The sequence below is a fragment of the Solanum verrucosum genome, unplaced genomic scaffold (genome assembly GCF_900185275.1).
Source record: "Solanum verrucosum unplaced genomic scaffold, falcon-dt-bn FXZP01000050.1, whole genome shotgun sequence".
Taxonomy (NCBI): domain Eukaryota; kingdom Viridiplantae; phylum Streptophyta; class Magnoliopsida; order Solanales; family Solanaceae; genus Solanum; species Solanum verrucosum.
The window spans coordinates 2,179,857-2,251,945 of NW_026020020.1; the positions used below are offsets into that span (position 1 = coordinate 2,179,857).

Consider the following 72,089-nt stretch of genomic DNA (forward strand, 5'->3'; position numbering starts at 1 on the left):
GTAGGTTCTTACATAATAGTTTTACTTTTTGTATTGTGTTTGGTCTTTTTTATCAAACTGGTATTCTATGTCTTTCTTTAATTTTTGTTGTATTGGTTTTAAATTCTCTGCTAATTTTGGTATGTATTCTCTTACTTGATTTACTAGTCCTAAGAATGATTGTAATTTCTTTTTTGTGTCTAGTTGTTCATTTGAGTTAATTATTTTTTGTACTATATGTGTTTGCATGTTTATTCCATTTTTATCTATCTGTATTCCTAGGAATTCTATTTGGCTTTTCATTATGTCTGCTTTCTTTTTACGTAGGCTTATGCCTGAATATTCTATAATATGTATGAATTTTTTTAATAATTTTATGTGTTCATCTTGGGTTTTAGAATATAGTAATATATCATCAATATATACTACACAATTTTCTAGTTGTTTAAAGTAGTTATCCATAAAGTGTATATATACTTTTACTATTGTGTATATATACTTTTGATCATCAATAGTTTAATAGGATATACAAGCTATAACATCTATCACATATTAGAGGGATATTTATATCCTACAGATCATCATTACTATATATATACTTTTTTCTACCTGGGGCATTTTTATATTCAAATGATAATACGTTTCATTCATAAAATCCTTGTGGTACGGTAAATGCTGTAAGTTTTTTAGATTCTTCTTCTAACTTTAAGTGGTAAAATTCTGATTTGCAGTCAAATTTACTAAAATAATTATATCATTGTATTTGTCTTATCTTTAATATTTTATTTGGTATTGGGTAATTATAAGTTTTAGTTTTTGCATTTAAATTTCTATAATCAATAATCATTCTACTTTTTCCTCTTTTTTGTTCACTATGTTTATTTACTATAAATGTTGGGCTTGTATGTATCTTAAATTCTGTTAAATCATTAAAATTATACTTTAATGGTTTTTGGGTTATTATACTATTATTATCAATTAGCTCAATTTTTACTTTTGTTTTATGTTTTTCCCATCCTTGTAAAGGATCTTCACTATATAATAATTCTAACTTATCTTGGATCATTTTTACTTTATCTATAGAAAATATAATTAATTCTATTTTAGGGTCTTCTTCTTTTATATTTTCTAATTTTTGTGTAATTTTTTCATTTCCTTTTATCCATTCTGTTGTTTTTCGTCTTTTGATATTCACTCTTTTTGCTCCTATTTTTTATTTACATGATGTTGTAAACCACCAGTGTGTTTTTGTTATTATATGTGGGTATAATTTTTCTAAAAATGGCATTCCTAATAGCATATCTTTTGTGGTCAATTCAAAGTTATATATTTCTTCTATAGTTAATATTTTATACCTTATTTGTATTTTTATATTTTTTGTCTTATATGTGATCATGCTTCCTTCATTATTAAATCATGTTACTACTATCGGTGTTTTTAATTTTTCCTATTTATCTTCTGGTAAGCAATTGTATTTACATATGTTAGCTTCTGCTCCTGTGTCTATCATTGGTGTATAATATCTGTTGTAATATCCTTCTATTATTATTTTTGCAAGTATATATATTTTCATGTTTTTATCATAAGAAAGTTCTTTTTATTATTATCTTCTTATTATTATAATTTATTGTTAACTGTTTGTCTTCTAAATTATATGGTTTTACTTGTTCTAACAACATTTATTCCTAAAGTGATATTTTTATCTCCTTGATATACTTTAAACTTTATTACTATTGGTACTCCTCCAATGATTATTTTCTTTTCTGTAATTTCTTCGGTATATATTAATGTCTTTGGTAGTTCAGGGCATAATTGTTCAGTAGTAATTATTTCATCATCTGTTACTAATTCTCTTGTAATATAGTTTTCTTCTTGTCCTGTATTTATCAATATTAGATATTTTTGTTGTTCTATTACTCCCGTTATGTAGTAATGATATGGTTTTATTTCTTCTTCTATTGATTTTTGTGGAGTTTTATCCATTCTTCTTGAGGTACTCATTTTTTATGATATTTGGGGTATTTTATAGTTTATTCTTTTTTATGTGCTTAATCTTTCTTTTACTATTTCTAAATCTTCTTCTATATCAATCTCATTATAACTATAATTATTATTATCTATGAGTGTAACTATCCTTTCAAAAGGATTTTCTATTTTTATTTATTTTATTTTATTTTTTGCTGTTATTTTATGTTTTGTTGTTAAAACATATAAGTTTTTACATCTAGCTGTAAATATTTTACTTCCTGGGGCTAGTTCTTTCCCTGACATTTTCCAATATAATACTAGTGATTTATCTATGTTTCTGTTATTTATTGCTACTAAGTAGTTAGCACTTATTATAAATTTTAATTTTTGGTATATGATGTTACATTTTACTGCACTTATTATACTTTTTTCTATTGGTTGTATAATTCTATTATCCGCTAAGTATATTTCTATGGGTGTATCTATTCCTTCTCTAAAACATGCTTTTATTAGTATTTATGTTCTTCCTAAATGTACATATTTAATTGGATTTTTAGCCTTAATATCTTGTATTTCATTATTTATTATTCGTTTATTTATTACTGGTATTTTAGCCTTTCCTTTGGTGTATTTGCAATTTATGATATGTTCTCTTTGACTTACTACATAATATTCTTCTTCTTGTCGTTTAAACCAATTTCTTATTGTTGGTATTTCGAATATTTTTTCTACGCTTAGGTCTAATTCTTTTCCTTTTATTTGTTCAAATATTTTATTATCAAATATTATTTTTTGTTCTGCCGATTCTTCATCTTGATATTTTTCTTTAGTTATTATTTGTATATCTGTTTCAGTTATTTATATAGTATTCATTATTTGATTCTATTACTGAATTATTTTCCACTTCATCTATTTCGTTTTCTGATAATTCATATATACTATCTTCACTTTCTAATTCATAATCTACGTACTCTATTTGAGTATATTTTCCATTGTCTACCAGTATTTCTGATATTTGTTTTTTCTTTGGATATTTAGGTAATGTACAATTTTTAGCTATATGTCCTAATCTTCCATAATAGTAACAAGTACATTCTGTTAATTTTTTCTTTGGTCTATATGGTCTTTTAGTTTTATAATTTTTTACATAGTATCTTCTTCATGGTTTTTTATATTTATATTTTGATCTGTATTTTTTATTATATTTCTTTTTATAGTATATGTCTGTACAACCGAATTGGGGTGTTGTTTTATTTTTGCAACATGCTAAGTTTTTTACCAAAATATTTTTTCCATTTTTATTTCTTCTTTATGTTTTTCACATAGTTCTATAAACCATCGTTGTAAGAATTTCATTTTAGTTCCTAAGATATCTGTTAATCCTGCTTCATTCCAACTTTTTATTACCTTTGAATTAAAAGGTTTTGGTAATTTTGTAAAATATAATTTTCTTATTTCTTTACTTTCTTCTATGCTATATGTTCATTTATAATAGTATTCTCTAAATGCACATGTATATTCATCTATATAACACATGTTACATATTGCTAATTTTGTCATTAGATTCCGATTTATGATTTTTTCTTTATTTTGTTCTTCTACTTCTGTTATCATACTACTAAATTCGTTTCTTATAGCCACTTTGTATTTATATAATATTTTCATAGTTGTAGTAGCTATTTCACCATCAAATTTTTTATTACTTCTTAAAGTTTTTAAACTTTCATCTGATAAATTTTGTAGCCATAATTTTACTGTTCCTATAATGTTCTTTCTATATATCCTGGTGTTTCTGTCATTCCTATTTTGTTATCTATTAATTGTTTTGATATATATTTCATCCATAATTGGATTGTTTTATTTATATCTACTACACAGTCTAAATCAAAAAAATTATGTTGTTCAGTTATTGGTTTAGGTGTCCATTTTTTATTCAATCTTTTATCTCACATAGTTTTTTCTCTATCATATTGTCCATAGTTTGTATTATAGTATCTTGGATTTTTTGAATTTTTTACTCCTGATGTACTTGGCTTTTCATCCATGTCTACGTCCCCTGTATTTACTTCTAAATTCTTTGTATCTATGTTTGCTAAAAGTTCTGTATATGTTTTGCTTGTTTCTGAATGTTGTTCTTTTAGATCATAATTATTTATTTCATCAATTCCTATTTCAGGTAGATTATCTTGGTTTTCTTCTTTTTCTTCTAGTTCTTCTAATTGTAATTTTTTTTTAAAATTTATTTATTTCATTTGCTAATTTTGTTTTTTGTTCTTTTTCTTTTTGTTTAATTTCATACATTTCTTTCAATATTGTCAGCTCTTTTTCTAGTTCTATTATTTTAGTATTTTTTACTTCTTCTAATTGTTGTACTTCCTTTTTTGCTTGTTGTTTTATTTTTTCAATTTCTGGTTTTCTATATATTTCTTCATTTTCTTTTGTTATTCTTATCATATCAATTAAACTATCTTCTAATTTTACTGTTTCTTTTTCTAACATTAAACTTAGATTGTCAAATATTTTTTAATGTTAAATTTGCTTTTTTTGGATAATTTTAGTCACTTTAGTTTCTTTTTGAATAAATTTATTTGGAGAATGTGTTGTCATTATTTGTGATTAATCTTTTATGGAAAAATAAAATTGGAGTTTTGTTACTAAATTTACATGAACTTGTTCTGTAACAGATAAAGAATATGAAGATTTTGAAGAACGGGAAACTTTTCCATGACGAAAATGGGAAGCAACTATAAGCAACAAAACATGTTAAAGAATCAGTAGAACTTGAAGGAGACTTATTTTTCGCCAGGAGGTTTCTAAAGGTGTTTTCATTGTATATGCTACAATTTTATTTCTATCTTTTTAAAGAGTTGACAAATTATATGTCATAAAATTTAGTTTGATATTTCTTTTTGGTATTATGATGATTTAGTTCAGTTTAACTAGTTATTGAACTGTTTGTGGATAGATTATTTAATTTGTATGTTTTGGTTACTTTTAATATATTCTTTGAATTAATAATTATTTAAAGATTGTTTTTTTGTTGCGGAAATTTAACATACAATAAGCAAAAAAACAACTTGGCTGTGAAAAGTACTTATAATGACCAAATGTTTCTTCCTAATTAAAGGTTTTTAGTGACAATTAGCGAAGGGAAATTTGGTCGCTAAAAAGAACTGTAACGATCGGATTTCTTATTGTTGCTAAAGATGTTTTAACGACCGATATCACAGTCCGGTCGTTAACCTTTAACGACGGAGCTTTTAATGACTGGTGACGACGAGATTTTTATCAATCGTTATTCACTAATAACGACCGGATTATAGCTTTTAGCGACCAAACTTCCCCTCGTTAAAAGCATTATTTCTTGTAGTGATACTGATCCTCTCGATTGGGAAAAGTTTAAGGTTGCTTTCCTTGATAGGTTCTTTCACCTTGAGATGAGGGAGGGAAAGGTACTTGAATTCATCAACCTTCGTTAAGGAAACATGAGTGTGAAGGAATATACTTTGAAGTTCACACAATTGTCTCAATATGCTCCTACTATGGTTGTCGATCCTAGGGCAAGGATGAGTAAGTTTGTTTCGGGTGTGTCTGAGTTGTGGTCAAGGAATGTCGTACAGCCATGCTTATCAATGATATAGACATTTCTCGTCTTATGGTTTATGCTCAATAAATAAAACAGGAGAAACTTAAGGAAAGATCTAGGGTGACAAAGAAGGCAAAGATCGATAATGGTGACTTCTCACGTTCAAGGTTTGATGGACATGGTCGTTCTAAGTTCTGACAAACGTTTTTCGGTCAAGGTTCCTCCAATGCTCCTCCTAAGTTCAACAAAGATAGGGTGTCTAACCCTAGGCCTCAAGGAAGAAATGGTGGTGGATTTTCATCATTTACTTGTGCTAAATGTGGAAGAAAGCATGAGGGTAAATGCTTAGCCGATACGTATGGTTGCTTTGGTTGTGGTAAAAGTGGCCATAAAATAAGGGATTGTTCATCGCTTACAGCTAAGGGAAGAGAAGATAGGAAATCTCCGCCTAGTCGTTCGGGTTCAAGTGCTCCAAAGCAAAACTGATTCTATGCAGTTTAGACTCGTCATGAGCAAGAGGGTTCTCTATGTGCTTACTGGTATGTTGAAATTCTTTCATCTAGATATTTATACCTTACTTGATCCCAGTGCTACCTTGTCTTTTATGACGCCATATGTGCCTATGAGGTTTGATATTCTTTTGGATGTGTTCTTAGACCCTTTTTGTATCTCTACTCCTATCGATGAATCTATTGTGGCTAACAGAGTCTATAGAAATTGCCCTATCTCCTTATCCCATAGAGTCACACATATTAATCTTGTAGAGCTTGATATGCTAGATTTTGATGTTATTCTTGGTATGAATTGGTTGCATTCTTGTTATGCTTCTATTAGTTGTAGAACCCGAGTGGTCAAGTTTCAGTTTCCAAATGAGTCTATCCTCGAGTGGTAAGAAGGAAATTTTATGCCAAAAGGTTGGTTTGTTTCTTGTTTGAAAGATAGAAAGATGATTTCTAAGGGTTGCTTATGCCATCTAATTGGGGTAAGGGATATGGATTCTGAAACCCCTACTCTTGAGTCGGTCCATGTTGTTAATAAGTTTTCGAAAGTGTTTCATGATGATCTACCCGATGTTACTCTCGAAAGGGAAATAGACTTCGGTATTGACCTTCTCCCAGATACACAACCTATATGTATTCCTCCTTATCGAATGGCTCTAGCAGAACTTAAGGAGTTAAAGGAGAAATTGAAAGATTTGTTGAATAAGGGTTCATCCAACCATGTATCTCTCCATGGGGTGCTCCAGTTCTGTTTGTTTGGAAGAAAGATGGTTCACTCCATATGTGTATTGACTATCGGCAATTGAACAAGGTTACCATTAAGAATAAGTATCCTCTTCCAAGGATAAATGATTTGTTTGATCAACTTCAAGGAGCAAGTTACTTCTCTAAGAGACCTCCGGTCGGGTTATCGCCAATTGAGGGTGAAAAAGGATGACATTTCGAAGACGGTTTTTTGAACTTGGTATGGTCATTATGAGTTTTTGGTGATGTCCTTTCGTTTGAACAATGCTCCGGCCGTATTTATGGATTTGATGAATAGGGTGTTTAAAAATACCTCGATATGTTTGTGATTGTGTTTATTGATGATATATTGATTTATTCAAGGAGTGAAGACGATCATACCAATCATTTGAGGATTGTGTTGCAAGTCCTCAAGGACCAACAACTCTTTGCAAAGTTTAGCAAATGCGAGTTTTGGTTGATATATGTGGCCTTTCTTGGTCACATTGCTTCCGGTAAGGGTATTGAGGTAGATCCTAAGAAGACGGATGCGGTTAAGAGTTGGCCTAGACCTCTATGCCTTTCAGATATTAGAAGTTTCTTGGGTTTGGATGGTTACTGCAGAAGATTTTTTGAAGGGTTTTCTTTGATTGCCTCTCCATAAATGACATTGACCCAAAAGAAGTTTAAGTTCATATGGTCAAAAGCGTGTGATAAGAGTTTCCAAGAACTGAAAGATAGACTTACTTCTGCTTCGGTGTTGACTTTACCGGAAGGAATCGATGAGTTTGTTGTTTATTGTGATGCTTCAAGAATTAGGTTAGTGTGTGTCCTTATATAAAGTGGAAAGTCATTGCCTATGCCTCAAGGAAACTTAAGGTGCACGAAAAGAACTATCCTACCCATGATTTAGAATTAGCAATAGTTGTGTTTGCCTTAAAGATTTGGAGGCATTACTTATATGGTTTTCATGTTGATGTCTTTACCGACCACAAAAGTTTGCAACATGTGTTTAAACAGAAATATTTGAATCTTCGCCAAAGGAGATGGCTTGAGTTACTAAAGGATTATGACATAAGTGTTCTATATCACCTCGAAAAAGTGAATGTAGTGGCGGATGCTCGTAATCAGTTATCAATGGGTAGTGTTACTCATGTTGAGGAAAATAAAGAGTTGGTTTGAAATGTTCATAGATTGGCTCGATTGGGTGTTCGATTGGTTGACTCTACCAAATGTGGTATTCTGGTTGACAATGGCTCATAATCTTCTTTTGTGGCGGTTGTGAAAGCCAAGCAAGGTCTTGACCCAATCTTGATTGAATTAAAGGAAGCGGTGCTTAAGAAGTCGGTTGAGGCTTTCTCCCAAAGGGGGGATGGAGTGCTTAGGTATTAAGGTCATTTGTGTGTTCCCGATGTAGAAGACTTGAGAGATTAGATCTTATCAGAAGCACATAATTCTCGATACTCCATTCACCCAGGAGCCACCAAGATGTACCGTGACTTGCGTGAGGTCTATTGGTGGAATGGGATGAAAAAGGATATTATGGAATTTGTGGCTAAGTGTCCTAATTGTCAACAAGTGAAGCTTGAGAATCAAAAACCGGGAGGTTTATCCCAAGATATCAGTATTCCTACTTGGAAGTAGGAAGATTTGAATATGGACTTCATTGTTGGGTTACCTCGCACCCGGCAACAACATGATTCGATTTCGGTTATTATGAATCGAATGACAAAATTGGCTCATTTCATTCCTCTAAAGGTTTCTTATTCGGTGGAGGACTATGCTAAGTTGTACTTGAGGAAAATAGCTAGGTTGCATGGAGTGCCCTTGTCCATTATCTCTGATTATGGTACCCAATTCACTTCTCAGTTTTGGAAATCTTTCCAAAAATGGCTTGGTACTCATGTTAAGCTTAGTACGGCCTTTCATCCTTAAACCGATGGGCAAGCAGAGTGTACTATCCAAACTTTGGAGGATATGTTAAGAGCTTGTGTAATTGACTTCAAGGGTAATTGGGATGATCACTTGAGCTATCACTCAAGTATTGGTATGCTCCATTTGAGGCTCTATATGGTAGGAGGTGTAGATCTCCTATAGGTTGGTTTGAAGTGGGTGAAGTTGCTTTGATAGGTCTTAAGTTGGTACATAGGGCTATGGAGAAAGTTTGGCTTATTAGAGAGTGGTTGAAAATGGCTCAAAGTCAACAAAAGTCCTATGCCGATGTTAGAAGAAAAGATCTTGAGTTCGATGTGAATGATTGGGTCTACTTGAAAATTGCACCCATGAATGGTGTAATGAGATTTGGAAAGAAATGGAAGCTTAGTCCCCGTTATGTGGGCCCATATCAAATTTTGGGGCGTATTGGTAAAGTTGCTTATGAACTTGAATTGCCTAATGAATTGGCATCGGTGCATCCAATTTTCCATGTCTCCTTGTTAAAGAAATGTGTTGGTGATCTGACATTTATAGTACCATTGGAGAGTCTTGGCATAAAGGATAGCCTTTCTTACGAAGAAGTTTTGATTGAGATCTTGGACTGGCAAAATTGGAAGTTGAGAAATAAAGAAATTGCTTCGGTGACCTTTCTTTGGAGGAATCATATAGTTGAGGGTGCTACTTGGGAGGCTGGGGATGATATGATATCCCGTTATCCTCGTCTCTTTCCCTCTGTCTCTACTTTAGTTTGAGGTATCCAGTTCCTCATGGTTTACTCTTTTGGTTTCATGTGTCTTAGATATTTCCCATGATTCCACATTTATGCATGTTCATGAAAAAAAAACACTTGATTTTTGAGAAAATGAGTTGACTTGATAGATTTACTTATGTTTATGTGCATTTGAGTATGATTTGCATATAGACCTTATGAAATGATGTTTTGAACATGCTTTAGCTTGGAGTTGAAGTTTCTTCCTCGGATATGTGCATTTATGTGATTGCATTCATGTTGGGTTGTTAGGTCTAGTTCCTACCCTCTTTTGATGTCTTGAATCTCATTCGTGGACGAATATTCCCAAAGGGGAGATATTGTAACACCTCGGATTTGAAAAGGGGATAAAAAGGGTCAAATCGGCTAGTCACGAACCCAAAATAGGCCATAGACCCTTCACGGCGCCCTAGACGGGCCGTGTAGGGGTTTGTGGCCCGTTAAAGTCCACGTGAAAACTATCCAAGACCTTCCCTAGGCAGGGGTTACCTGGACGGTGCCCCAAACGGCTCGTGGTGATTTGGTTGGCCCGTCTAGGGGTCTGTACAAGTCACCCAGTCAGTAAGGTCTCATCCCAGGTCACTGTTAAGGACCATAGATGCCTAAACGGTTCGTGAAGCTTCAAACGGACTGTGAAGTCGTCAGTGAATGAGATTTATCAGACTTCAAATTTTGGGTCAACTTCAAACGATCATATCTTTCAGCACAAAATGAATTAGGTGGACCATGACCAATCAAATTAAAGATCTTTGAGTATCCTTTCCAACGTCACCAAGTTTGCCTAATTCCAAGTCTGTAATAAAAATTTGTGCATGTGTTTGTGAAGCCCTGTCGGGCAGGGCATCTTCACGACCCACTAGACAGGCCATCATACTCTAGACAGCCCGTGAAGCCCCTCTTGAGAGGCACTTCGGCAGTTTTAAGTCATGGTCATCTTGGTTTTTTCCCAATTGTTTTAACTCAATGCTACGTCGTTTTACCATCTACCCAAATCAATATATAATGATTTTTAACCTCCAAATTACCCAATTCAATTTATTCTCCTAAATTCTCAAAAGTTGATCAAGTTCATCCTCTCAAATATTTCTCTCTCTAAGGAAGAAGAAGATGAAGTCTAGGGTTTCAAGATCAAGTCTCCAAATTCACAATTAATTGCAAGCTTTTGGCATCAAGGTATGATAGTATTCACCCATGGAGTCCTTTCCTCCATAGAGTTACTAAATTCTCCAATTTCGCAGGTTAGAATCTCCTATAAAAGTTAGGTTTTTTAGTCAATCTAATGGGTTCTTTTCAATTACGATCTAGTTGGTTGTTTTATGTCTTTTTATGCATAAATTGAGATAATTGCATGTTTTTAAGTTAAATTTGCATGAACCCATGCATGATCCATGATTTCTAGAATTAATCTTATGATGAAGCCTTTGAAAGATGAAAGATGAATTTATGAACATATGCATGTTCTTAATGAAATTTATCAAAATGTTTTAAGGATGCTTTGAGAGTGAAGTATCAATGTTGTTGTGTTGTGAAATAATTTCTCACTTACTACTCGGACATTAATGTGAAAGGGTTTTCTCACGTAAATAATTCACAAGGTTAAAAGGTTTTCTCACCTAAGATGAATCAAGATTAAGGAGCTATTCTAATAATAAGACAAGTGGCGATTACCCATGCATGTCTCATAATGATAAAATGAGTTAAGATTAATCACTATTCCGTGGGATTTATGCTTAGTACCAAGATGATATTGAGATGGAAGCTCTTCTGTAACTTGAGGTCAGGTTCCTAGTAGCAATCTCCTTATCCCATACCTATGTGCCACCATAGGATGTTGTCTTAGATAGACAATAGCTAGTGGATCCACGTAAGCTAAAAGTTCATGTTTCTTACCTTGGCAAGTGAGGACACCCCTTTTCGGTATGTGGTAGACACTAGATTCCATGTTGTAGCTCACATAGTCTTTATGTTGGTTAAAGGTAAATCTCCCACAATAATGAACTAAGGTTACTTAGAGAAGTATCAAAACAAGTGTTTTAAAGATGTTTAGCTTGCATTGACCATGTTTATGATTTATGTTTTCTAACCCTTTTAGCTCGTGATTTTAGCATGGTCATTGCATACTATGTAAAGTCCCTTTTTAGCATGATTTTGTATATTATATGCATTACTATCATGGTACATTCTTTGTACTAACACATACTCTTGCCTACATTATTTCACTAATGTAGGGTCCGACGCTCCTGTTCCGCATCCCCATGGCTAGTGATCACATTAGTAGCTTTTGAAGATTAGTGAGTCCTCATGTTTCGAGGACCGAACCCTTGATTGGTTATTGTGTTTACTTTTTCAAATTGTATATGATGTATGGGTTACGTCTCAATCACCCTTGATGTACTCGATGACTTTGAGACTATGTTAGACTTCTGCTACATTTTTGACAAACTCTTTATGATATAAACTGTCTTTTAAACTCTTAAACTCTATTATCTTGTATGATGTATGTTGAGTGGCTTGTGTATGACCTTTTGAGGTTCTATGCACCATGTCACGTCTAGGGGGTACTTTGGGTCGTAACAGGGCCATCATGACTCAAAATCGGGTCATGACATTAAGTCATAATAATAAGCAACTTAAAAATTTAAAAGTGTTATAAATAATTGATGGATGTGGATGTCCTATGGCCCACACTCATTTAAGACCTATCTCCACTTGCCAATTAGCCTACTTCTTGGTGGCCAAGAAAGCCATGCACTGTAGCAATTTCCTTTCCTCAAGTATGTTCATTTTCCTTGGCTATAAATAGTTATTCAAGTATACAATGCAATACATAGAAAAGAGAAGCAAAGTAAAGAAGACTAAATATTCTTCCTCTCAATTTCTTATATCAAAGAATATAGAAATATCTTCTCTCTTCTTCTTTTGTTATTTTAGTTTAATAGTTTCCTCTTATTTTATAATACGTTATCAGCATGAGTCTCTAACCAATTGAGATAACTTCTAATCTTTTACTAAAAGGAGTTGAACTAATTTTCTTTTTCATTGAACATATAAAGAAAGCAAAAGGTATATGTTACTAGTTATCTAGTCTTTGTCCATACATCTCATTTTTGGAAAGGTATAAATTTTATTTTCTCAACTGTAAACAATTCTTCACTAATGATTGTTTATTGCCCTTGTCAACTGTCAAGATTCAAGATTATCATGTATGAGATGATTACCTTTTATACTTCACATTAGAAGATGTTATGAAAATAAATTATTTAACTGTGCTAAGTCCAAAAAAAAAAAAAAAAAAATATATATATATATATATATATGTTTGATTTTTTGCATCAACAATTAAGAATTAAGGTATTCTAAAACTCAAGTTCACCTTACAATATTAATATTACCACGATATGGAAACATCTTTCGATAATTTTGTTACTCATTAGTTGCTTATAGCTTCTTCATCTTAATTATTTTTTTGCCTTAATTTATTGAACTAACCATGGATGTAAGAAGGAAAATATAAATTTAAATTTGCCTTCCTAATTTTGTGCTTGTTAAAATTTGATAGACTATCATATGGAATATGAAATTTTATTACTTATTTTGTCGGAAATTTGGGATTTCTAGAACAAGTTATTTAGATGTAAATGTTTGTTTCTCATTTGAATGGATCATGAACTACTAATTATATTAGTGATGAATCTATTAATTTATCGTGAAGTCATCTTATGATCTTTTGTCTTGTTCATTTAATTGATGATTTTGATGTAAATTAATTTCTAGAACATATAGTATCTATAAGAAGTTGGGTTTATCTACAAAATGTAATTTTGTATATTTCTAGATAGTAAGATAGTATTTTTAAGGAGAAGCACATGTTAGTAGTGATGGAATTTGGAGCAATTTTTACCTACTATAATGTTTAAGTTGAAATATATATTTCTACATCTTGACCTTTTTATTTGTCATCATGATGTGGGTTTAATACCCTATTTCTCATGGATAACAAAAATCATAAATAATTTGGAAGTTTCAATTGCTCATTTTTCTTGAAATTTTTTGATAATGATAACTACATATTTTCTAAGATAAACAACGTTTTTTGTTGTAGATAAATTCAATATTTATGTGTATAATTATAAAGTAGTAATAATGTTAAAGAGTCTAGGGTGATTCCAATTGCATTTTGGCTTATTATGTCAATGGTTAAAGGTAAGACGATGAATTCAATTTCATGGCACCAAAAGGGTAAGACATCAATTAAAGTTTTGATGCACTATGATGATAAGATATTGGATTCAAGTCCCACTAAATATGGCCTACAAGCCTTCTTATATATATAAAAAAAAAACCTTCATTTCAAATTCTAATGCAATATACTGATGAGATAATGACGACTGAGCAAATAGATGCGCTCTTGATGAAAAATTATGAAATACTTAATTTTGCTCCATTCTCTAAAATGAATGTGGTAGCAGTACATGATAAGTCTGAAAGATGAAAAAATCAATATTGTGATAATTATAAAAGAAAGAACATTATGAGTTCTCAAAATGGCATTTTTGAAGAATGAAGGTAATTTTTGTCATGAAAAATGGTATGAAAGGTCATTAGAAACATTTTTGTTGTGAAACCTAATAATTTGATAAAGTTTATAAATCCTCCATCAAAGAAAAGGATGAAAAAGTGGTGATACACTTGACTTTCAAAAGTGATGTCGAGGTATGTGTATGTCATATGAATATGACAAATTTCAAAGCATGACAATGAACTTCTAATGAAAAAAATAATAATATATAATTATAAAGCATGTATGTATGATTATAGTCAATTCCTTGAAGAGATGTGATTTGTGATAAGTATCATGAGAAGTGGACTATTCTTGAAAGTGAATGTGTCAAGAGATGATGAATATTATAAATAAAGAGATACCCGTATATGATTTAATAAATACCACAACTCACCCCTATGGGAGGTAAGAGAGAAACAAAGAAATTTTATGTTGGTATAAATGGTCATTGGTCAAGTACTTTTAGTACATCACAAATATTGTGGTATGTTTTATTATGAACTACTGAAAGAGCAAAAGAATTGGTTATATATCTCCTTGTGTCGAAAGTATTTTGCTAGATATTAAACAAAAGGGAGGAGATACAAATGACAAAAGTAAATCAAGAAACAAATTTTGCTTGTAATGATTTTGACCATGACAATAATGATATAAATTTCTCCTTGAAAAAGATGTTCACCACACAAACAATGTTATGAAATATGTGGTAGTATCCAATGTTAATTGTGAGCTTTGATGATCTAATGTGCTACTACCCAAAGAAATAAAATTGCTCATGATATTGGAATTTTAGTAAGTCTCGTGAGAAACTTTTCAAGTTTCAAAGAAATAGTCAAAGAAAAAAACTATATTGAGACTATAAAATATGAAAAGATTTAAGATCTTCATATTATTATAATCAAAGTGGGTTATAAATATTTACTTGAAAGATTACCTATGTTTCATATTGTTTGTGGTAACTAAATATGGACATGATGATGGAATCACATGCAAAATAAACTGGAAGTTTATTAAAATAGATATCAGTTGGCATGACCGGTTAATGACCATCCCGGTTCAAATATGATACAAAAATAAATGAGAATTCATGTGGTTATATATATTGAAGAAATAATAAGTTCTTCAAAAATTCTCTTATGTTGTTTGTTCTCATGATAAAATTATCGTTGTACCAGCTAAGGTTGAGATTGTATCTCCTGAAATTTTGAAATGTATAAAAAGGTGAATATGGGCCCGTTCACTTGCCATGTGGACCATTTAATATTATGATTTTAATAGATGCATCTATGTTATGGTCACATGTGCTTTATTATCAAACTGCAATTTGATTTTTGCAAAGGTTCTTTGCTCGAATTGCTAAATCAACAACACATTTCAAATTATAAAATTATAATGATGATGTTGGTTTATATCCAAGTGGTTTAAGGAAAAATTATATGCCTCCAATTATAGCTATACCATTGGTTATGAGAACAAAACTCCCAAAAGAAATTTGATATAAGATGTGTTTTTTAAAGTGTAACAACACTTGTACGTATCAAGCCAACAAGGTTCCCCAATCACAATTGGTTCAGGGTCAGGAACCAAATAATTCTCAACTAAAAATTTAAATGTGCGGTATATTATTCTATTTCTCCACCATTACTCAATGCACAAAGATGAGTCCCCAAATAAGGTTGAGTGAATGTTAGAATCTCTAACAGTAGGGGGAGGAATGATAAGCAACTAGAAAATAAGTTATACATAATGAATTATATGATCCTCGTTGAAGAGATAATTTAAGTCAATTGTCAGATGCATTCGCTGACCCTATGTTATAATCCAGTTATAAATGCTCTAATGTCCTTAAAGGACATAATTTATGACATGCCTGAAGAGTGATAAATTATTCTATTCGAAAGATAAAACTTCTTGAAGAAGAAAAGAATCAAATGATCAAGATTGTCATAATAATGAGGCAAGTGCTTTAGAAAGAGCACCATGACATAACACTTTATAAGACGTTGGTAAAGGTTCAGGTACCTGAAAATGATGAAAAATAAAGTGAGCTTGATAAGTTATATCGCATTAGAATCGATATCAAATAATCGTCGACGATAGCTTGAATATAATATAGTGCTCAAATTATAAATGGTGATGAGGATCTTGATATTAAATCTATCAACTCTTGACAGATAAATGATTGAGCAAAGAAAATACAATTTAAGTATATTTTTATTCACTTAAAAAAGTGATGTTTTGGAATTATTTTGTCCATATACCAAGATATAATGTCAGTGGGGTACAAATGAATTATTGTGCGATAAGTGAAATCGTAAAATATGAAGTAATACTTGTGCATTGGAAAATAAAGATTTTTCACAAAAGTCCTGACATTATTGTATGGAGATGTATACTCCCAAGGTGGATGCAATGAGGTTTCTTTCAGTCTGACAACATATGAAAAACTTGAATACGCATGGTGAATGATTATCATGTCTAGCTAGACAGTAAATAATATATGAAAATTTATAAAGGATTTAAAATATTTTAAAGCGCTTCCATTGAATAGTACCCCAATGGTTGTGAGATCGCTTAACATAAAGATCAATTTTGATCTCATTAAAATGGTTAGAAAGTACCATGTCATAGTGTAATTGGTGAACGTATGTATCCTACTACTATTATTCATGGTATAATAATTTTAGTGTGCATGAAAAATATAACATCACTCTTATCGATGGAAATATTAGAGTGAATGAAATATCGATACAAATTATTTATTCTGATCAATCATGTCAAGGTTTATTAATTATGAAATTGCAGGAAATTATGAAGTTTGATCTCAAGAAAATCTGGGAATACTAGCATATCAAATCATTCCACAAGACAGTCAATTTTATTGTTATACAAGTGGAAGTGTCCGTTAGTACTTGGTTGTTGCTACTAACAAGTCAAACAAACAGTTTGTCTACGCTGACGAGGTCACAAACTAAGTGATTATCAAAAATGTAATTGGATGAACTCAACATATACAACTGACAAGAAAACGATATATCAAAATAAGCTCAAGGATGCAACATCTTCATGAATATAATTTGGTCACAAAGATACAATCAATATCAACATTTGGGAGGTTAAGTATAAGGTTGAGAGATATCCTTTACAAGAATTAAGTGATGTTTTAATCAGGGGAGTAAATACATGTTGCACTCTTTTTCCCTTAACCAAGGTTTTTCCCCACTGGGTTTTCTTGGTAAGGTCTTTAATGAGGCAGCCTTCAATGCGCATTACTAGATATGTGTACTCTTTTTTCTTCACTAGGTTTTTTCCCACAAGGTTTTTCCTAGTAAGGTTTTAACGAGGCACATTATTTATTAATAAACTCCAATGAATAGTAAATACATAATATTGTGGATGTCCATTACACAGTTTTCTAAATAAGCTTGAAATCAAGAAGGCAACTTACAAGCAGATCCTTACAAGTAGCTTACAAGCAGTTCCGCAAGCAGGTTCCTATAAGCAACTTACAAGCAGCTCTATGAGTAGGTTCTTTTAAGCAGTTTACAAGTAATCCTATAATTTTAACGATATATATTGTCTATCAAGACATGGACATCCAAGGGGGAGTGTTATAAATAATTGGTGGATGTGGATGTCATATGGCCCATACTCATTTAAGGCCTATCTCCACTTGCCAATTAGCCTACTTCTTGGTGGCCAAGAAAGCCATGCACTGTAGCAATTTCCTTTCCTCAAGTATGTTCATTTTCCTTGGCTATAAATAGCTATTCAAGTATACAATGTAATACATAGAAAAGAGAAGCAAACTACTAAATATTCTTCCTCTCAATTTCTTATATCAAAGAATATACAAATATCTTCTCTCTTCTTCTTTTGTTATTTTAGTTTAATATTTTCCTCTTATTTTATAATAAAAGTTATATAAACAATGTATATGATTCTTAAAATTCTATCTACACCACATAAATTGATTAGAGAGAGTAACTTATACGTATTATTCAAAAATTACATAAAAAGTATTATAAAATTATAATAATTGACAATAAAAGATATATAAAAATTGGTTGACTTTTGAAATTCAATTAGTGCCACATAAATTAAGACAAAAGAAGTAACATAAACTATTTGAAAATGCAATAAGAAATATTATAAATCACAATAACTTACAACTTAAAAATTTGAAAGATATATATTAGTTGAAAATTACAATAATTAACAACTTAAAATATAAAAAAAAATCTATATTACCTTTTTTTTTTGTTTCCCACCCGGTGTTCGGAGCCCACATTGGAGCTCCGACTAAATTCGAATCGCGCACTACAGGGCCCATTAAGGGGTGGCGCTCCCAACAGGATTTTCTCCATACCCAGGGCTCGAACCCGAGACCTCTGGTTAAGGGTGAAGCTCTCCCACCAGTGCACCACAACCCATGTTGGTAAAAATCTATCTATATTACCTTAAAAGCATGAACTCCTAACTTGGATGTCAAATTACTATAATATCCCTAATTTAGGTTGTGACTTTTTCGATAAGTTGTGACTTTTCTGATAAGTTGTGACATTTTTCAAAGGGTTGTGATTTTTCGATGAGTTGTGACTTTTCCAAAGGGTTGTGACTTTTTGGAAAGGTCATGACTTTTCAAATAAGATACAAAAAACAGTTGTTCATACTACCCTTTTAAATTACTATAATAGCCCCAACTTAGGTTGTGACTTTTTCGATGAATTGTGACTTTTCTGATAAGTTGTGACTTTTTTCAAAGGGCTGTGATTTTTCGATGAGTTGTGACTTTTCCAAAATAATTGTGACTTTTTTCATAAGTAGTGACTTTTTCAAAGGGTTGTGACTTCTTGGAAAGGTCATGACTTTTCAAATAAGATACAAAAAACAGTTGCTCATACTACCCTTTGTTGACTATAAATAGATGGGTTTCCTCTCATTTTTCAACCACATTTTTTTTAATCTTCTACTCTTCTTCTTCTTCTTGCATTTTAAAAAATTTCGTGTGATTTATTGTCATTGAGTTAGTTCGAAGTTTAGCGGATATGAGGTACCACTATTCTGATGAAGTAAATTGTCCTATCGTAAGAGGGTATAATCCTTAACCTCAGGTACTTGAGGAAAATAATTCTGATGATATAATATATTTTTTTCTTAGTATACACAACAATATGTAATGTTCCAATATATGAAGTTAACATGATGTAGTCTAAATTCATTTGTTTTTGTTAACTATTTCTCTTGTGATGTAGATATATGCTTCTGAATATCTTTTTTTAAAATTATTAAACTTCTCAAGATTTAGAGAATTGCCACTATTTGTTTTTTGATGCTCAAGACAAAAGAATGACTTTATTTATCAATGCTACTTATGTGATTTAGATTGTCAGGTTGTTTGCTTCAAAATAATTATTACTATATAAATATTGCCCTTTTTTTTTATTGATTTACTATTTCTTAATATTTAAGTATTTACGACGAATAAAAGTTTATATGACTTGTCATAACGCCAGTTGAAGTTTGTATTAGTTTAATTTTTATTGTAGTCTAAATTCATTTTCTTTTGTTAACAATTTCGCTTGTGATGTAGATATATGCTTCTGAATATCTTTTTCTAAAATTATTCAACTTCTCAAGAGTTAGAAAATTGTTACGATTTGTTTTTCTGATGCCCAAGACAAGAGAATGACTTTATTTATCAATGCTACTTATGTGATTTAAATTATCAGGAAGTTTCCTTCAAAATAAGTATTACTCTATAAACATTGCTTTTTTATTTTACTGATTTACTATTTCTTAATATTTCAGTATTTTCAACGAATAAAATTTCATATGACTTATAATAACGTCAGTTGAAGTTTTTATTAGTTTATTTTTTATTGTAGTATAAATTCATATATCCCTAACTTAGGTTGTGACTTTTCGATGAGTTGTGACTTTTCTGCTAAGTTGTGACTTTTTTCAAAGGGTTGTGATTTTTCGATAAGTTGTGACTTTTTCAAAGAGTTGTGACTTTTCCAAATAGTTGTGACTTCTTTAATAAGTTGTGACTTTTCCAAAGGATTGTGACTTCTTGGAAATGTCATGACTTTTTAGATAAGACACAAAAAAAATGCTTGCTCATACTACCCTTTGTTGACTATAAAAAGAGGGACTTCCTCTCATTTTTCAACAACAATTCTTTTTAATCTTCTACTCTTCTTCTTAGTCTTGCATTTTAAATATTTCGTGTGATTATTGTCGTTGAGTAGGTTCAAAGTTTAGCGGAATATGAGGTACCACTATTCTGATGAAGTAAATTGTCCTATCGCAAGAGGGTATATTCCTTAACCTCGAGTACTTGAGGAAAATAATTCTAATGATATAATAATTATTTTTTTGCTTAGTATATACAGTAGTATGTAATGTTCTAATATATGAAGTTCACATGATGTAGTCTAAATTCATTTTTTTTTTTTGTGAACAATTTCTCTTGTGATATAGATATATGCTTATGAATATCTTTTTTAAAAATTATAAAACTTCTCAAGAGTTAGAGAATTGTCACGATTTGCTTTTTGATGCTCAAGACAAAAGAATGACTTTATTTATTAATGTTACTTATGTGATTTAGATTGTCAGGTTGTTTGCTTCAAAATAATTATTATTATATAAACATTGACCTTTTGTTTTATTGATTTACTACTTCTTAATATTTAAATATTTTCGACGAAGAAAATTTTATATGACTTTAATAACGCCTGTTGAAGTTTGTATTAGTTTAATTTTTATTGTAGTCTAAATTTATTTGCTTTTATTAACAATTTCTCTTGTGATGTCGATATATGCTTCTGAATATCTTTTTCCAAAATTATTCAACTTTTCAAGAGTTAGAGAATTGTCACGATTTGTTTTTCTGATGCCTAAGACAAGAGAATGACTTTATTTATCAATGTTACTTATGTGATTTAGGAAGTTTGGTTCAAAATAGTTATTACTATATAAACATTGCTCTTTTGTTTTACTGAATTACTATTTCTTAACATTTCACTATTTTCAACGAGTAAAAGTTCATATGACTTGTAATAACGCTAGTTGAAGTTTGTATTAGTTTAATTTTTATTGTAGTATAAAGCTATTTGTTTTTATTAACAATTTCTCTTGTGATGTAGATATATGTTTCTGAATATCTTTTTTCAAAATTATTAAACTTCTCAAGAATTAGAGAATTGTCACGATTTGTTTTTTTGATGCTCCAGACAAAAATATGACTTTATTTATCAATGCTACTTATGTGATTTAGATTCGTCAGGAAGTTTGCTTCAAAATAGTTCTTACTATTTAAACATTTCCCTTTTGTTTTACTAATTTACTATTTGTTAATATTTTAGTATTTTCAACGAAGAAAAGTTCACATGACTTCTAATAACGTCAGTTGAAGTCTATATTAGTTTAATTTTTATTATTTATTTAATAGATAATTTTTATGAGATATATATTTTCATTAATACAAACATATATGTGTGTGTGTCACAAATGTATTATCAAGTTAACAAGATTGTGTCACAAATGTATTATCAAGTTAACAAGATCTTCTAGCTTCAAAATATATTATTTTCAAATTTTCTGAGTTCTTTTACAAAAAAAAATAATAAGTCACAACAAATGTTAAAATATGTAAATATATATAAATCATTAACAAAATAAATTTTATATTCAGTAATATAGAATAAACATTTTCATTTTGTCCCTACACTAAATTAAAATCTAATAACTATAAAAAAAATAGTAACATATGTTAAAATTCTTATTTATTTATGTAAGTATAAAAGTTATTAAAAATTCATCTATTGCACATTAATTCTTTAGTTGTAACATTATAAAATTTTCTTAGATATTACTAACTAGTAAATGGACCCACGCTTCACGCGGTTAGATTATTTTTCTTTAAATATATTAGAATAGAACTTTTCTTGTATTTTGATGTCATAGCATTTTTATATAAATCTATTTTCAAGAGTATAGAGGTTATTCAATTGTAGTTTACCATTTGTTTTATTAAAAGAAAAGGCAAAATTACGAATCATACCACTATTTTCTCCTAGTTTACATAATTTCATTTTACAGATTCATTAATTTGCTTTTGAAATTTTACAATGGTTAGTTTAGTTTTATCATCTATATGCATGGTTACATAGTGTCTTTAATTAGAGAGTCACATAAATATTTTTCTCAATTTTCTTCTTTGCAAATTTCGTTAGTGTATATATATATATAACTACTAATGCGTTTATCAACAGCAAAGGTTCCATAATCATATGATATACCAATAAATAATATGTAGTCATTATGTGTTTTAAAATTAAAATGCAATCTTCCAAAATCCAAATTTCATATGTAATATAGTTATGATGGTGTTTGGGAATTGAAGTTGTTCACGAACAAAACATTAAGGATCCTTGAAAAGGGTGAAAGAGAAGTAAGAGACAATGAGAAAAAAATTCAAAAGAGTACTTTGTTGCGGGAGAATAGTCATTATTGTGTATCATACAATTGTAATTAATTGCTAGTTTTAGTTCTATCATTTGACTTTTTTTTTTTTACTCCTGTTCATATTACCATTATTATGACATCAACAAAAAATAATATAAATTTATAGGCTTGATCTCTTGGAGAAGAAAAGATTTCTTTGAAGAATGTTGTAAAGAAATGTATGTATGTACTCAAAAACAACAATTAATATCATAAGCATAAATTAATGACTGTAAAAAAAACATACTAGAATCTGTAACAATAGAATGAAACAGATAGGAAAAATCGAGCTCATTGAATGCACAGTATTTCCTTAAGGAAATCATTCCCCTCTAATACCCGAAGTTTAAAGAAATAGATCCTCTCAGGATGAAACAATTTTATTCACCAGTGTAATGATACAAAAACAATAGTGTCAGTGAGCCACTCAACATGAGCAAAGTACACAAATATTTAATTGTGCAGAAGAAGAAGAAGAAGAAGAAGAAGAAGAAGTTCATAATCAAATATTTAATTGTGCAGAAGAAGAAAAAGTTCAGAATTTTCGTTGTTTTAAAATGAGAGGGAGCCCCTCTATTTATAGACAACAAAGGGTAGTGTGGACGAATGCTTATTGTGCCTTACCGGAAAGATCACAACTCTTTGGAGAAGTCACAACTCTTCGGAAAGGTCACAACCTTTCATAAATGTTACAACCTTTCATAAAAGTTGCAACTCTTCATAAAAGTCACAACTTTTCATAAAAGTCATAACTTTTAATAAGAGTCGCAACTCTTCATAAAAGTCACAACTTTTCATAAAGGTCACAACTTTTAATAAAAGTCAACATTTCATAAAAGTCGCAACTCTTAATAAAAGTTACAATTTTTCATAAAAGTCACAACTTTTAATAACATACACATTTTTTCATGAAAGGGAAAACTAATTTTGGAAATAAATAAATTAAAAAGGAATACTTGTTTGTGGTGGCGCCACATAGGAGGGCCTAGAGTTCTCTTTTATATATATATATATAGGGGTGTACAAAACCAAACCAAAAATCGAACCAAACCGCAAACCGAGTCAAACCAAAAAAAAAGCCCGCCTAGTGGTTTGGTTTGACTTGGTTTGGAATTGGAAAAAAAAACCTGACTATATTTGGGTTGGTTTTGTTTTAACTAAAAAATATCAACCCGAGACCAAACCAACCCGACATTATATATGTAATTTCAAAATTTTATTTTATACATAAAAATATTTACTTTGATATAATTTTAAAATATTTCTCATACTATTTCATAGTTTTTATCTTTTAATATATTATTTCAAATTTTAAAACTTAGAATTCGGAATGATCCAATAAAGATTATAGTTCATAGATGTTGATAATTATAATAAAACTTAAATCAAAATCAAATTAATACTAATGCAAAAACAAAATCAATTCAACACTCAGAATGACAATAATATTGAATATTTGTTCTTTAGTTTTAGAATGGTTTAGATAATTAAAATACATAATCTAATTTTAATTTTCCGTAAATATTTAGTAATGTAACTAATACTTATTAAACTTATTTTAGCATGACTTAGTACTTTTAAATTATGATCATTTTCATTATGACTTTGCAATATTATTTTATATGATGATTTCATTATTATTTTTTATTGAATATTTTAGTGTCATCAGTACTTGTCACGACCCGAGTCTACATCTTGGACGTGGCCGCACTCAAGAACCATTGTTGGTCCCCAAAGCGAATCCTCATCCTGGCTGACTACAAGCGGAAGACTAACTTAAGCATATAAAAGCTTAAAACTGAATAAAATTCAATAAACTCAACTTTGTACAAAACTTCAACTCAAATGAACAACTTAGAATAAAATAATATATTCAATTCCCCATAAAATAGGTAACTTAAGTCTTTAAACATTTAACAAAATAAATGAATAAAACAGACTTCTCAACTATACTGACTATCTATGAAGACTCTAACTGATAACGATGGAAGTCGGGACAAGACCCGCGACATCCTGACTAAACTGAAAAGTAAATGAAATCCTCCAAAAAATAAGGAGGCTCACCATAGCTAACTCGAACTCTCGGATGTATCAACGAATCTCCTATTGATGATCCTGAATACCTGTGTCTGCATCATGAAAAGATGCAGGCCAAATGGATCAGTACGTGAAATGTACGAGCATGTAAGAGGAATTCTAAAGCATAAACATAAGCTTGAAAAGAATCTGAAAGGAAACTGAAAAACTTACCTGGCTCAACTCAACTCAACATAATTGAACTCATTTCAATATAAAGTAGTTTTAAAACAAGTGTTATATAAAGAAAAACTGTTTAAAACATGATGCCAACTCTGTATGTATGCAAAGATACAAATAACTCTGAGATGTATGTAAAAATACAAATAAGCTGATGTATATAAAAATACAAATAACTTCTGTGGGAGTTTCTCTAACCGACAACCATCAAATAAGAGTTATTGTGATGATACAACGATCTCCCTCACGCTGCCAGCGCATCATATACCTTGCCACAAGTATAGGACCTGAACTACTAAGTGGATCCACTAGTCCATGCGAAAAGGATTTATCTAAAAAGTATGACCCTTTTCTACCCATGATGGCTACATGGTTTACAGGGGCTGTGAATTGTCTGAACTCTCCCCCATATCAGTGCTCAATACTACTCCCAAAATATACTAGCTCTTTAGGTTTTAAAAACATACTTCTTTCTGTGATTTGAGATTAGTGCTCAAAAACTTAGCTCAAAGACTATCTTGGAAATCAAAGTTTCCTCTCTTGCTTTATTGTGAAAGCATTTACTCTTTAACTGAAAACTAGCCCAAAGGCCCTTTACTGAAAAACTAGTTCAAAGGCTCTTTTGAAAATCTCAGTTTTTCGTTCTTATTTAAATGTGAAAACATTTTAAAATCTTTTGGAAATACATAGTCCCCATATACTTTTGAAGAAATGAACTTCAACTTTACTCTTACTCTTTACTCAACTTCAAAGCTTAAGTCTTAAAACAAAGTTTAAACATTTGTAAAAGACTTCTTAAAATATGGTTCATGCCGAATGATGGACATGAATGACTCAATGCAAGGTTTTCAGTAACCATATATAGAACTCAATACTTGGAACTCAAGAACTTCAATGATACTACTAATTTCAAGAATGCTCAACTCAGAGGGTTCATGCGAATTATGAGCATGAACTACTCAACTCAAGAACTCAAAGCTACTTCTTATCTCAAGATTGTTCGACTTATAATGTTCATGCAGAATTATGAGCATGAACAACTCGACTCGAGGGTTTACATAATAATATGAAACTCATGTATACGACTCTTCTCATTCTCTGACTTACTTCCTCAAAACTTAGTTTCAATCGATAGTTGATCTCAAAGGATTCACAATTAAACTCAAAGGCTTTCTTGAACTCTACTCTTAACTCTCTCTTGATTGTGAATTATGAATTCAAGAGTTATGGTTCATGATATGAAAGATCTCGTGATGACAATGTAGACTCATAAATACATTCTTCTCACTCTCATACTCACTTGCTCGAGTCTTGAAACAAGTTACTAGAAATTGTAGAGACTCCTCAAAAGATTCAAAGGGACTTTCCCAAAATGTTTGAAAGAACTCCTAAGGCTTGACTCTCAACTCTACCTTGAATGTGATTTATGAATTCAAGGTTGTGATTTGTGATGGGAAAGGTCTCATGATGTTTAGGAATGATTTTATATAGCTAAACATGAGAAAAGACTGAAAACCAATATTTGAGAGTGGGTCTGCGACGCAGAGAGGCTTTTAAAATTTGGTTTTGAAAATGAATTTTGAGGCAGAACACTCCGTGTCAGCTCCGCGACGCGGAGCTGAAATTTTCAAACCTGGGCACTAGGCGCGCAACGCGCGACCACCTTTCTTCTTCGTTTTCTAACCCCAATTTGCCTAACTTCGATTCTTTTTCTCAATCTCTCTTTAGATTTAGATACCCAACACATGAACACAAGAATCTAACTCTAACAACTCTATAACTTGACACAATAACCTCAAGAACTCCTCAATCTCAGCCCAATTCAAGAACAAAAACAATTTCACAAATACATAACAAGAACATCAAAGTTTCAACTTTCTAGAATGCGTGTGAGTGAACAAACCCAACATTATGGAAGCTTACATACCTGAAAGAACCATCTTCTTGCAACACTTGAAGGAAAATCTTGAGAGATGAACCCTAGCCTTAGCGTTTCTTGAATTTCTTGAGCATGGAATCTTTAGAGTGGATGAGAGGGTTTTGATTTGTGAAAAACTGATTTTCTACTCGTTTAGGGTAATTTAGATGACCTCCTAAGGGGTTTTAGGAATAAAATACCCTTAAAGAAATAATTAAAACGAGCTGGGAGTCGGAATGATTTTTCACCAGGCAGTGAGGTTCGTATTGGCTCCGCGTCGCGCAGCTGCTGCCAGATTTGCGCGACGTTAGTAAATCTGTCATAACTTTTTATTCAGAGCTCGGAATTTTGCAAACTCGGTGGCGTTGGAAAGAAGACTCAAAGGGCTTTAATTTTATATCTTGTAGATCACCTAAATCATCCTGTACTAGGAGTTATGGTCGTTTGAAGTTGACCCAAAACTTAAGAAAAACTAGGAATGACTTGAATGCCTTTCTCTTTGGTTCTTCTTAGAACTCAAGGTGCTACATCTAGAGACCTTAATACTCAAGAAATTTTAAATTCCTTGCAAAAATCTCACTCACTACGAAGAACGGTTCAAGTCTTAGCTCAAAATTTTTTTGGGGTGTTCCAGTATTCATCTCATATTTTGTGGTATTTTTTAAGAAACACCTTAGATAATAATATTTTGGTTGGACTAAAGAAATATTTGGAGCACAAGTTAATTATATGTTTGTATGCAAACTTTACCGAAAAAATCTAAAAATTTGAAAAAATCTGAGGTTTATTAGTTTGGTTTGATTTATAAATTAAAAATTCGACACAATGGTTTGGTTTGGTATTTGAAAAACCCAAACCAACCCGAGGTTGAAAAAACGAAAAAATTCAAATTTTATTAGTTTGGTTTGGTTTATAAATTTAAAATTTTACACAAATGGTTTGGTTTGATATTTAAAAAACCCGAACCAACCCGGTCATGTACACCCCTATATAATGATATATGATTATTGCAAATGTTATTCACACTCTTTTACACTCATTAGTTATAATATTATGAATTCTCATAGTTATTACATTAATTATTTTTATCTTTCATCTTTCCTTATATTAACTTTTGACCAATAATTTTTTATATTATTATACCGCCCCTATTTATATGATAACACGGTGTTGTTATTTTTCCTTGGACGAATCATGCTTGGTTGAATACATTGAAAATTGTTTACAAGTATATGAACTATATCTTTGTTGGGTGTAAGATAAACATGTGATTATATATATTATTTCACAGATAAAATATATTCTTTAATTTTAATTTTTAGTTTTTTCGTTAAAAAAAAAGAAACCTTTCTCAGTTAACTATGGACAGTCATGATTTATGTACACAGTCAATCGAAAAGTCAAATATGAGAGCCAACAAAAAGAACGTCATCTATTATGTTATAACTTATAAAAAATTAATGTACAAAAATAGTTCTAAAAAATAAAATGTGGTTATTCTCCACATGATCATATGACATCTAAACAATTTAAGTGGAATACACGTGCAAAGCACATCTGGTTAGATAATAAGAAAAATACACAACAAATATCGTCTATAATGTAATATTAGTGAGATACGACTAATTACATGATTGACTTCATCAAATTGAAATAAATATATACATTATTGCATTTAACTAATAAATTTTTCATTAACTAGGTTCGTGTGAATAAGAGATATATATGATGATCCACATTGAACATTCACAAAATAATCTGCAATATTATTTTGTGCAAAACTTATTATTCAAATCTTTGCTTAAATTTTCTAAATTGATAATTGAAAAACTAGTAAAAATAAAAAATCGTATTAAAGATTTAATTAACCCTCCAAATTATATTTGTTTCACACAAATGGAAAACAAAAAGTATATATACGGCGAACGCTAGAAATTGTGAGATTAATAGACTGACAAATATGATGATCTTGTATTTGGTGTTCCTTGTTATCTTCGCGTTCTTGTTCATCAAGTTCCTCACTGCTGATGGTAACTATTTGATATGGATGCATCTTGAATTTGAATCTGAATTCGATAAGAACAGAACACTGAAGTTTCAAAATTTTGTTATCAGGGGATTTCACATTATTATCAAAAGGGAAAGTGAAACGCGAAGAAATTGAAGATAAGGTTACCTATTTTTGTGTTTCTGAATTTTGATTATTAAGAAATTCGTAAATAGCAAGTGTTTGGAGTACTATTTTTGATGCCCAATTTTAAGCCGTGCAGGTTATTTGGATTACTGGAGCTAGTCGTGGAATAGGTATTTGTTTTTTTCCAGTTATGGTGATTTTTAAAGAAATTTATTTATATGAAACTAGTTCTTTCGAAGTACATAACAGTTGAACTTGTTGTCTTTTATACTATGAATCTATGATCATTTGTCTATTAAGTGTCATAAGTTTGACCATTCATGTTTGATTGAAACTCTTTGCGAAAGCAAAGGGTTTGCCTTCTAGTTTTAGCTCGTCGCACCAGGCTTGCCTAGTGCGGGTGAGCTATTGCATAGGAGAGGGTTTTTTACCCTGTGCACACCCAAATGGTAGTGGCTGCGGGGTTCCTTGTCAAAAAAAAAGAAGAATAACTGTCATAAGTTTGTCGTCTCCCTATTGCTGCTAAAATATTTCGTCTACTGACATAAAGAACTTCTTATCTTTGTTTTTACTTGTTGTTGTCATTTTCATTCGTTGCTATTTTTTGGATATTGGTGAAAAGGGGAAATTCTTGCCAAACAACTTGCAAGTTTAGGAGCAAAACTCATTATATCTGCTCGAAATGAAGCTGAGCTTCAGCATGTCAAGCAACAACTTACAGGTAACGCTTTCTAAGTGATGCAGGATAAGCCTCTTTCTTTCTTACTTCTCTGCTTACTATCCTGCTTTATACTTAGGCATTATTGTATCTGTTAAAATCAGGAAAATATGCACCAAGAGATGTGATGGTTTTACCATTGGACTTGACATCTGGGGAGGAAAGTCTGAGATTGGCTGTAGAGAAAGCTGAATCATTTTTTGATGCAGCTGGAGTGGATTATATGATTCACAATGCAGCCTATGAGCGTCCAGTAAGTCCACAATATTTTTGATAAAGAAGCCCATAATTAATTGAACTTCCATTATTGGCCAAATTATTCTCTTGCATCTAACTCAGGTTCTAATCAATTATTTTAGTTTGTTTCTGCTTTCATTTGGATTCATTATCTTCATGGTGTCAGTATCCCTTTTGGGCTAATGATATAAGGGCTTGTTATGAACAAACTCATCTTATGGAGTTTTCTTAACCCGTATATTTCAACATTAAATTAACAGACCATTAGGAACCCTGTTAACATAGAGGATATTCGATTCTTTTGCTAGTCCTATAAAAAGCATAGAACATGAGGGTGTTTTGAAGAATTGGACTCTTCAATATTTTCTGAAGATGGTTTGGCCAACTATGTCCTATTTTTATTTCAATCTAAAGAAACTGGGAACTTCTGTTATGGCGCTTGACGATTGAGTTGTGCAACAAAAAGTCATCCTTCACTTCTTAAAAATATCTTCTGGTGTTCTTGTCAATCTTTATGTTTAACTTTTGTGCCTCCTATTTGGTTGGAGATGAAACAAAATGATACCACGTCAGTTTTTATATAATTTTATCAAAGTAGTGTTGGAAGAAAACAATAAAAGAATTCACACTTAAAAGTTTCTTGAATCAGAGAAAACCTTATTTTGTGGAATTCTTTGTAGGTTGAGGGTTGACACTTGCTGAGGATGTCAAATTAAAATTTTAAGTAATGTGGCTGGTTTTAATGTAAACTAATAGTTTTTAACCTTTTTCCCCTTGTAAAAACAAATGGTGCTAAATCTTTTATAACTATCACTGGAGTACATGCAGGTGGGTGGGGAGAGGGAGTGAGAGAAATCACTATGAAGGACAATTTAAAATTTGCAACTTTCTCTTTGTAGCTTGCAGAACTTTAACATCTGGGTTTTCACCGAGTTTTTCTTTGATCAATTCAAGATGATTGTTAATGTTATGAAGATGTAGTTAGATAATATAATTCTCTTTATTGCAGAAATCTACAGCACTGGATGTGACAGAAGAAACACTCAAGGTATCATGTCTTCATAAACCACGTTGGACTGATTAGGTCCATATCCATGCCTAGCCTATAAAGTTCCACCCTAGTCAGTTCATGGGTTCTTTGCTTAATCATTTTAATCAGAGCTAGCAGACTCTCAATTCAGTAGTACACACCCACAACCACAAATAGTTCGTTTTACAAAAGATGTTAAAACACAATCCTTCTCAAATATAAACGTTAAAACACAAGGAAGTGTTTGTGAACTGCGACATTATGTCCACATATAGAATACCCTTAGTTATTATTGTTTATTTGTTGGTTTCCAATGATATTTTTTGCTAGGAATATGTTCCTTCCAGATTATATTTCCTTTCAGTGACAATCATAAGCAATTTACATTAGGAAAGAAGACATATTTCCAGAGTAAGTTATATATAATGAGAATGTCTGTATATCCTTAGTGCAGAAGTTGACAGGATGTGGTGTTGACAGGATGTGGTGTCAGGGGCATAACAAAGCAAAATTTACAGTCAATTCTGCATATAGGATCCAGAATAATCACGCAATCAGTCAAGACTAAGAGTTGTGGCCATGGAAGCACATGTGGGAAGTTAGAATTCCATATAAAATGGAATGCTTTATCTGGTTGGTAGTAACAGGCATGCTTAACACATGAAATTTAAAGAGAGACATACAATTATCTTCAAGATGATATCTTTGTGGTAAGGAAGCTGAAACTGTCATCTATGTTACATTGTGGGTTGACTTCTCAAATCTGGAACATCTTTCTATGCATGAGGTATCAAATGGACAGTGCCAAAAAGCTCTTTGGAGTCTTTGGTGGACAATGCCAAAAACATCTTTCTATGTTGTTGAAATGTATTTGGTGGACTGTTTGGAGGGAAAGAAATTCGAGATACATTGGAGGCATGGGTAATCAAATTCCGAAGATCAAGATGAACTCCCTTTTGTTATTTCATTTTTGGTGTAAAGAAGAACCCCTACTAGAAACTGTAGCTATCCTAGAAATTTTAGATTTAGGTTTGGTACATGTCAACGGGAGGAAAAGCTTCCTATAACCAGTAAATTTTGAAACATGGAAATTTTGAAGTCAATACTTGGAGGTGAAGCGGGTGTCCTCCCAATCACATACTTAGGTATGCCTTCGGGGGTAAAATCCAAGTCTGTGGAAATCTGGGATGGGGTGATTGAGAAGTGTGAGAAGAGGTTAACAAGGTGGAAGTCTCAGTACCTTTCACTAGGGGCAAGACTAACTTTGATTAATTTTGTACTTGATGCACTTCTAACATAGATGATGTCATTATTTCCTGTCCCGCAAGGAAAGGAGAGGTATCAGTTAGTCAAATGGAAAACTGTGATCACTGCAAAGAGAGTTGGGGGTCTGGGGATCAAGAACATGAAGAACCAGAGCAAAGCTTTGAGGATGAAGTGGCTTTGGAAGTACTCAAATGATAATCAGAATGTGTGGGGCTCAGTCATAAAGGAAAACTATGAAGAGAGTGATAGTTGGATGACAAAGGAGGTTACCACCCCTTAATTGTGTTAGCTTATGAAAATCCATTCGAGAACTTTGGAATGAATTCAAACTAAACACCAAGATCAAAGTGGTAGATGGCATTAAAACTAGATTCTGGAAGGACGATTGGCATGAAGAAGAAAATATGGAGACTCTCTTCCCTAACATTCACAATTTAGTTCTTCAGCAACAAAGTACTATAGCTCACTTATGCACTCCTCAAAGGTGGAATTTTGTATTTAGAAGACACCTCAATGACTGGGAAATCCCAAGAGTAACCGAATTTTTTAGAAGCATTGATCAGTTTAGTTGTTTGGAAACAGGGCGGGACAGATTGCAGTGGTTGGGAAGCAGTAAAGGGATTTTTAAACTAGGTGCAGCATACAAGAAGTTGAACCATCAAAATCTACAGTTACTCAAGTGGCCTTGGAGACATATATGGAAAGCCAAAATCCCCTGCAAGGTGTCTTGCTTTGTGTGGTTACTGGCTGAAGAAGCAGTATTGACACAGGAGAATTTAATGAAGAGGCGAATTACACTTTGCTCTAGATGTTGGAAAGCCAAAATCCCCTACAAGGTGTCTTGCTTTGTGTGGTTACTGGCTAAAGAAGCAGTATTGACACAGGACAATTTAGTGAAGAGGCGAATTACACTTTGCTCTAGATGTTTTTTCTGTGGAAAAACTGCAAAAACAGTCAATCCTTTGTTCATCCAATGTGAAGTCAGTGGCCAGTTGTGGAATTTGTTCCTGAGACTTAAACATGTCCTGGTCCATGCCTGGGAGATTTCAGAGGCTCTATATAGCTGGGAAGAAGAAGGGACACAAGCAAAAAACAGAAGTAACTGGAGAATTGTCCCTGCCACTATTTGGTGGACAATATTGAAAGAGAGGAACCTTTCTCTGTCTCTATCATTGGTGTCTTAGACTCATTATAGGGATAGGTTGGTATTATTAGAGTTCCTTATGTAAATACAGTTTCAGTACAACCTATGTATTGTTCTACAGAAATAGAAACAATTACCATTTTCAAAAAAAAAAAGGATAGCTTTTTCGGTTTTAGCTTCACATTTATACGTATGGTTTTGGCACTGTGTTTGTGCACTGATATATAGAAATTGATACCATTCTCAAAAAAAGAAGAAGGGAAGAGGTGAAACTTGGAGACTTAGAGGGAGCTTGATCGCAGAGTTTTACAATTACTGCAAAAACAGGAGGATGGAGGGAAAAAAGAATTCAAGCAATGCAAAGGAAATTATAAATATCACTTGAATTTCATCTAGTCTCAAATGTACATCATATGGGCTATGTACGTTTTCTAGGTGTCTAGCAGCTTGTAGAGATGCCAGTTTGTATATAATTAGCTTGGCAGAAAAAAGTTCTTTTAGATGCAGGCCCCTCCTGTAATAATATATTGGAGTAACTTTTATTAAAAGAAGGGAAGCTGCTTTTTTTCTTCTTTTTTTCGGTGGACACTTTTGTCATCTAAAGCATGAGCATGTTTTTATGGTTTTGCTATCCATCTCTACAGAGGATTTGTCAGAAAAAAAGTCCTGAGGTTCTAATGACTCTTCATTAGTTTCTTTGAACAGGTCTGTTCTGTGGATGTCCATCTACCCATGGCGACCTGATAATATATGACATCCGATTATGAAATGTTTCTATTGTGCTGCTTCAAATACTTATATCATATCTGATCTGTTAGTAGGCAATGTTAAATGTGAATGTCGTGGGCCCCATATCGATGACGCGGATGCTTGTGCCTTACATGCTGAAGCGGGGAAGAGGACATCTTGTTGTGGTAAGTAGAATTATCAGAGGTGCGGTTAAGTTTGGTGACTACAGTTATCTTGATGCCATAACCTGATTGCAACACTTGTTCCGGACAAAAATCTACTAAATTATTAACTAAGAAAATATTTAATCATACAAAATGCTGGCTGGTGGTTTACCAAGGTTGTTGCAGTATAGTCTACTAATGTTATCTTAATTTAGTACAATCTTTTAGGATCACATTCCTTTTCTGGTTCTTCTGGTATACAATTCTGATTTTCAGAGTCGTTCTTTTCTATGCAAATTTTTTATGCAGGCAGGTGAAACTCAAGTACATCCATACTCTCAAATGAATATAATAACACAATAATTCTCTTGGGAAAACTGTTTTTATCATGTTCTTATGTTAATCAGGTGGTTGCTTTTTAGTATGCCCTCGTGGCAGGACTATGGAAAGTTTCTCCACTTTTGTAATCGTTCTGTTCCATTATTAATATGTGCAAGAAATTTAGTTTTCTGTACTTTATATACCCCTTGATGAGGTGATGGTAAAAAATATTCATTTGATTTATTTATATCTAGATGAGCAGTGCAGCTGGAAAGACTCCTGCACCAGGTCAGGCGGTATACTCGGCTTCTAAATTTGCAGTAAATGGGTATTTCCACTCCTTGCGTTCTGAGGTATGCATATTTTTTTTTGATAAGGTAAACAATTTTATTAACAACTAGTAAATGGGCCCATGCTTCGCGCGGTTAGATTATTTTTCTTTAAAATTTATTAGAATAGACTTTTCTTGTATTTTGATGTTATAGCATTTTATATAAATCTATTTTCAAGAGTATAGAGGTTATTCAATTGTAGTTTACCATTTGTTTTATTAAAAGAAAAGGCAAAATTACAAATCATAACACTATTTTCTCCAAGTTTACATAATTTCATTTTACAGATTCATTAATTTGATTTTGAAATTTTACAATGGTTAGTTTAGTTTTATCATCTATATGCATGGTTACATAGTGTCTTTAATTAGAGAGTCAAATAAATATTTTTCTCAATTTTCTTCTTTGCAAATTTCGTTAGTATAACACTATCAATTACTTTCAAATTTTTTTTTTTTTTTTTTAAAATAAAAAAATAAAAAATAAAAAAAAATATATAACTAATGTGTTTATCAAGAGCAAAGGTTCCATAATCATATGATATACCAATAAGTAATATGTAGTCATTATGTGTTTTAAAATTAAAATGCAATCTTCCAAAATACAAATTTCATATGTAATATAGTTATGATGGTGTTTGGGAATTGAAGTTGTTCACGAATAAAACATTAAGGATCCTTGAAAAGGGTGAAAGAGAAGTAAGAGATAATGGGAAAAAAGTTCAAAAGAGTACTTTGGTGCGAGAGAATGGCCATTATTGTGTATCATACAATTGTAATTAATTGCTAGTTTTAGTTCTATCATTTGAGTTTCTATTTTTTTTTTTTACTCCTGTTAATATTAACATTATTATGACAACAACAAAAAACATATAAATTTATAGGCTTGATCTCTTGGAGAATGTTGTAAAGAAATGTATTCTGTAAAAAGTTATTTGTGAATTTGTAGTAATTGGATTTACATAGAGTCTGTACTAACAAATACTTATAACAATAACTTTACAGAAACATAAACAACAAAGTTTAAAACATGTACTCAAAAACAACAATTAATATCATAAGCATAAATTAATAAATTAATGACTGTAAAAAAAACATACCAGGAACTGTAACAATAGAATGAAACAGAAAGGAAAAATCGAGCTCATTGAATGCACAGTGTTTCCTTAATGAAATCATCCCCCTCTAGTACCCGAGGTTTAAAGAAATAGATCCTCTCAGGATGAAACGATTTTATTCACCAGTGTAATGATACAAAAACAATAGTGTCAGTGAGCCACTCAACATGAGCAAAGTACACAAATATTTAATTGTGCAGAAGAAGAAGAAGAAGAAGAAGTTCAGAATCAAATATTTAATTGTGCAGAAGAAGAAGAAGTTCAGAATTTTCATTGTTTTAAAATGAGAGGGAACCCCTCTATTTATAGACAACAAAGGGTAGTGTGAACAAATGCTTATTGTGCCTTACCGGAAAGGTCACAACTCTTCGGAGAAGTCACAATTCTTCGGAAATGTCACAACCTTTCATAAAATCGCAACTCTTCATAAAAGTCACAACTTTTAATAGAAGTCGCAACTCTTCATAAAAGTCGCAACTTTTCATAAAAGTCACAACTTTAATAAAAGTCAACTTTTCATAAAAGTCGCAACTTTTCATAAAAGTCGCAACTTTTCATAAAAGTCGCAACTTTTAATAACAGTCACAATTTTTCATGAAAGGGGAGGCTAATTTTGGAAATAAATAAATTAAAAAGGAATCCTTGTTTGTGGTGGCGCCACGTAGGTGGGCGTAGGGTTCTCTTTTATATATGATATATGATGATTGGGGAAAACCCCCCATATACAAGCTGCATACCCAAAAAGAGAACCTACATCGAAACATGAATCTCAAAAAAAGAGGCCCAATCTTCTAGTCAAACTTGGGTCTCGTGGGAACACCAAAAGCAAACTAGAAATAGAAGACTATTTGCAACTTTACAATATCTTGTTCAACCCCTTCAAACACTCTCCGATTTCCCTCTCTCTCCAAATAACCACAACAGTTCTAGCGGGGAACCTTCCAAGCCCTAGGACTCCTCTTTCCCCTCCTATAACCCAGCTATGCAAAGCCTCCTTCACTGTTCTTGGCATCACCCATCGCACCCCAAACCAATTAAGAATTACTCTCCACAAAGGTTAGCCACTTGACAATGCAACAAGAAATTATCCACATCTTCACTCAAACTTTTGCACAGGAAGCACCAACTAAAATAGTTGATCTTCTTTTTTGTCTGGTTTTCCGCTGTCAATATCACACCCTTGCTGCCAACCACGCAAAGAAACACTCCTTCCTCGGACCCCTGGGTACTTAAATAGCACAACGAGGGAAAATACATTCAACTCTTGTTAATAACCTCTCATAATACTATTTAAAAGTGAATTAGCCATCTCTACTCCAGTGTTATCAAAAGAAAAAATTGCAGAAAAGCTCTAAGTTCCGTTGGGGCTTTAAGCGCAAATAAAACATGGGCTTTAATGAAAAAAGGCGCAAGGGGAGAAAAAATACAATAATATGTTTAGTCCAAGGCTAATAATTTAAAAGCGTGACAAATATATGAACAAAGAAATTGAAAAATAATAACGATAAAATGAAATAGCAATTGTTTAGTGTCATCGCTTTAGAAGAGGTTCATTGACAAAGAAAAGTATGTCTTAGAACTTTGATGACGACACTAAAGCGCACATTAAGTGAGGTGAAGTGCTCAACATGTTTTGAGCCTTGCTTCAGGGCTTAAGCGTGCTTTAAGCGCACCTTTGATAAGACTGCTCTACTCTCTCGCCATCTCCATACATCTCATCTATCACTAAGCAGATCCTCCCCATACAGTAACTCAACCAAATTATTAAAATTCTTCCAACTCCCAGTCCTGTAGATTCGTCCTGAACCTCAGATCCCAATGAACTTCCTCCTCGTGAGACCTCGAAACTTGATGGACTGTCATCTCTCTTTGGCAAGACACTCTATATATGTTAGGGAAAACTTCCCACAGCTCATCCTCCCCTCACCACTTGTGTGTCCAGAAACTAATACTTCTGCCATCCCCTACTCCGGAAGAAGTATGTCTACCTAAGTCTTCCCATCCCTTCATAATACTCCTCCATAAACCATACCCAAAAGGTGTTGTGATATTTTTAGTCCTCCACCCACCTTCCAAAATGCCATACTTTTCTGCTACCACCCCCCTCCGAAACACATTCTCCTCCGCCCCAAACCTCTATAACCACTTCTCCTAGCGAGGCTTTGTTGAACCTGAGATCTTTCACACCAAGTCCTCACCATTCCTTTGGAGATGTGACAACTCTCCAATCACTAAGTGAAACTTTTTATATCCCTCCGTTGAGTTACATAGAATTTTCCACTAAAGTCTTTCCATCTTTTCTGTCACTTTACAAGGAGCCTGCAGGAGTGACATTTATGTGGGGATGCTAGATAAAGTACTTCTGATCAATACTTCCTTCCCACCTTTGGGGAAGTATCTCTTTTGCCACCCCTCTGGCTGCTTCTTAACTCTCTCAATCACCGGATTCCACACTGATAGATCTTTGTTCGAAGCACCCAATGGTAGACCCAAGTATGTAGTAGGTAATGTGCCCGCCTTACAATTCAACACCTGCACAATCTCATCCATATTAACCACTTCTCCTACTTGAGTGATTTCATATTTCCTGAATTGATCTTTAGGCCTGACACAACCTGAAACATATAAGTATCTGTCTCAAGTAATCTAGCTATAATTTCGTTGGGAGACCTCTGCATCACAAAACACCAAGGTATCATCCACAAATAAGAGATGTGTGACAGTCATATCACTCTGCTCTCCAATGAAGCATCGAAACCCTTCAAAAAGCCTCCGGTAACTGCCCTATCAATCATTTTGCTCAGTGCTTCCAATACCAAAGTAAATAGCATTGGAGTAAAGGATCCCACCGTCTTAACCCGCTCGAGCTCCCAAAGAAACCACAAGGATTCTTATTTACCAAACTAGAAAATCTGGCAGTAGAGATGCAAACTTTAACCCATTTCCTCCCCTTATCCCTAAACCTCATCTTTTGCATCATGAAGTCTAGAAACTCCCAATTCACATGATCATAAGCTTTCTCAAGATTCAATTTACATAAAATGTGCGACTCTCCTTTCTTCCTTCTGGAGTCAGCCACTTCATTTGCCACTAAATCTGCATCAAGGATCTGTGTTACTTCGACAACAGCATTTTGAGAGGATGAAACTGTCTCATCCAGTACCTTTTTAGTCTGTTAGAAAGCACCTTAGAGATGATCTTATAGATGCTTCCCACCAGACTAATAGGCCTATAATCTTTGATGCTTATCGCGCTCCTTCGTTCTTCGGCACAATGGTAATGAAAGATGCATTAAGACTTTTCTCACTCTCCAGTTTCTTGAAATTCTGCAATAGTCTCCATCAACTCCCCTTCAACTATCCTCCAACAGTGTTGGAAAAAAGCTAGAGTGGCCCCTAAGGCCTAGCTCGAGTGGCAAAAGGTGGAGGATTTGTGGCTTAGGTTGCAGGTTCAAGCCCCACACCATGCAAAGCGAAGCCAATATTTAAGTGGAGAAGGGTAGAGGGGTGGGCCCATTATCCACCGAGTTTAGAAGGTTGTGATTGGTCCAAAGGGCGGGTCACAGACGGATTTCTCGGTTATAATAAAAAAAAAAAAACTATAGTGAAGCATCCAATCTCGGGGCCTTGTCTCCTGTACTAGTCAAAATAGCATCCCTTACCTCTTCTTCTAAAATAGTCATGTCCAACCACTCCCTCATCCCCTCCCCTAATTGACTAAGCACTATTCCCCTAAGCTTCAGTCTTCAGCTAATATCTTCTTTAAGTAACAGTTCATTACCACAACAACCCCCTTAACTTCCTTTCCCTTTCAAATATTACTCCATTCACTTCTAAAGATTCAATGAAGTTCCTCCTATTTTCTACAGCAACCCTATGAAAAAAATGTGTTTGAATCCCCTTCTTTCAACCACAACGCCCTCGATTTTTGTCTCCAACTAACCTCTCGAGCTATTGCTAAAGTGGCTATCTCTCTCTTCGCCTCCTCTTTCTTAATACTCCCCCTCGTCTAACTCTCTCAACCCTTCCACCCGCTCCATTTCCCCCACCACGTTAGTTGAGTCCATTTTAACTTCTATCATTTCCAAACACCTCCTTATATCTTCTTTTAGCAATTTTAATTTGCTGGCAAATTGGAACGAGGGTGTGCCTACAACTTCATATCCATTCGACCTCCCATATACTCTTTCTTTAAAGTCTAACACCTGAAGCCACATGTTCTCGAACTTGAAAGGGGTGTGCATGTTCCTCCTTCTACTCCCATCAAGCATGATAGTCACGAACTGCCTCTTACTTACCTCCATCACCTCTATTTTTCTCTCATCCCTTAAGATTACTATATCCCTTGCATTACCTATGACTGGAACCCAATCATACTTCACCTACTGTTCCCCATACGCTTCTAGCAACCTTGTCTGTCATTACTTCTACTTTCGTCTCCTGAAGACACAAGAGATTCGACCCCCAATCCTCCCTTCTTTGACGTTCTATGTAGTGGTTTTAACTTCCATGGACAAAATTTTTACCCTCATCGCCCCTCCTCTTCTCCCCCATAGCACCACTCCTTTCCCTACTTCTACATCTCCTCTCATACACTATCATTTTACCTCCCCCCTCCTTCTCCTTCCCCAATCTTCTATCACTCCTCTCCCTACAGTCTTCTCCCATTCCCTATCTTGTTTTGCCTCTAGTTCAATATACCTGAGCAAATCTAACACCTTCCTCTCCTTCCCTTCAAATAACACCCCAAAAAATTTCTCCAAATCTAAGGTATTTTTCCCCCACCCCACCTGTCATATTTCATTTGTCCTCGACACAAGCTAACGATATCACATCTTCTATCTGTATGTCTTTACACCCGCTGCCAGTGCCAATCATCAGTGGTGAATTAGCTGAAAAATGACAGTCAGCTCCTTCCCCCACTGTGTATAATGACATTTTGATTTTATACAGGACCCTCGGCTACTTCCCACTCCCTTTCCACTCATTTCTGGAAGAAAAGGAGCCAACTGAACAATGCCGGCATTAACAGACCCTATTTCCAGCACCGGCAAGGTCGCCGGATGAACTCCAGCATCAGATCCAGCACAGAAGGCTAACCAGAGGTAGACTTCCCAGAACCCGACACCCATCGTCTGGTCAAAATGACTCCATACCACCCCTGATATGTAACTTCCGAGTTCGCCAGAAGCAGATTCCGACACACCTGAAACAGAAGTTGTGACCTTCTGCTGCTCCCCCACGCATGAAACAGAAAACCCAGGTCCTTCACAGCGTTGACAAAGTAATTTGAGATTGGCATAGCCAATTCCTTCCACTTTTGCTTGATTTTCGGCGCCGGAATAGTAGGTGTTTGGCTCTTCTTCTCTTTCAAAGTGATCTGCCAATTCAAACTTGTATTCCTGGTTATGTTACTTGCAATCTGGCCATTAGACTTTCTCTGAGTAGTGAACCGGTTCAATATGCCCCTCCAAACTGGTTCACTAATCCAAGGGTAATTCTGTCTTTTCACCTTCTGAGAGCTTTTCTTCCTTTCCACAATTCAAAACTTCCGTTGCCTCTTTCTTCTTCTCAATGATTTGCCTCCCTTCCAAGTTCCAAGGCTTTTGGTGAAAGACGACCCCCCCTAACAGCCATCCTGCCTCTCCTACCCCCTATTCTTCCTCCCTTCTCAGCATTACTGTCGTTTCCCTCCATCTTTGAAGGCATCCTCATTGGAGTGTATTCAATGTATAACCATATCCTAAAACCCATTCACCAAAACAGAGCAGCTTGTTTGACAGTTGACAGAAGTCAGATCTCATTATATCTGGTAGGCACTATTGATCTACAAGCAGGTTCAATTTTTTAAGGACTCGAGGGGTGTTGTGTCTCATCACCACCAATCAATGAAATTATTCAAGTATGAAAGTTTCATATATACATAACAGAAGATGTCCTCTTAAGCTGGTAGCTGAATTTGGTCCAGTATGGTGTTTGTTTCCAACATCCATAATATTATCATTATTATTCTAGCTTCCTCAATACCCCTCATAAATGATCAAGAGCCTTGTTATTATCATCTTCTTGCTTTTATTTATCTTAGCATTCATCTATTTCTTTTCCCTGTGCAGCTCTGTCGTAAAGGAATCAAGGTTACTGTAGTTTGCCCAGGTCCTGTAGAAACTCCCAATCCAAGAACTGGTTCAACCGAGGTGATTATCTTTCTCTTTATTCTGATTAGATGTGTTTTCTGTTGAATGTCTACAATAATAGGCTGATCAGTGCTCGTATTCCATCTTTTGGAACTTACCCGACACTTACTGTCTGATGAGGTAACCCTGTGTTTAGCTGACTAATAAATAATCTAACTAAATTGTCTGAATTATCGGGAAGGGACAGCATAATTAACATAACTGAAATATCCAGGGCCAACGTAATTATCATAACTAAGTTGTGTAACAAATTGTTAAAAGGTGATCGTCTGAAGAGAAAGAAATGCCAGATGTTTTGAGAATAGAAGTAGCACAATACAGAAGATCAAGCTCAACTGATTTCTGCTATTTTGGTGTACAAAGACCTTTTCTCATGATACAGAGACAATCCTAGAAGTTTTTGATTCATGTTAGGGTTATATTTGCTTCAGTTTTTTATTACTTCCTTACCATTTTTTTTGTATAGGGTCTTTTCAGTACTTACTTAAGTACTGGTTTATAATACAAAGTTGTTTCCTGTTCAACAAGATAAATAAATGCTAAAGTTGTACTATAAAACAAACTAACACCCAGTAGGATAAGTCATGAGCCTCTTAAGAATACTGACTACATAATGTTTTTGGGCAATCTCTGGAATACTAATATTTCTAACATAACATAATAAAGTACGACTTCCCTCCTAAGAAGAGGGCGAAGTAAGCTGATCTTGAGTTTGAACATCGCATCTGGAACGTGGTCTGCAGTATCTTCATCTAAGAAAGTGGAAGCAGGGGCCACTCGGGCTAAGTATCACCTACAGAATACCCAGTAAGTCTGATAGACTACCTCCTAGAAAAGTGGAGCTAGAATTTCTGGGGTAAGAAATAACAAACAAGGTAAAATGTTAAACAAGCAAACATGAAAAGCATATAAAGAATGAACATTGATGTAAGCTGATAACTGAGTTATTTTTGAAGAAATGGTTTTTCTGAGTTGAATGGATTTTTCACACAATGGCCTTGCTTATGTGGATCTGGCAACACGCCTAATTCCAATAAACATGTAATTGTGGTCATGCGTAGATGAGATCTGCCAACATGCACGAGGAGTGAACTTTCTCCTCAGCAAACAATATGAGCGTGGGTAAGCTAAACCCTGACCCTTGTGGCATCACACAAGGGGAGGTCGGCTAGCTCTCCTGTCTGAATGTGATCACATTAATGCACTGAACTGAGAAGTGTCACATACACATACACGTGAGAAGTATCACATAGGGAATGCTTCACATATATATAGGGTTGAGATGCTTCACATATGCACACAGGTGTAGCTGACACTCATGGCCCATGTTCTGTTTGTATGTAATGATTTACAACCTTTCAGGTATCTAGCCATTTGTATGCTATCTTATTGTTAACATGTTTTAGTTGTAACCAACCTTTTTTCGTAATATCCTGGCGTGGAAGCACAAGTCACATAAGACACATAAGGCACATAAGAGGGGCATCTATTACCTCGCCACTTAGTCTTCTAGTTAAGGCCTAAGGTCAATTGAAGACAAGGCACAATATATATCACCTTTCACATAATAGACGACGTTCATGAATTTAAACATGCTTATAAGGTAATGCATCTACATCGCTTTTATTCTATGTCCTTCAAACTATGGACGACCATTAAGCATATATGCTAATCTCTATAATGTATTATACTTGGCTTATTTATGATCGTAAGCGATTCCTTAAGCTCTAGGACTTACTTTGCCAGAACATATAGCATGAAAGGATAGGTCAATGAAGACTATGCTTAAGAAGAGTACATGACACTTAATGACATCACACATGGAGGGTATATCTTTTTCGTACTTTAAGCTTAGTTAAGAATAGGGGTCGTACGACTTACTTCTTGGAGGGACTCCATTTCAACACTTATGACAACAAACGTTTGAACTAAGAGGAACTTTTTTTAACAATATACGAATATATGGAAACTCCTAAGTCCGAACAATAGGAATGCAAACAATTGAAAGAAGTACGTGAACATGAAGCATATAGCATATAAATTCATGTATTTAATCATCTACGACCTCATGGTTGATAAGAGAGTAAATAGGTGACGGGGAGATCATGCCATAGCGGCTAAAAAAAGATTTAGCTTCCAATCCTAGCATCCTATGACTACCAAAACACTCCTTTTCAGTGTCAATCTATAAGAGCGACAAGTAATATAACTATTACAAACGGCCCAACAACATGCCCAGGTCACATAGGCAATTGACCATTAGGTGAGTGGCAAGCTCGTAGGACGCATTATTGAGAAGTTTCTCCATATCTCCTTCCTTAACCACATCAACAACCTCACATGACCTTTTAAGAAGGTCTCCTGGCACTTCCCGGGATCCTCAATACATAAAACAATTCATAAACATCCTTACACAACAAGTTACAATTGAACTTTACGACTTACAATCACTGTCTCGTGAGTTCTTGTCAAAACACATGTAAAGTGCTCCTATGAGCTCATAGATTAAGAGGAAAGCGAAGATATCCAGTCTTACTTCACAAACTTTCTCAAAACAACTCCTTCAAGAAACTAAAAAAGAAGAAAAGCTTAATAGTAGCATCATGTGATATGGAGGAAAGATTAATTGTTGGAAATCTTTGGAAACACTTAATTATGGAGAGGTGAGGAGAGGATTTAGGAACCCCTTGGAACTGATTGAGATTTAATAAGTTGGAAAAGGACTGAAAAAGTCTGATTTGCCTTAAAAAGGCCTCCACTGCCTCCCACTTACGGCTGGAGTCTTACGTGTACGTACCGTACATTTCACATTTGGTCTGTCTGTTGAGTGGGGGTGGCCATAAGTGAAAATCCTTCCAATAGTTTGTTCTTAAATCGTCCATAACTTTTGATGTAGAAATCGAATTGACGAGTGGTTTGTTTTATTGGGAACTAGACTCGTAGTTCTTTAATTTGATAGGTAGTACAACCTTAAACAATTCATATATTGGGAGATATGCTTGTTTAAAGTCAGACCACGTCTGGGATCACTTGAAATAATCCTCCGCAATTGCAACTTTTTTTTTTATGACAAGGAAAACCCACAGCCGCTACTCTTTGGATGCACACAAGGTAAAACCCCCGCTCCTATACAATAGCTCTCAAACCACACAGGAGAGGTAACCCGCACTAGGCAAGCTCGGTGTGACGAGCTCGACCCAGAAGGCAAACAAACCCCTTGCTTTCGGTGGCCATGGGTTTCAAACTTGAGACCTCCAACATGGAAGTCCCAAACCCAAACCACTGGGCACCCCGAAGGATAACAATTGTTCAGATTTAAGGCCGCATTGCAACCTTCAATCTGAACTTTTGTTTTATGGCTCTCTATAGCCTCTTAACTTTGGTTTGATACTTCAGCACCTTCATATATTGGTTCCTGCTATAATTACCCATTTACAACCTTATTCTCCCGAGTTCACACAAATATGTTGATGTTTGACTAGTCGTATGTTGGTGTAGAGGTACAGGGGGTTACATATACAACCAACAAAAGGATTCCACCAGTCCATCCTGACCTTAAAGTTTTTCCAGGCTCAGTCTTCTTGCAGAATTTGCTTAGCTATGTTCCTGTTACGAAACTCAGTGAGGAAGCTGTTCCTGGCCATCACGTAAATGTTAACCCCAGAAGTTTTCTTCCACATAGAAGTTGACTACCTTTGAACATTAGAAAGTGTTGGCCATTCATGGTTACCAAAAGTCCCCGTTAAGCATCTTCCAAAAAGACCCTCTAATTGATGGAGGTTGGGTTTGCCATTTACTATCCTTAACCACCTTTGCGTAAGGGTAGTCTTTATTGGGTAGTCTGGCGGTAGGTTTGAAGGACAGTTGAGTAGAACATTTAATGAGCTTTTCAATTTTAAAAGCTGTCTCTCCAGCCTGCATTAATGGCTAGTTCAGAGACTATAATAACTGACTAGCTGATATGAGGCCAAAATATATATATATATATATAGAGAGAGAGAGATATATTCAATTACTATTTACCTCACATTTTAGCTCTTTATTATTGTTTTTTAGCATGAATTTTATGAATTATTCTTATATTGGGTATTTAATGTATAAGATTAAAAAGGTGTGAAGATGAAGAACAATAAATTTAGAACAAGAAATTATATATGAAAATCAAGCATGCAACTTAATCCAAAAAAGTTAATATAATATTAATATTTATATCTATCCATATGCTGCACCATTATGCGAAATTAAAAGAGAAGGTTGACTTACATGTTGCCACGTGACTGGCTCTGAAGATGCGGCAGGAAATTACGGAGGCGACAACATTTTTTCCTAGAAACACGTGCAACGCAGAAACCAAATTCAATTGGGTTTTAGGTTTCCCAATTTATGTTGGACTCAGTTATTTTATTTGTGGTTTTCTACATCTATAAATAGTCTAGAAGAACAATTCTTATAATAAAAATTCTCAGTTGGAATGTCAGGGGTCTGAATGACAGTAGGAAGCGGAGTACCATTAAGTCTCTATTAATGAAGTGGAAGGCTGACATAGTTTGTCTTCAAGAAACTAAAATTGAGGATTGGTCACAACAACTAGTCAATTCTCTTTGGGGGAATAGATGGGCCAGCTGGGCAGAATTACAAGCAAACGGTACCAGGGGGGGGATCATAATTTTGTGGGATAAAAGGTTCTGGAAAAAGTGTCAACATTGAACCAGGAACCTACTCGGTCTCTGTAATTTTAGAGTGTCCAGGAACAATTCAGATGGTGCTATACAGGAGTGTATGGACCACATACAAACAGCGAAAGGGAGGATCTTTGGTATGAACTAGCCTCGATTAGGGGCACTTGGGATGGTCAATGGGTGTTGGGAGGAGATTTCAATATGTGCAGATTTGACTACGAAAAATTCAACTGTCATAGAAGGAGTAGAGCTATGGAGAACTTCTCAAAAACCATACTAGATTTAGGACTCATGGATTTACCTCTGCGAGGAGCGCAATATACGTGGTCAAGAGGAACTGAGCTTTTGCAGGCATCGAGAATTGATAGATTCTTGATCTCATCAGAGTGGAATGACAGTTTTAAGACAATAAAGCAAGTGTCCCTTCCTAGAGTAATATCTGACCACAAACCTTTGATGCTTGAATGTGGGGAATGGGACTCTAGCTCATCCTACTTCAAGTTTGAAAACATGTGGTTACAGGCTGAGGGGTTCCTTGATTCAGTTAAAAACTGGTGGAGTAGCTATGAAGTAGAGGGCAGTCCTGATTTCGTTCTAGTACAAAAGTTGAAATATCTAAAAAAGGATATCTCTACATGGAATAAGGAGGTATTTGGGAAGTTGGAAGAACAAAGAAGCCAGGCTTTGAATGACCTCACTAATCTAGAACAATCTTCTGAAGGCAGAATCCTTTCCGAGGCTGAAAATGCTCAAATGATTAACTTGCAGACACATTTAGAACAATTAGCAAAGATTGAGGAGGTTTCATGGAGACAAAAGTCAAGATGTTTATGGCTTAAGGATGGGGACAGGAACACTAAGTACTTTCAGAGCATGGCTAATGCTAATAGAAGGTACAATTGTATTGATAAGCTAAAAATAGCGGAGCATGTAATTGAGGATAAAAGAGAGATCAAGGGGAAATTTTGAGCTACTATCAGCATCTGTATACAGAAAATGAACCATGGAGACCATCAGCTAGATTTGAGAATTTAGCTAGAATCTCTGAAGCAGAAAGTACTTGGCTGGAAAGGGAGTTTGAAGAGGAAGAGATCTTCTCAGTTATTAAAAGTTGTGCTCCTGATAAGGCTCCCGGGCCGGATGGTGTTACCATGGCATTTTTCCAACATGCCTGGGAGATTATCAAGTATGAGATCATCAAAGCTTTGAGACACTACCACCAACACTGCCACATGGTCAAATCTGTAAATGCCACTTTCATATCCTTGATTCCTAAAAAGAAAGGGGCAATTGAGCTCAGAGATTATAGACCAATCAGCCTTATTAGCAGCATTTACAAGATAACATCAAAGCTTCTGGCAAACAGGCTCAAAACAGTGATTGGAAAATTGGTTTCTGGAAGCCAAAATGCATTTGTTCGAGGAAGGCAGTTATCAGATGCAACCCTCCTTGCTAATGAAGCTCTAGATTGGAAAATAAAGAGTGGAGAACCAGGGTTGCTAGTGAAGCTAGACATTGAGAAAGTTTTTGACAAAGTAAGCTGGTCATACTTACTTACTATCCTGAGGCAAATGGGGTTTGGTGAAAGATGGATAAGATGGATGAAATTCAGTATCACAACAGTCAAGTATTCTATCTTGGTGAATAGATCACCTGTGGGTTTCTTCCCTCCCCAAAGAGGGATTAGACATGGTGATCCTATTTCACCATTCTTATTCATCTTGGCAATGGAAGGCCTCAGCAAAATGATTCAGAAAGCAAGTTCTTTGCATTGGATTGAGCCAATTAAGATAGGAAGAGATCCGACATCTCAAGCTAATGTATCGCATCTACTCTATGCAGATGATACATTGATTTTCTGTGGTGCTGAAAGATCACAAGTGATGCAGCTTAATCTAACTTTGTTTATTTTTGAAGCTATTTCAGGTTTACACATGAATATGCAAAAGAGCACTATCTACCCAGTTAATGAAGTTTTAAATCTGGAGGAGCTGGCTGATATCATGGGCTGCAACATTGGCTCATTTCCTTCCACTTATTTGGGTATTCCTTTGGGTGCTCAGCATAAATCCACTGAAATTTGGACAGGGGTTATTGAAAAGTTTGAGAAGAGGTTGGCAACATGGCAAATGCAATATCTCTCCTTTGGTGGTAGAGTAACACTTATCAATAGTGTTCTAGACAGTTTACCTACTTATTACATGGCCTTGCTCCCAATGCCAAGTGAGGTTATAGAACAGATTGACAAGATAAGAAGGGACTTCCTCTGGAAAGGCAACAGGGAGAAACACAAATTTCATCTCATCGAATGGGAGAAGGTCACACAACCAAAATACCAAGGAGGTCTTGGCATTAAGAACCTTGCAGCCCACAAAAGAAGTATGATGATGAAGTGGCTTTGGAGATACAACTTGGAAGACGCAGGGCTCTGGAAAGAGGTCATCATAGCTAAGCATGGAAGGCTGAATCAATGGTGCTCAAATATTACTACACTTCCTTACGGAGTGGGACTGTGGAAGAGTATTAGGATGTTGTGGGATACATTTGATTAGAACGCTTACTTTGAATTGGGCAATGGTTTACTCCTAAAATTTTGGACAGACAAATGGCTTGGAAATACCACTCTTCAGGAGGATTTCCCAGATTTGTTTAGAATTGCTCAAGATCCCAATTCTGTTATTGCTGCTAATAGAGAAGGGATCAATTGGGATATGAGATTTAGAAGGAATATGCACGATTGGGAAGTGAATGATCTGGTAGACCTTTTTGCTAGACTACAACATTGTCACATTAATCTCCAGGCAGATGATAAGCTCAAATGGGGACACCAGAAAGGAGTTTATACAGTCAAGGAAGGGTATCAACAGTTGTGCTCTAGAAACCCCGTGATAGCTAACTGATACTGGAAACTCATCTGGAGGACCAAGCTACCACCTAAGGTAGTTTTTTTTACCTGGATAGCTCTATATGAGGCATGTCTCACCCAAGACAACATAAAGAAAAGAAAAATCCAATTCCCAAACAGATGCTATATGTGCAAAAAAGAGGCTGAAAACCCCATACACCTTCTTCTTCATTGTGAGGTGGCCTCAGAATTATGGAGCATGTTTTTTTGTCTCTCTGGCATCAATTGGACCACACCCCTCACTGTTAAGGATGCATATGAGAGTTGGAGTCTATGGAAAGTTGACAAAGCCATCAAGAAGATCTGGATTATGATACCTGCTTGTATTTTTTGGTGTGTTTGGTTAGAGAGGAACAAGAGATGTTTTGATGGAGAGTCAACTACTTTAGGCATATGAAGACTTGGTGCACTAAAAATTTGTTTAGTTGGACCAACTTGTATCCTGCTGTTAATGCAAAACAACTTCAGGATTTTACTAACTCATTAGCTCTGGCTTAGAAAGTTTGTATAGTTAGCGAGAGATTTTTTTGTAAGCTCAAATGCCTTATCTTGTAAATTTAGCATCTTCCTGATGGTGTTATTAATACCACTTATCTTATCAAAAAAAAAAAATCTTACATAACTTACACACAATATAGAACTTAAAATTTTATAGCTTGCGAACTTTGGAAGAGCCTCCATGGAGGCCGAAGAATTTTGGGTTTATTCTTTTCTTCTCTTTTATTCTTGATTATTGTTCTTGAGTTGTTAAGTCAAGTTTTCGAATTTCAATTATTCTCTCGTAAGTTCACAATTATGATTTCCAATGTAAATCTTGATTTTGTTATAATGAGTAGCTTAACTCACAACTAGGGTTATGAGAACCATGAAGAAGTAACAAAGTAGATCTAGTATCTAGTATTCCTTGAAAAGTGTGCATGCATGTATTGTTTTTCCCATTGTTTTGATTGCTTTTTGACGGTTGGAAACGTTAGAACTCGTCTTATTCTTACTTGCTGGACCAAAGGGGTAACAAATGGGAAATGAATTATACAATGAAGATTTGAGGTTATCAACCCTTATTTAATAGCTTGACCTTGTCCGGGAATAGCTAATCTGGGATCAAGGGTAAGGGTTAGTAAAACAAACACTCGTAGATAGACCAAGTTATGTGGTGATATTCATCTATTTAGGGGACCAACCACTTAGGTGAACTTAACTTACCGATCTTGCATACTACACACTAGCAGAGGTTACTAATCTACGGTCTTACTGCGTTATAACTTCATGGGAATCAGAGAACCCTAGTTTTGTCCCTCACTGATTCAAAAACATGATTACTTGGTACTCTGCTGCTTGCTACTTTAAAAGAACATAAAGATTGGTTTTGCTATACAAATTCCCCCTTCCCCGCGATTCGGGGATAATACGACTAACAATGCAAATAACCACAATTGACCTAGGTTCAAATCATATTCCCCGTGGGATCGATCCTAACCTTTGTTAGGTTCTATATTTGAACAACAACGACTTTATCCTTTTTTTGGAGGTATAATTTGGGCATATCAAATTTTGGTATTGTTGTCAGGGAATATAGTTTTTGGATTAGATTAATTGTGATTATTTGACTCTTATCCTTTTTTTCCTACTCTTCTTGAGATGACATCTGGAAAAATGTGGGGTGATAGGTGTGCTTATTCTAATAAACCTTGTACTAGTATATGGGTCCTTGTAGGAAAATAATAGATATATTTAGAGGTCCTCATGAGGGAATGAAATATGTATTGATTCACGTCCTAGAAAGAAGAATTGAGCTCTTTCATGAGGTTGAGATGTTTGGCTTGGGTATTTGCAATTTAAATGATGAGTTGATTGTTAAGGATGATGTGATTGTTGCCCAACGATTTAATTATGAATTGTGTGAGAAAGAAAAGGTGCTTATAAGCCAATTTGTGAAGCTAAAATTGGAGGGCCAACTACTGAACCAAAGGAGTAACGAATGGGAAAAAAGATTTTACAACTGAGATTTGAGGCTATCAACCCTCATCTAATCACTTGACCTTGTTCGGGAATAGCTAATTTGGGATCAAAGATAAGGATTAGTAAAACAAACACCCGTAGATGGACCAAGTTGTGTGGTGATATTCATCTATTTAGGGGACCAACCACTCAGGTGAACTTGACTTACCGATCTTGCATGCTACACAGTAGAAGAGGTTACAAATATACGGTCTTACTTCGTTATGACTTCATTATGATCATAAAACCCTAGTTTTGTCTTTCACCGATTAAAAAACACAATTACTTGATACTCTGCTACTTACTACTTTTGAAGAACATAAAGATTGTTTACTATACAAATTCTACCCCCCCCCCCTCCCCCAACCCCCAACCTTTCGAAGATAATATGACTAAGAATGCAAATAACCATAATTGACCTTGATCCAAACCCATATTCCTCGTGAGATCAATCCTAACCTTGGTTAGGTTCTATATTTGAACAACGACTACTTTTTACTTCTTTTTGGAGGTATAATTTGGCCATATCACTAGCCTCCCCTTGTGTGACAGAATGCTCATGTAGCTTTCATGTTCGTTGTATTTCCTAGTACCATAAAAGTCACTTGATCCTTTGTCCTCCATCTCCTAACCATATTCTTTTGATCATTCGAAGCTTCCTTGAGGATGAAGCAGATCCATTACATAACCTTCTTGTTGATGGTTATTCTTCTCAGCCTATTTTGCTTCTCTCAACCCAGTCGAACCAAATATCATTGTCTGAAGTTCCCTCCCCCCCCCCCCCCCCCCCACATGAGAAAAATTAGTACAAATCAAAGGAAAATGGATAGAGAAAGGGTTTTGTCAGTTACCACAATGGGTGATTACTGATTACTGTTGGAAGGAAGTGAAGGGGCTAATTCCGGTTGCCCTAGCCAGAAAAAGGAGCTTCGATAAACCTAGAAAGTAGGAGAGAGAAAAGTCTTGGTAAACGGGCCTAGGAGAATTTTTTGTTTTGCCTCTTTCCAAATAGAATCTTATAAAACTTAATGTGTGATGATTGTAGTTCTGGCTATATATGGTTATGCTTTCAAAGCTTTTGAGTATTTTTAAAAGAGAGTACATGGTATTAAAGCTTTCATCTGTCTCCTATGAAACCTCTGCAACAATAAATTGCTACTGTGGTACTCTTTGCTACATAGAGAAGAATTCATCTGATTTGGACTCTATATAAATTTCCTCTCTCAGTAACAAGTCTATTTTTCCTTCTTTCTGATACATTTGGAGCATGTGAATAATTTTTGCAAATTGTCCTGTTAAATCTTTATTTTAAAATTCTATATAGCGGCGTGTTTCATCAGAAAGGTGTGCGGAGCTGATAATTGTTGCTGTCAGCCATGGTATCAAGGAAGCTTGGATATCTTGCCAGGTTTGATCAAGACATTTAATTAGCATTCGTGTTTTCAGAATTTCATTAATCATGGAGGATCTGCCATATTTATTATTCCCTCTGTCCCATTGTATATGATGTGATGTAGTTTGACTTGGCATGGAGTTTAAGAAAGAAAGAAAGAAAGACTTTTGAAACTTATGGTCTAAAATAAATGATATGTGTTTGTGTGGCTATAAATCATTTCACTAAGGGTAAAATGGACATTTTAAAATTAATCTGTTACTAAATATAAAAATGTCATTCTTTTTGACATTGACTAAAAAGGAAAGTGAGTCATATAAAATGGGACGAAGGGAGTATAATTTTAAATCTGCAAGGGTGTATATGCTGGACTAGATGCAATAAAATTTGTCATGACGTGTAGCTTATTTTTCTTGTAAAGAGAATGTGCCACTGATATCATTTATACTTATCCTTACCTGTACTTTCATTCTTCTCCTTTTGGTAGGTGGTGATGGGGATATTTTTAGATAGGGACACTGTCACAACTAAATTTTATGGGTCCGTGAGTGGCACCTAGTAGACTAACCCTACCAAGCGAACAGTGTATCTCAAACTAGCAAGACCACAAACATCTATTCCATGGGACATAAAGTACTAACATAAGCTTAACATACACAATACAAATTTTAGGTTTACAACCAAACTGCACCCACTAATGAGTTCATGGAGCTTTGACTCTAGATTTTAGTAATATTATGCAACTGACAAAGTGAAATAACGACTCCACCACCAACGGAGGAAGAGTGAGGCTCGACACTGGCAGAAGATGGCTGTTAAGCTGTGTTCTCTGGCTGAACTTTGGGACTTAAAACCAAGTAGTTCAATAAGCTTCATAGACCTCTTAAAGGGTGAAAAAAGTAATTAAGAAAGCATGCACTTCAATGTCAAAATCATATTACTCATATGCATTGAAAAAATCTCAAATAATAATATACATATAGTAAATCGTTTAAAAGTCATTCATTTCCCAATCAAATGTTGCATGTAGGTCATAAACATATCTTACCTTGGGGAGGTTCCATATAGACACTGAGATAATACATCATGTGTTCATCTTGGCGACCAACCCATCTTCCCTGATCTGTTGGGAACTACACCTACTCATAATGCCGTACAAGTAGGATAGACTAGAGTATGCTAGCAAGACCCGAAATGAATTCAAGTACACTACTATCATGTACTGGATAATCCAATACCAGCATGTGTGGTTCTGGCGCGTTGAACCCGTACGTCCAAGTACCCACTCAGTTATCTAAGTGTTTCTCCCAATACATCACCAATACAACCATCAGGCTTACTAGACAAGATAATCATCAACAAAAACAACCCAGTGTAATCCCACAAGTGGGTCTGGAAGAGTAGAGTATACTCAGACCTTACCTCCTACCTTGGGAGGTAGAGAGGTTGTTTCCGATAAACCCTCGACAAAACAAAGAGGAAAAAACATAATCACCATATGTGAAAATTAAATCATTTGCATCTCCTTTCCTTGTTTGTATGTCATAGATCGTAATTGTTAAAAGTAAGAAAATAAGTACAAGCAGCCTCTGAATTGAATAGTGGTCATGCAATTTATATATATGGTGACACTCGCACACTCTCATTCCCCATGCACGAGAGAAAAAAATACATTTATGAAGATCTTTTAATGCATTTCAAACTCATATCCATATTCTTTGAGGGAATGCTCTTCTAAAGGTTAGGTCTCCACGTACTTTGAATCCGAGCGTAAATACTTGTTACTAATTTCAGTATCCCACTATTGTGGTCAATTCACACATATATTACGTATAATTGAGAGCGATTCATTCTTAAAGATGGGGGACTTTCAAGTCGATACTCAACTTGATGGGAAAAGATTTTTTGTATTATGTCAGCTGGAGTAAACATTAGAATCAAATTCCATGTAATATGTTATTTTGTATGATTATGTGATGTAATCAGTCGTTGAATATTCTTCTTCTTTCATCATAAAGAAAACAGTAGAAGTAAAATCCTTGTCACGAGGATATACATCCTTTAAGGGCAAGAAGAACAAAATATGGTGAGAGATTAAAATTCATTCAGCAGATGTATTTAGCATAAGGTTAGCTTGGTATCTATTTTTTTGAACTACCAAAAGATCAAAATGCATTAGTGATGCAGTAAAACACCCAAATCCCAACAAAGCTTTCTAGTATATAGATAAAGGAAATGGTGAAAGAACTTACAGGTTGGAGTTTGGTTGCCGGAGCAGTCTCAATTTATGGACTTAATTCCTGCATAAGCTACTATAAATAGTAGACGTTTGGCAGTTTAGGTAACTAGGTCTGCTAGATGAGTACGAGTTGTTTAGATAAGTCGGCAAGTATGTAATTATAAGAATCTTATTACTTAGTAACCAAGTCAATTAACATTCTAGGTTTATTTATTTACTTATTAAGTGATTCATGCATGTCTCTACCTAGTAAACATTCCCATGTGAATTCCAAATGGGAGCCAATGGATCCTTAACATGGTAAATAATAAAGAGTCCATATACTTAATGTACAAAAATTTTACTATGGGTGAGGCACAACCAACAAAATTTGTGTGACAAACTATTAAAAAAAATTAATGTTTTGCCTCTTTTATCATTCTACTTTATTAGTACTAAGATAATTTAAAATCATAAAAATTTAAATTGATTTTATTTTTCATGATAATTTAAGCATCACAAAAAACTAACGTTGGCTGAAAAGTAAAATTATTTGTTGGACCACAACGCCACTTGTCAAACATGGATGAGCCTCACACACCTTTTGTTGGTTGTACCTCACCCATGTTAAAAATTTTCCTTAATGTATTGGATGAAAACAATAAGGATATTTTGGAGAATCAAGAAGTGGGATATTGCTATCCTACTACCATTATGTCGTAGGTTAGCAAAACCCTATATAGTTTTGTATTTTGCTATTATTAGTGGCGGTTAGTCTTGCAAATTATTTTGGATCATACATAGGCAAAAAATATCCCTTAATATATATAAACAATGTATGCATTATAAGGACCTTTCGGAGTGGCCCAGTGGTTTGGGCTTGAGACTTCCATGTTGGAGGTCTCAAGTTCGAAACCCCATGCCAGCGAAAGCAAGAGGTTTGCCTTCTGGGTCGAGTTCGTCGCACCGGGCTTGCCTAGTGCGGGTTACCTCTCCTATGTGGTTTGCGAGCTATTGCATAGGAACGGGGGTTTTACCCTGTGCGCACCCAAAGGGTAGCGGTTGCGGGTTTGGGTTTCCCTTGTCATAAAATAAAAATAAAAATGTATGCATTATAAGGTTAACCCTTGTACCCTATTACCTTTCACTAATTAATGAGAAAGTATTAAGATGTCCATGATGATATTATATGTTTTGATATGATGGGAATGTTCCTAGTGAGAACTATTTTTCTCGTGCTACTTAAACTCTTATCTTTAGAGCTCACACGATACTTGTTAATATTTATAGCATGCTCGGGGTAGGGGTATTGCAGATAGCTTCTATTAATTTTCTTTATGTCCTATTGTGTTTTAATATACTTGTGATCATTTTCAAGTGAACGTACTACACCAACATCAGCTCTTTATTTAGTTTAGTCGAAGGTCTGTCCTGTTACAGTGTCCAATGTCTTTTAGCTATATAATATGGAATATGTAAGAACCACAAACTGCTCGAGTGTTGATTGTCCCATCCAATTCACATAAGTAGGACTCCTACTTCCGATACTCTATATTAAAACTTTCATAATCCGTTCTGTATTCTTTTTTCTTTCATAATAATTTCTCTTGCACTCATGCAAATGGCTACTAGTAGCACTAATATTTTGGCTACTGATGCAGCCTGTACTTGCTGTTATGTACTTGATGCAGTATATGCCATCGGTTGGCTATTGGCTTATGGACAAGGTATTGTATAGTTATTCTGCAAAACTTTGGTTCTTTCTAATTCGCAACTGTTTCGAGACTAATGGACTATAAACTTAAAGTTATATATACTTACAAATTTAAAGATTTACATTGTTCCAGCTGGTGAGGAATTAAGTTTATATGCAATGATACTGAAAGAACTTTTGCACTGCCAATGTACTTTGGTCTGCTACAGCAGAGCACTTAATATGCTTCTTATCTAGAGTTGCCTACAATTTCTTATTGCATGATTTGATCTAGTGCATAAAATAACTCAAAAGTATTAAATTTTTAGTAGATTATGCCAAGGTGTGGATATATCTATCTCATTAGCCTCTAAACAATATATTCTTATACAGATTGGTGAAAAACGTGTGGAAGTTGGTGCACAGAAAGGCAACACATACTCCATCAATTTGCTCTTTGACAAAAAGAAGGAAAGCTAAAAGTAATGTTTCTCATATGTTCCTCTGAATATTACCATTTACCGCATATGTTCCTCTAATAATGTGCACCATTCTACTTGCTTTCGTTAAGTTCCTCAGCCTCAAGTTATGCAAATGTGCCAACGATAGGAATATCTTATGCTTTATTTGTCAACGTTTGATCATTATGAGATGTGGTAACTGTTTCACTTGGCTTGATCGTGCATCGGAATTATAACAATTGTGGTCTTGTCCAAACATTTATCTAAACGATTTGGTTCAAAATATTTGTCCCTCTTTTTTTTTTTTTGAGAAAGACGTTTAATCATTCTTTTTATGATTTCTCCCTTCTCCAACAAGACATATAATCATTGAATACTCAATTAAGAAAGAGCTGAGAGTAATTTAGTAAATTATCCCGTGTGAATAATGGTGTTGTGTTCAAGAGAATCTTGTATATAGCGACATTTCACGTGCCTAAATAAGTGTGTTCCTGAATATTGTATATCTGCATAACTGAAAAGCGCGATACAAAGGTCCTTTTCCAATGGAAATAGAAAAAATGTTACAAATCAATGTGAATCACACTTTCAAAGAGATTTTGTTCAAAATTAAAACACGCTTCTCCATTGAACCAATTGAAATAGAAAAAATATGTTACAAATCAATGCGAATCACACTTTCAAAGTGATTTTGTTCAAAATTAAAACACGCTCTCCATTGAAATCTCCTTTGATTGTTCAAAATACCTACAAATCGCATAGTGAAAAACGCTTAACGGAGATCGAAATTGATGTTTTAAATACAGGGAATTTACTTAATGGAAATATTCCATTGGAATACTTCATTTTCTTTTAGCAGATACGGCCTCTATCTGCCTTTGATACAAGGGTTTAGAGCAGATAAACCCTTGGTTCGTTGTTGACTTTATCTCTTTGACAATTTCAAATACACACATTGATTGAAGGAGCATTGTATCACTGAAACTAATGTCAAGCATCACTAATTTAATTTACTATTTTGGGAAGTGCACCTGATGCAAGAATGAAGTCAAAAGCTTGGGAAGCTAGTACTGAGTGCTTGAGGGGTTACACCAAGCCATTAAGTTTGTTAGGATTTTATTTGAAAAGAATAGTTTCATATTGTCAGTTTAATCTATAATAGGTTTTAAAAGTCATTTTTTGTTATTGTCAATTTGCCCGAATTTTTTGAGTGATTGGACACTTTAGATCCAATGATGGGCAATTAAGTTTCATACGATCACCAATGAACTTCTTGGCTATTTAAGTACTGTAATGGTCCTTTTTGCAACTATGCAGAGAATTGTTATTGTTTAGCTAAATAGAGAAAAACTTGTCCTTCACTCTTTCCTTTTCATTTTTTTTCTTAGTTTTCTTTACTATTTTATTGCTTTCCTTAGCTTAGTTGCATAATTTGGTATCATAGCACTTTCTTGAGCTTTGTGGATACACAAAAAAAGGGAATGAAGTTAGGGACATCAAAGACATGCTTGACAAAATGATAATGCAGTTAGCCAACTTTTCTGTCAGACAGAACCAAATAGAGGAACAATATGAGAAGTATTTTGCTAAGCTGTAGGAGTCCTTGGATGTTGTAAAGAAAATGAGAAAGGGAAGAACCATGAAGATACAGAGCGAATTGGCGAGATCTACACTCCTTCTAGCCAAGCCATTCTAGCCAACCCATGGCTTGGGTCTCTGCATCTCAGATAGAAGGAGATCCAACTATGGTTACCCCTGGTGGTAATCAACTGGAATGGGGGCTTTGCCTCTGTTCCAGTTACCCCTGAGGGGATCTATGCATCATACTCCTATTATGGGAGGTGGATCTACCGGACACATGGGATCACTCCCTTTCAGATTCACACTGGAGCCACAACTCAAATGCCATATGGACGGTCCCAAGGCCAACCACTAGTGGGAATCCCTGGATGAAGACCTCCTGTCCATGGGCACTTCTTCAACTCCATGGCAAGGTTGTCCAAAATAGAGTTTCCCAGGTTCAATGGAGTAGATCTTATGTATTGGATCTACAAGGTAGAATTTTTTTTTCTTAGATGAAATACTTCCAAATCAGATTGTGAAATTGGTTTCTTTACACTTTGATGGTCTAGCCATAAAGAGGAACTTAGCAAATATATATATATATATATATATATTATCGGAGGGGTATTAGTTCCACTATAAATAAGGAAAAAAGTAGTAGGCAACACTTCCTTATCCTACTTGGGATGAATACATGTTGGCCAAAAATGACCCAAAATACCCACGCACTAGATGCTAAGCACTAGGCGTGAGGTGGGTCAAAAATTGTCCACGCACCAGATGCTAAGCACTGGGAATGAGGTGGGGTGTTAAAGAAAAAAAGTCTCATATTAGTAGTTAATGAGATAAGTAGACTCCTTATAAGGCTTGGACAATTCTCCTCTCTTTGAGCTAGCTTTTGGAGTGTGAGTTAGGTTTAAGACCTAATTTAACATGGTATATTAATGAACTTTGTGTCTAAGAGCTTACTTAGTGGAATTGCCTTTGCTTCTACTGCCCTAAGTGTTTGGATTGATCTAAAAGAGAGGTTTGATAGAGTTGACGGATCTAGGACCTTTAGTCTACACAAAGATATTGTTTCTTTGCAACATGGAACTGCTTCTATTTCTGAGTATTATACCAGACTCAAAAGTTTATGAGATGAGTTTGAGGCATTGGTACCTGCTCTTTGTTGCAACTGTGGTATATCCAAGGGGTTTGTAGCTCACATGAATAGAAAAAAGGTATACCAGTTTTTGATGGGATTAAATAAATTATATCATCAGGCTAGGAGTCAGATCCTTATGATGGATCCATTACCATCAATTAACCATGCTTTATGCTTGATAGTTGGGGATGAAAGCCAAAAGGTTGTTGTTTTTGTACCACTAGCATGATCATGACTACTATTGGTTTGGACTCTTCTGTAGCTACGTACTCCAAGGCTGGTAGTAGTTCAGGTTGTAGTAGCTCAGGTGTGAGTCAGAGGTTTAAAAAAATTCCTTGTTGGTGTTTGATTTTTGCAAATGCAAAGGGAATAACAAAGAGTTTTCTTATAAGGTTGTTGGTTATCCTCCTGATTTCAAGTCAAAGAGGAAGGCTCAAGGAGGTCCTGTCACACAAGCTAGTAGTTAGTCTACCCAATATGCACCAGCTCCTCATGCTAATTTTACCTTTGGTCTCAACACCCATATTCCTTCTCCAGGATGGGGAATAATACCTAATCAGCAGCACTACGGTGTTAATAGTGGAAGTACAACTGCAGCTCCAAGTGCCAATCCCCAAGTTAGTCAAGCTTAGAAAGAGGTTCAACAACTACTTCAAGGATGCACTTTTACTAAAGATCGGTGTGATCATATTCTGATGATGATACAACAGAAGTCAGATGTCTCTTCTGCCTCTGTGTGTAATACTGCTAATACAAGTAAAACCTTTTTTGTTTCTGAAGCCAATAAGGTGTGGATTATTGATACAGGTACAAATAATCATATGGTCTCCAATTTAGACATGATGGTTAAGGAGTCAGTGTCACAACTTTTAGAGTCTAAACCTGTTTATCTTCCAAATGGTAGCACTACACAAGTCTTACATGTTGGTTGTTTTGCTTTATCAGCAAGAAGTGTGATCATTAATGCATTGCATCTTCCTGAGTTCAAGTACAATTTTTTGCCAGTCAGTCAAATCACAAAGGAATTAGGATGCTCAGTCATATTTTTCCCTAATTATTGTGTTTTCCAGGATTTTTGCAGTGGGAAGGTGAAGGAAGTTGGTAAGGAAGAAGGAGGCTTGTACCTACTAATGCAACACTTAACAAATAAGAATTCACATAGTGAAGGGGAGGCTACATTTGTTGTCAACAACGCAAAAGACATAGACATGAAATTGTGGCATTGAAGGTTGGGGCATGTGTCTTCATCAGTCCTTGCAAGGATGTTTGCTATGAATAAAGGAAGCTTATGTACATTGACTAAATGTCCAGTGTGTTCTCTTGCTAAGCAAACAAGATTAGTTTTTCCTGTTTGCAATATTAAGACTATAACTTGTTTTGATATGATACATCTGGATCTGTGGGGTCCTTATAATACCCCTACTATTGATGGTAACAAGTATTTTCTCACTATTTTTTATGACTTCTCCAGGATGACTTGGTTAATTTTGCTTAAACATAAGTCTGATGTGTGTGTGTTTCTTTTAAGGAATTTATTTTGTTTGTTAAAACTCAATTTGGTAGATCAGTCAAAATATTGATATTTGATAATGGTACTGATTTTTTGAACTCAGTAGGTGATGCTATGTTCAAGGAGATGGGCATTCTCCAGAAAACATGTCCTTATACCCCTTAGCAATATGGTGTTTCCGAGAGAAAACACAGGCATTTACTTGAGGTGACAAGAGCTCTCAGATTTCAGGCCAGGCCAGCATACCTTTGAGGTATTGGGGACAATGTGTGTTAGCTGCTACTTAACTTATTATCTCTGGAAGTTGCCCCTTGACTCATGCGGGCTACGTTCGAACGAAACGAGAGCTTTTGCAAAAAAACCCATTTGCCTCATCTAAGGCCAATGGGGAAATAAAGTTGTCAAACATAGTATCGGAAGGGGTTGTTATCTTATTAACAGGCTGCCTACTAGTGTGTTGAATTATGCTACACCTTATGAAAGGTTGTATGGTAGTAAATCTCTTTTAACTCATCTCAAAACTCTAGGATGCTTGTGCTTTGCTAAACAATTGACTGATCATGATAAACTTAGGCCAAGGTCCAGGCCTGCAGTTCACATGGGATATTCAGAGGTTCAGAAAGGTTACATCCTACTTTACCTGGGTAATAGGTCCTTTTTTACTAGTACGGATTAGCCTTCAGAGAAGATTTCTTTCATTTTGCCAAAGGGATAAATCCTGTTTCAGAAAATGTATTCTTAGATACATTACATATATCAGATGTCATACCTCATAGTTTGGATCCTATTTCATTTCCTCATTCTCATGTAGCTGGTTCAGATGATCATTCTCAGACTGTTGTGGATCAGCAGGATGATCCTGCATTATCCGCTGGCGATGGAGTACATGTTCACCCTGTGATACTATCAGACCATGCTCCTCTAAATTTTGCTCCTATCTCTAGTTGTAGGAGGTCCACTAGACATAAACATACTCCCACTTGGATGAAGGATTTTGTATCTCTTGCCATGAATAGGAACGTTCCATATCCTATGTGCAACTCCATAAGCTATGATCATTTTTCTCCTGCATACCAATCTTACATTGTTTCCACCTCTATAGTTAAGGAACCTGACTTCTGAAGTTGTTAAAGATATAAGGTGGGTAGATGCTATGAAGGCAAAAATTCATGCTCTAGAGAGTAATAACACTTGGGAGGTCGCTGACCTGCGACAAGGCAAAAGACCTACAAGTTGTAGGTGGATCTACAAGGTGAAGTATAAATCCACAGGTGAAGTTGAGAGGTTCAAAGCAAGATTGGTTGCTAAGGGGTGTAGTCAGCAAGAGGCAATAGATTACAAAGAGACTTTTTCACTTGTAGTTAAGATGGTTACAGTCAGGACCATAGTCTCCCTTGCAACATCTAGGCATTGGCATATCCATCAGATGGATATGTGTAATGCTTCTCTGCAGGGTGATCTAGAAGATGAGATATATATGCACCTACCTCAGGGGTTTTTTCAATCAAGGGGAGAAGGTGTGTAAACTGACAAAATTTCTATATGGTCTCAAGCAAGCCCCAATGCAATAGAACCATAAACTGACTGAAGCTCTTATTAGACTCAGGTTTAAGCAAAGCCAACATGACTATTCTTTGTTCATCAACAAAATAAAAGAAGGGGCCATTATAGTTCTTGTGTATGTGGATGAATTACTGATTACTGGTAGCAACCTCAAGTTGATAGAAGAAACAAAAAAGGCACTGCAACAAGCCTTTAGGATGAAGGATCTATGTGAGTTAAAGTACTTCCTAGGCATTGAATTCACTAGATCATCAGTTGGTATATGCACCACAGAAAGTATGCTCTTGAGCTTATATCTGAAGTTGGCATGACAACAACCAAACCTGCAGGAACTCCTATTGACATCAATATTAAACTAACATCAAATTTATATGATGAACATGTGAATCAATATCAGGAAGAGTCAGAGGATCCACCGATAGATCAAAGAATGTATCGAAAATTGATAGGGAAATCGTTATATCTAAATATGACAAGACCTGATATAACTTTCAGCACACAAACTCTCAGTTAATTCCTACAACAACCTAAGAAGTCCCATCTTGATGCAGGGTAGTTAGATATTTAAAGAGCCAACCTGGACAAGGTTTGTTATTTGTTGGGCTTCTTGCCTGCTAACCGGGAAGTTTGTGACAGGATACATGGTGAAAGTTGGGTAGTCATTAGTATCATGGAAGGCAAGAAACAAACAAAAGTGTCAAAAAGCTCAACTAAAACTGAGTATGAGTCTTGCTTCCACGATGTCGGAGTTAGTGTGGTTGCTTGGATTACTAAAAGTAGGAGCTGAAGTTCAATTACTAGTACAAATTCAGAGTGATAGTAAGGCAGCCATACAGATTGCTGCAAATCAAGTATATCATGAGAGAAAAAACACATTGAGATTGATTGTACAACAAGGACTAATCAAGGTGAATTATCTTCCTACAACAGAACAACCAACTGATGTATTACAAAAGGATTATCTAGGCAACAATATGAACACCTACTATCCAGGTTTGGAGTGCTAGACATTTTTGCACCACCTAGCTTGAAGGGGAGTGTTGTGATATAGAGAAGGTGATAAAGGTTGTTGATGTTAGTTAGACATAGTAAGGACATATTAGTCATTTAAAGAAGAAGTTAATTGTAACTATCTGTGCCAGCTTGTAGTTAGGAAGAGTGAGTTAGTAGTCTGGTAAAAGTATGAAGGAGTAGTACTATAAATAGCTACTCATCTTGTAACTACATTACTTCTCCAATCAATAAAAAAAGACAAGTTGTTCATATCTCTCAACTCTCCTCTCTGCTCTGATTGAGTTTCTACAGTTTACGATCTGTTTAAGTAAAAAGTCTCACATTGGTGGTTAATGAGATGGGTGGACTCCTTATAAGGCTTGGGGAATCCTCCTCCCTTTGAGCTAACTTTTGGTTTTGGGGTGTGAGTTAGGCCTAAGACATAATTTCACATGGTATCAGAGCAGGGCCCATCTCACCCAATGTTGGGGTCCAAAAAAAAATTGCCCACACACCAGATGCTAAGCACTGGGTGTGAGGTGGGTGTTAAAGCAAAAAGTCTCACATTGGTGGTTAATGAGATGGGTGGATTCCTCATAAGGCTTGGACAATCCTCCTCCCTTAGAGCTTAGGTTTTGGGGTGTGAGTTAGGCCTACAACCTAATTTAACAAGGCATTTTCTTGATATTGTCGTGGCTGGAATTTTGGAGAACGATCTATATAATTATGATTATTGTTGATATTTAGTTGGAAGAGAAGCATAACTTTAGTGAAGTGTTGAATTATTAGTTAACAACTGCGCTTGTCACTCGATTAATTGTGTACAAGTTGTCCTTTAGCTTAACGTGAGCTATATCATTATTTATTGTAGATTAAGGTGTTGTAACGGATTAGGTTTTTCATGTCTCCAAGTTAACTGACATAAAGATATGTAATGGCCATGTAAATTTTCATTCGGCGTGAATCTTTTTTCTTAACGATATGTACCGAGAGAGAGCTTAAGAGGTGTGTTATTGCATATACTCTATTCTTGAGAATCCATGAGTTAGATTATATCTTTATTCTAAACATCTTGTTGATATTTAAATGGCTATGTACAGATCTTTAAAGTTAAATTAAGAGTTAATTTCACTAAAATTGGTGTTGAGAGCTAAAAAAATAGAAAAAGTTCTTATAAGAGATGAATAGAATTTCTATTTACATTTAATTCTCAAAGACACAATTAATGGAGTAGTATCGAGTTCTTACTCGCAGTTGATTCTTGACAGTACTTAAAAGAGTTATTGAACCAAAGATTTAGTCTAATTTGGAATAAGATTTAACATAAGCTAAAAAGGTTACACGAAATCTAATATCGAATCGAGTCTTCATTGTGCTTGAGTCTAAGTGACAAGTGTCTCGAGTTGTCTCTTTACAAAATATGTAGATAAGTTACTTTGATCAATAAAAAGATAAATGTTATGATAGGCGGGACCTTGATGATAACCATTTGAGGTAGTATGTACGAGCCCTTGACGATGCTCTCTTATTGCATTATAATTGCGGTCCCTTGATGATGCACATTTGTTGCATTATATAAGGCCCTTGATGATGCCCCATTTATTACATTGAATTCTTCGAGCCCTTAACGATGATCGTAGATAGAAAAATATGTATGCCATAAATTTGCACTAGTTGTGTGTATGATGTTTAAATATTGATTTTGTCCATTACTTCGGTCTATTTGGTTCTTTTTTCGCGTTACTTAGGTTCCAACCCTCCTAAACTTTTTCCTTGAGGCAGGATGAAGACAACCTTGGACAACATCAAATTTAATTTACTTTGAAATGGAAAGGAAAATAAACTAAACACAAAAACAGCATTGTGTATAAATAAATTAATAATGGAAGAGCTAACTAAATGAAATGATATATACACAAAGAATGAAAGCCGTAAAATTGGCAAAACTGTAGTCTACCTCAGAGAAAACGAATAAAATATATACAATCCGGAGTTAGAAATGTTGTCACAGAGACGGTCTGAGAGACCCTAATTCTCGTGATAATTAGGTGTGCGCTGGTTCCTAAAGAAGCTGGCTGTGCAGGTGTCTCAACCTAGCTGCCACCATTTTTTTCTTGTTCTTATTTCTCCAGCAGGATACTCTGTAATAAATTGGCAATGAGTAACCAATACTGCAATTTATTTCCCTACCGCTACTGCAACAGCTAGTCAGCTAAATAACCTGGGAGTATACCAGTTCAACCTCAATGGTTACTGAATTTTGAGCTAGTTGTCTTTATGGACTTCCATGAGATGAAGTATCAGGTTAGAATACATTCATGACCATTGATTAGCAAACAAAAGATAAACCAACACCTTGACGAATGTGGAATAGCAGTACTACTTTTTCTATTTCAAAACCTTGGCAAATGTGGAAGAGATTTGAAGGGGGAGTTCAAGATTAAGGGAGCTTTCAGGAAGTTGTAAATTTCCATCAGACACTAATTAGAAGAAACTTCTCTAGTAGGCAAAAGATATGTTGAAACAAAAATAAATGTAATACCAATATCTGTTCAATAAAATAGCATGGCTTTTACAGGGGCATAACTATTCTCTACCACAACTAGAAAAAAGAAGGAAGAAAAAATGGTCATTTACCTCCTTGTGGATAGATTGAATTGTAGTGCACTTCAGCCCAAAAGCTCAAAGTAATGACTGCATAAATTAAGGCGGCAAATCATTCAGTCTTTCATACAGAGGATGAAAAGAAAGAGAAGGAGGTGCTACTAATAATGTAATAAATTAGTAACACTGATGATATTGATTCGTCCCTCCCACGAAAAAAGAAAGGAGATGGACAAAACATCCATGACATATGATCCATTTCATATATTAAATCGATCTGGTAAGTCATTCAGTATGATTATGTTGTATTATTAACAATTTACTATACTTAAAAGGATCTAAGATAAACTACCCACTCATTTTCGCTTGAATTTTGGCAGCCTCAATGGATAATCAAAAGGTTAAGCTTATGTGTAGCTATGGAGAAAAAAATCAGCTTTGTCCTCACGACCATCAACTCTCCTATGTCTGCAGAGACACCAAAATCCTCCCCGTTGATCGGAACGTCAAGTTTTCTGACGTGGCTGCAAAGGTGAGTTTTCTCTGCAATTGCAACGCACAGATTTGTATATCGTACCAGTTGCTAGGTGAGGCTCTCGATGCACTTGTTTCCTTTATCGATGATGATGCGGGCCTATGGTATCACCCTGGGTTGGGTTAGGAAAATGAGTAGAGTGTCGGTGGGTTATTTTTTTAACGAGTCCGATTTGGTGACGTGGACGTCTAACAAGAGGCCACATGGCAAAGCTTGTTTTACAAAACCACTATTAAAACTAATGGCATAAATGAGCATGTTTTGTAACGGCAATGGCATAAATAAATGAGCCAATTTTTTTACGGATGATGAGTCATTTCTAATAGTTCGATGGAATATTTGAGCCTTTTCCCTTGGTGTAAAAAAAATGTACAACAGAGACAATACTCATTGATGAAAATAAAATGAAAACTTACTTCTGTTTGACTTCAGACTTTGTGGAAGAATCTCAATGTAGCAGGTGTCTTTAAATGATGTAATGACAAACATCTTAACACCATACTGTAATAACATCGAAATAAACGTCAGTCACCATTTGAAAATTTAAAATACACACTTGAATTGAGAAAATAGTAGATCATCATTGTATTCATATGATAATAGACAATAAAAGAGAGAAATTAGGATCTTCCGGGTTAGGAAAAGAGAAGGAGAAATGACTGAAAGGAATCAACCAAAGGTCTCTTCCTTTTTTTAGGATACCAACTGGGGAACTCCAAACCATTCACCAAGGACTGAGATTCCTCAGGAAGAAAATTCAGAATCAATCTATGCGGATCAAATCCTAAAAAGCGGCAACAGCCCTAATCAACTGCTTCAAGCAAAAAATTGGGGTTTGGGAGAGCATAACAGAACACATCCATGTCATGCATCGTTCTCCAGAACAAAGCGAACAATGAGTCCCTATAAATTATAATAGCAAACATTTGTTTTCTAACTTTTGTATGGTTCTCTTAGAGTCATAGTGCGTTTCTTCATTAAGTATTTATTTTAAGTAAAATAGAAATGATAACCATTACTTTCAAGATGCAAAATGAATTTAAAAGAATTGCTTGTGAATCAAAAAATCTGGAAGAAAGATAACATAGAGAATATAATTAAGTAAATAAAAGTGTGCTCTCCAACCGCTTAAGCTTTTAGATAAGGTCACATGGTATCAAAACAGACTGAGATGATTGGTTAGAGCCTCACCACTAGCATTATAAAATGAAGGCTTAATACATAGATTGCTCCCTGAGGTAGTCCCCAAATCCCTGTTGCATAATTGTTGACCACGAGAATCATCTTCGACACCTAAACATTTTTTTTTTTTGATGATAAGGGAAACCCGCCGCTGCTACCCTTTGGGTTTCCACACCCAAACATTTCAAACGAGTATCTATTACACACCTTACCACCTATGTGTCACACTTGTGTTGACACACAGAACTGACAAGTGAATGCTAAAAAAAGATTACTTTTTTTGCAATGATATTCGATTTTTTAAAGGAAAAATTGATAGTTTTTTCACCTTCTTTCTACACCAGCGCCGCCACCTCTTAACCATTTCCATTACTACTAGCCAAAAATCACAAGTTTCCACCTTAAAATTATCTCCATCAGTGTTTTCACACCAGAAAGCTACCATAATATATCACCATAATTCTGATGCATAATTCATCTCCTATTTGCCAATTCTAAAAAGGACTCAAGAGTGTGAAGAAACAGGAGGCAGAAATGGTCAATGGAGAAAATTCTGGCCAAGATCCAGAGAATGGTTCTTCTATCTCATATGAGGGATTTGATATCACCATTTTTACCCATATGCAGTAAATAGCTAGTAGGAAGGAAGTTCCCAACATATGCAAATTTAAATTTCTATGCAGGTCTCTCTTTCTCTCTGCTGGAAAAATTCTGGGTTTGTAATGCAGTTGCAAGTGAGGAGGATGATGGAATTTGACAGTTCTAGTCCTACTTTTTTGGATTAAAGTTAAATCTGGAATTGGGACTAAAATTGATTTTAAGTTCCTATGTTTTGGTTTTGAATAGGAAGGTGATGGTTCTGGGTTTTCTGGTGGTTTGCGGCAGTGGAGTTGCATTACCGAAGAAAAAGAGACGAAGGGAGAATGGCTAAGGGGTATGATTGTAATTGTAAGTGTTTTATTTTTATAAATTTAATGACACGCATCACACCATTGTTAGTGCATGAAAATACACCCTGTTTTCTGAAGTGGTTAAACACAAAAGTGGTGTAAAAGCTACACTTTAAACGAATTTGGGCGTCTAGGGTAATTCACGTGGTCAAGGGGTGTGTAACAGAAATATGGGGACAACCTCAGGAGAATGTATGTATTAAGCCTAAAAAGAATTTCCACAAGCTTGATCATGAAAAAGGATGGCCTGCACGGGGGGGAGCATGTTGAGAGTATAATTAAGTGAATAAAAGTGTACTATCACTAACAACTTAACCTTTTAGATGAATATAACTAAGTAAATAAAAGTGTGCTCCCTATAACAGCTATGAGATAGTCACACACTTAATCAGGTAAGTATATCTTTTACACAAAGAGGCTAGAAGCACCAAAATTTGAAAATAAGGTATAAGATGATTTACATTTTAGAATCATTACAGAACAACATATTGATTCTAAAGTAAGCAAGTCTTTAGCCTTTTGAAACCCTGTATTAAAATCTACAGATAAAGAGTTCCTGCTTTAGAGGGTTGTTCTTCTTGCAACTGATTTCTAGTTTGGTAAAATAACTTGTTTTTTTTTTTTGATAACCGAGAATCTGTTTGTGACCCGCCCTTTGGACCAATCACAGCCTTCTAAACTTGGTGGATAATGGGCCTGCCCCTCTACCCTTCTCCACTTAAATACCGGGCTTCGCTTTGCATGGTGTGGGGATTGAACCTGTGACCTAAGCCACAAATCCTCCACCTTTTGCCACTCGAGCTAGGCTTTGGGGGAAAAATAACATGTTATCACCATCAGTTTCGGCATTTGTTGCATGGGTGACGACTGAAGGGCCACAGTGTGAATAACTAAATTTCATCCAGCAATCATTAGGAAGCGGCCTTAATTATATTCTCCTTGCACTTGTTTGCAGAAAAAAAAAAATCGACCCAAATTTCTTCTGGTTGATGAAAGTCAGCAAAGAATGTTTCGTGATACAGAACACAGGCTTATGTTTGTCTTCTATAAATGGTAGTAGGTATTATGCTCCACTCAGAAATGAACCAAAAGCGACAAAGCAAAGGAATGATAAGTCATAAGCAAATCTATTTTCAGATTCCTCAACATGCTTCCCCTGAAATTCCTAATAACAGATCTTATCAGGATACATTTCTCATTTCTTTTGAATTTATAATGATTTGTTTGCCTATGATATATCGAATTTCAGATCTTTATGAGTTTTATTTTTCCTAGCTAGAGCCTAGAATAACAAGGTCACAAAAACAGAATTCAGAAATTCTTAGTCAAGAAACTACAGTTCATACACAGAAGAGGTCAGAGATAGAATTTACATCAAGAAGACCTAAATCCATTAACAAGAATTGGGACAATGACTTGGAACCCAAAGTAACTCAAGCCCAAGGCAATCTCTCTCTCTGAAAAATCAAGAAGCCATTGGCAATTGTGTAAAATCAAAGGGTTTTACTTAAGAAATCCGAAGAGCTCATATTTTTGTCAACCCATAAGCTCTTCCTGTTATGATATTTTGAGAGAGGCTTTATGCCAAAATTTCATAAAGTCTCATTCAGAGACATATATAAGCCATCAAAGCTACTGGGATCAAGAGCAATTACTGGCAGAGTCGACTTATTAAATACAAAGTCACTTCACTTGATCTAATAAACAGATTGTCTAAAAATGATAAGAACTTTTAATGCCTACTGCTCATTGTTCATTGTTTTGAAGAGAACTGCCATATTGTACAACTTACAATAGCACTGAAGACCTCACCAAGAATGGAATCTATCCAAATATGTCATTAAGAGCTTCCTTCTCTTAAGAAGATCCATCCTCTAACAAAAACTAAAGCCGGCTTATCCAAACAGGGGTTACCTGACTAAGCATGCACCAGACCCCTGTTTAATCTAGAATAGCACTGAAGACTAGCTTGTAAATAGTTCACTTCTAATGCCCCATCATATAACCAATCAATTTCAACAGACCTGAAAACTACCACCGTAGCCCAAATTTGATGTTCCACTCAATCTACTTACAAGTAACTATCAGTTTCATCCATATAAGCTAGAATAATTTCCAAATAAATCAATTCAACAAATTATTGTGGAAACACAAAAACCAGAACACAGGATAGGGAAGAGAACAATACTGAATCTGCAGCAGCCTGCAAAGTTACATGATCACCCCATTCGCCAGCCCTGTTAGAAGGACCAGTCCTATAAGAGTATAATCATAAAATAAGAAAGACAAACTGAAAGGAGCTTCAGGCATTACTTGCTCATTTTCTTCAAGTATTCATCATAGACCATTGGAACATAACCCTCATACAACTCCCTATGGGACTTGAGCTGATAAAAACAATAATTAGAAGTAACCAATAGCTACAAAGAAGTAAATTGAATGACATGATCACAATGCACAACCATGATTTAATTTAACTTTGTATTAGAATAGGTATGCATATGTAAATTTTGGCTTGATTGGCACCTCTTTGTTACACTTCCCCAGTTCTGTTTTTTTGGAAGCTGGATGCAACCCTTGTGCTGAGATGCAACTATTGTT

The 72,089-nt window shown here is 34.7% G+C and overlaps 2 protein-coding genes across 5 annotated transcripts in view; one reads left to right on the top strand and one right to left on the bottom strand.

The window, feature by feature from the left end:
* The first annotated feature begins 28,636 nt into the window (after positions 1 to 28,636).
* Positions 28,637 to 58,501, top strand: LOC125821033 (uncharacterized). 2 transcript variants are annotated; one of them, XM_049500465.1, is made up of 13 exons: positions 28,637 to 28,739; positions 28,825 to 28,880; positions 28,980 to 29,013; positions 29,466 to 29,564; positions 29,666 to 29,814; positions 30,808 to 30,846; positions 34,060 to 34,152; positions 34,707 to 34,805; positions 42,014 to 42,094; positions 53,001 to 53,084; positions 56,949 to 57,014; positions 57,374 to 57,462; positions 58,468 to 58,501. In XM_049500465.1, exons 1-12 carry the CDS (start codon positions 28,670 to 28,672, stop codon positions 57,458 to 57,460), a joined length of 957 nt encoding a protein of 318 aa, XP_049356422.1. In that variant the 5' UTR covers positions 28,637 to 28,669; the 3' UTR covers positions 57,461 to 57,462; positions 58,468 to 58,501. The 2 variants fall into 2 exon arrangements, with proteins under 2 accessions (XP_049356422.1, XP_049356421.1); XM_049500464.1 differs by lacking the exon at positions 58,468 to 58,501 and having other exon boundaries at positions 57,374 to 57,577.
* Positions 58,502 to 66,089: 7,588 nt separating this feature from the next.
* The window catches only part of LOC125821032 (OVARIAN TUMOR DOMAIN-containing deubiquitinating enzyme 9-like), a 15,521-nt gene continuing 9,521 nt past the window's right edge, over positions 66,090 to 72,089 (bottom strand). For all 3 annotated transcript variants that reach the window (XM_049500462.1, XM_049500463.1, XM_049500461.1), the window contains exons 7-11: positions 71,802 to 71,875; positions 71,677 to 71,725; positions 67,773 to 67,857; positions 66,855 to 66,911; positions 66,090 to 66,358 (exon numbers count right to left, since the gene is read on the bottom strand). In XM_049500462.1, coding sequence (XP_049356419.1) covers positions 66,306 to 66,358; positions 66,855 to 66,911; positions 67,773 to 67,857; positions 71,677 to 71,725; positions 71,802 to 71,875 — 318 coding nt within the window. In that variant the 3' untranslated portion in view covers positions 66,090 to 66,305. The remainder of the gene's footprint in view (positions 66,359 to 66,854; positions 66,912 to 67,772; positions 67,858 to 71,676; positions 71,726 to 71,801; positions 71,876 to 72,089) is intronic.

Bases quoted from the DNA above. Each gene is read 5' to 3' on its own strand.
- LOC125821033 (XM_049500465.1), top strand. From the start codon at position 28,670: ATGATGATCTTGTATTTGGTGTTCCTTGTTATCTTCGCGTTCTTGTTC. The intron at 34,153-34,706 runs GTAAGTAGAATT...ATTTATATCTAG, and splicing joins GAAGAGGACATCTTGTTGTG to ATGAGCAGTGCAGCTGGAAA. The intron at 42,095-53,000 runs GTGATTATCTTT...AATTCTATATAG, and splicing joins CAAGAACTGGTTCAACCGAG to CGGCGTGTTTCATCAGAAAG.